The sequence below is a fragment of the Bos javanicus genome, chromosome X (assembly GCF_032452875.1).
Source record: "Bos javanicus breed banteng chromosome X, ARS-OSU_banteng_1.0, whole genome shotgun sequence".
NCBI classification, from domain to species: domain Eukaryota; kingdom Metazoa; phylum Chordata; class Mammalia; order Artiodactyla; family Bovidae; genus Bos; species Bos javanicus.
This window is the reverse complement of record NC_083897.1, coordinates 88,155,354-88,222,478: the sequence shown is the minus strand read 5'-3', so window position 1 is coordinate 88,222,478 and position 67,125 is coordinate 88,155,354. Positions and strand designations below refer to the sequence as shown.

Genomic DNA, 67,125 nt, shown 5'->3' with positions numbered 1-67,125 from the left:
GCATCAGTGATTTTCCCTTCCAGGTGAGTTGGTACGTTGCTTAGGGTAAAGCTGAGCTGCTGGAAGAACTAAATGGATACTATGTAGGTGCATGTTTAGTCACTCAGTTGTGTCTGACTCTTTGTGACCCCGTGGACTGTAGCCCACCTGGCTGCTCTGTCCATGGGGTTTCCCAGACAACAATACTGGAGTGGGTTGCCGTTCCCTTCTCCAGGGGATCTTCCCGACCCAGGGAGTGGACCCGTGTCTCTTGTGTCTCCTGCATTAGCAGGTGGATTCTTTACCGTCTGAGCCACCAGGGAAGCCCCCAAATGGGTACCAGAGAGTCTATGTAAATGGAGATATGCTGCCTTGTTTTAATCTCTCCTGCATATGACCCATGTCATCTTGATAAAATTTTTTACTTGTTCTGGGCTTTAGTTTTCTTTTTTAAATAATGTATAATAGTATCTGGCTCATATGGTTTCTGAGAGAATTAAATGAGTTTATATGTATGTACATACTTCAGGGTCACATAGAACAGTGCCTGGCATGTCCTAAAAACTATAAGTACATAGCATAAATAAAGAACCATAACAACTGGTTAATTTCTCTGTCTTGCTCCCATGCAATAAACTGAGGGTACCACTGTGGCACTATAAAATATCACAGATCTCTATACTCAGATCCAAACACCCCCCCTACTCCTACTCCAGGAATCTTTCTGGACCAGGAATCAAACCTATGTCCCCTGTGTCAGCAAGTGGATTCTTATCCACTGTGCCACCTGCGAAGTCCTTAATGAGTTTTAATCCTAGTATAAAACAGTATACCTGTTACTAAATACCTAGTATAAAATAACATTTTGTAGGAGAAAATATAATTGAAATTTCTGAAATTCAGTGTTCATGCAGTAATAGTTGTTCTTTACTAAAAATGAGGACTACATAGACAAATGAATGGATAGAGAATATGTGAGATACATATATATGTGAGAACCATTTTCTAGACGGCTGAGGCAGATATTACTATAATACACTTACAACAAGATTACTATCGATAACACTCTGTCTTTTTCATTAGGGCGACCCCTTGTCCAGTTTACACCTGTTGTTTGGTATAACCATTATTACTATTATTAATGGCTGCAATGCACAGCTTGTGAGGTCTTAGTTCCCTGACCAGGGATTGAACCCAGATCCTCAGCAGTGAGACCACAGAGTCCTAACTACTGGACCGCCAGGAAGGAAGTCCCCCACCAGAATTATTAATGATGCCCCTTTCCCATTCTAAAGTGTCCTGATTTAGATGATAAAGTATAAGGTTAACTCAGCTACACTCCATAAGGAGATCAAACATGTTTTTGAAATTCAGTTATCAGGAAACATTTACCCTGGAAGAATTGGCATATTTTCTACCTGTGACCAATGTAAATCTTGCAAATGACTGTATTTCTTTTCCAGCTGCATCTAATAGGAAGGTAAGAAAGAAGCTTATAGCTCAATTTTATTTACTCTCCAGGACTATCAGGCACAAATGTCTACAGTCAAAATAGATCCTGGTGCTGACTTTGTTCATTCTCTCTATATCTGCTCTGACCTAAATTTATAGTCATACCTGGACATTTTGCTTCAGGGATTCTTAAAGGCCCCCTAAAGACACTGGGAAAGCAATGGGTGCAAAAAAACAAATACATGAATTAATGATAACTCATTAAAAACTTGGTTATTTCCTGCTTTTATTGGGAAGGAGCTTGGTCTCTGAAGTCAGAAGCATTGTAGAGATCAGATTCACCAGCCTGAAAACACCCACACTTCAGCTGGGGGGTCACACCCTGTGGGAGACCCAAGGAGCACCACCTTTCTATGGCCACAAGCTGTGTATCTGTAACTGATATGATTGTGTGACACTTAGAAAAGGCAGGTTTCTCACTGGGACCAAGTGTACCAACTATCCCCTCCTAAGTCATTAAATATCTTTCCTTACACCCTGACCCACGACTTCAGTTTCTAGAAATCAGTCATGTATATGCACAAAGATTTAAATGCAGAAATGTAACTACAGTGTTATTAATTGTCAAAACCAAGACTATCCTTCATACATGTTTACTAACAGTATCAGTACAGTTCATTTGCTAGTCATGTCCGACTTTTGCGAGCCCATGGACTACAGCACACCAGGCTTCCCTGTCCATCACCCACTCCTGGGGCTTGCTCCAACTCATGTCCATCGAGTTGGTCATGCCATCCAACCATCTCATCCTCTGTTGTCCCCTTCTCCTACAGCCTTCAATCTTTCCCAGCAACAGGGTCTTTTCTAATGAGTCAGTTATTCACATCAGGCGGTCAAAGTATTGGAGTTTCAGCTGCAGCATCAGTCCTTCCAATGAATATTCAGGACTCATTTCCTTTAGGATTGACTGGTTGGATCTCCTGGCAGTCCAAGGGACTCTCAAGAGTCTTCTCCAACACCACAGTTCAAAAGCATCAATTCTTTGCCCCTCAGCTCTCTTTCTGGTCCAACTCATATCCATACATGACTGACTACTGGAAAAACCATAGCTTTGACTAGACCAGACCTTTGTAGGCAAAATAATGTCTCTGATTTTTAATATGCTCTCTTGGATTGTCATAGCTTTTCTTCCAAGGAGCAAACGTTTTTTAATTTTATGGCTTCAGTCACCATCTGCTGTGATTTTGGAGCCCAAGAAAAGAAAGTCTCTTGCTGTTTCCACTGTTTCCCCATCTATTTGCCATGAAGTGATGGGACAGGATGCCATGAACTTCATTTTTTGGATGTTGAGTTTTAAGCCAGCTTTTTCACTCTCCTTTTCCACTTTCATCAAGAGGCTCTTTAGTTTCTCTTTGGTTTCTGCCTTAAGGGTGGTGTGATTTGCGCATCTGAAGTTATTGATATTTCTCCTGGCAATCTTGATTCTAGTTTGTGCTTCATTCAGCCACGCATTTCCCATGATGTACTCTGCATAGAAGTTAAATAAGCAGTGTGACAATATACAGCCTTGACGTACTCCTTTTCCTATTTGGAACCAGTCTGTTGTTCCATGTCCAGTTCTAACTGTTGCTTCTCGACCTGCGTACAGATTTCTCAGAAAGCAGGTCAGGTGGTCTGCTATTCCCATCTCTTGAAGAATTTTCCAGTTAGCTGTGATCCGCACAGTCAAAGGCTTTAGCACAGTCAATAAAGCAGAAGTAGATGTTTTTCTGGAACTCTCTTGCCTTTTCTATGATCTGACGGATGTTGCAATTTGATCTCTGGTTTGTCTTGCCTTTTCTAAATCCAGCTGGAACATCTGGAAGTTCACGGTTCATGTACAGTTGAAGCCTGACTTGGAGAATTTTCGAGTGTAACTTTGCTAACGTGGGAGATGAGTGCAATTGTGCAGTGGTTTGAACATTCTTTGGCATTGCTTTTCTTTGGGATTTGAATGAAAACTGACCTTTTCCAGTCCTGTGGCCACTACTGAGTTTTCCAAATTTGCTGGGGTTTGAGTGCAGCACTTTCACAGCATCATCTTTTAGGATTTGAAATAGCTCAACTGGAACTCCATCACCTCCACTAGCTTTGTTCGTAGTGATGCTTCCTAAGGTCCACTTGACTTCACACTCCAGGATGTCTGGCTCTAGGTGAGTGATCATACCACCATGGTTATCTGGTTCATGAAGATCTTTTTTGTATAGTTCTTTGTATTCTTGCCACCTCTTTTTAATATCTTCTGCTTCTGTTAGGTCCATACCATTTCTGTCCTTTATTGTGCCCATCTTTGCATGAAATGTTCTCTTGGTATCTCTAATTTTCTTGACGAGATCTCAAGTCTTTCCCATTCTATTGTTTTCCTCTATTTCTTTGCATTGATCACTGAGGAAGGCTTTCTTATCTCTCCTTGCTATTCTTTGGAACTCTGCATTCAAGTGGGTATATCTTTCCTTTTCTCCTTTGCCTTTAGCTTTTCTTTTCTCAGCTATTTGTAAGGCCTCCTCAGACTACCATTTTGCCTTTTTGCATTTCTTTTACTTGGGGATGGTCTTGATCAGTGCCTCCTGTACAATGTCACGAACCTCTGTCCATAGTTCTTCAGGCACTCTGTCTATCAGGTCTAATCCCTTGACTCTATATGTCACTTCTACTCTATAATCCTAAGGGATTTGATTTAGGTCATACCTGAATGGTCTAGTGGTTTTCCCTACTTTCTTCCATATAAGTCTGAATTTGGCAATAAGGAGTTCATGATCTGAGCCACAGTCACCTCCCGGTCTTGTTTTTGCTGACTGTATAGAGCTTCTCCATCTTTGGCTGCAAAGAATATAATCAATCTGATTTTGGTATTGACCATCTGGTGATGTCCATGTGTAGAGTCTTCTCTTGTGTTGTTGGAAGAGGGTGTTTTCTGTGAGCAGTGTATTTTCTTGGCAAAACTCTGTCAGCCTTTGCCCTGCTTTGTTTTGCCCTTCAAGGCCAAATTAGCCTGTTATTCCAGGTATCTCTTGACTTCCTGCTTTTGCATTCCAGTCCCCTATAATGAAAAGGACATCTTTCTTGGGTGTTAGTTCTAGAAGGTCTTGTAGGTCTTCATAGAACTGTTCAACTTCAGCTTCTTCAGCATTGCTGGTTGGGGCATAGACTTAGATTACTGTGATACTGACTGTATGCCTTGAAACAAACAGATTATTCTGTCATTTTTGAGATTGCATCCACGTACTGCACATTAGACTCTTTTTATTGACTGTGAGGGCTACTCCATTTCTTCTAAGGGATTCTTGCCCACTATGTTAGATATAATGATCATCTGAGTTAAATTCACCCATTCCAGTCTATTTTAGTTCACTGATTCCTAAAATGATGCCTATATTAACAGTATATTGGTTATAAAAATGATGATACATGCGAAAACTCAATATTATACAACTGTTAAAATTGTATACAAAAATATTTGCCAACATGGAGAAATGTTTAAGTTAGTCTAAAGAGCAAAAATTGAAGGTAAACAAACAATTCTAGTTTTCGTATAAACCAAGTGTGCATATATTAATAATATATTAAATACTCATTAACAGACACACGTGCACATACCAGGAAAAATAGTTTGAAACCATAAACATCAAAATGTTAATAGAATTGATAGTTAGGTGATAATAGACTTAGAGGTCACTTTAATTTTCTTCTTTCTACTTAGAGCGTATGACTTCCTGTTACAAAAATAAAACTATTTTTATATAACCATATATATAAATATACATTTTTACATTTTTATATACATATATGAATTTATATGATAAAATACATTTAACTATTTCATATCCATATAATAAACAAAATTAAGTAGTGCAGTTTTATAATATATACTGTCTGACTGAGACTCTGTGACAACCAGCCTGTCTCCGGGTTGACAGCAGACTCAGGACTGTCAGAAGAAGGGAGCTGTGGGGCAGGGTCTGACTCCCTCATCCTCCTCTGTTTGCACAATTTCAAGGGGAACTTTTAGTGGGAAAGCTGGTCTTGGCTGGAGTGTGGGGAGGGTGGAGGACACAGTCAGGAGACCTGGCTCCAGTCCATTACTGTCACAACCCCAGGAACGTGGCCAACTCATGTACCTTCTCAGGCCACTTTATTCATTTTTGAGAAGAGGATGAAGAACTAGAAGGGCCCTAGAGACTGTGCTCACCCTACTACCTAGCCATCCTCTAAGTTCCAAAAAAAGGGGGGGGTGGATTTTCTGCCCTAGATCAGCGTAGAGGGGAAATTAGCAAATCCCCAAGGATCAGGAAAATGGAAGATCTGGTGGTGATCAGCTGAGCATTTGCAAAGAGCCAGTGGGGAGTGCTGGACATCAGGGAGGGCAATGTCTCCCAGGCTAGGGCTGGTGGTCACCCCTACCTGGACATTGCTGCCTGCAGACACCCTGGACCTCGCCCTCTCCCAGGCTATGGGGCTCACCCTTCATCTCACTGTTCCTCCATCAACTACATCACATTTTTCACTGAAATAGGCAGGGCTCTGGATGTGGGACACCAGCCAGGTGGTACTCACGCTCAACAGCGGAATGGTGATTTATTTCAGGGGCAACAAGGCTGGAATCTGCCCCTCCTGTGACACACTTTCTCTGCCCTGAGGCCCTACTGATCAATATCAGGTACCTCATTTAATTTTCACTGTAACCTTGCCAGCTATGTGACAATGATTATCATTAGCACCATTTGACAGCAGAAGCTGCTGAAGCACAGTGAGGCTAAGTCAGTTATCCTAAGGTCACACTACTAGCAAGTAGAAAGGCCAGGAAATACTAAAGCCAAGATCAGCTGACTTCAAAGTCAGTCTGTGATTCTGAACCCCTTACTGGGTCAGCTCCCAATAAACAATATTCTTATTATCCATTGTCCTCAAAATGCTCAGGCTGAAGGAGGACATCTTGTGGGCATAAACTGAGCTTCTGCATATTTCAGTGCACATCCACAGCAATCTGCCTAAATTTCCCTCTTCTGACAGAGGCGAAAACTCAAACTCATCCTCTCTCCTTTCTTAGACACTGGAATCCGGGTGTGCACCAAGTCCCCCAGTGACTGACCAACTCAAAAAAATTGGTCTCTGCACACCTCACATCCCTGGCAACTATGCTCCTGATTCCTCTCACTGCCAATCAATCACTGACCAGCAGAATCCATCCATGGATGGACTACAGGGACTGCCAGAGGACACTTCAAAGTCCCCTAATCACTTGAATGGCCAGGCTCCTCATATTATTAATCCACAGTGATGACTATTACAACATTGAATAATAATAACCAACACAAGTACAGCAGTGCCACATCCCATGCAGGTTTCCAATTGTCCATCTTCCCAGACTGCCAATTAATGACCCACATAGTTTATAAAACTGACTCCTGGATCAGCCAAACACTGAACTTTCCTGATGGATGCTATGGTTTTCATTTCAGAAACCAACCTAGTATCTTTCACAAAATCACTGACCCTCCAGTCCCTATCTGTCTGTCTCCAAATTCCCATAAACTTAGTTGTCTAAAACAACACGCACTGATTATCTCATAGTTTATGTGGGTCAAAATCCTAGGCACAGCATAGCTTGATCCTCTGTTTCAGGGTCTCTCATGTGACTGCAATCAAGGTCTCAGCTAGGCTTGGGGCCTCATCTGAGGGCTCACCTGGGGAAGGATGTTCTTCCAAGCTCATTTATGTGGTTGTTTGCAGGATCCAGTTCATTTGGGCTGTTAGACTGAGAGCCTCAGTTTCATACTATTTGTCAAAGGCAATCCTGAGTTCCCTGCTATATAGGCCTCCCCAACATGGCAAGTTGGTTCACTAAGTCCACAAGGAAGAGAGCCTGTTAGCAAGACAGAACCTACAATCTCTTGTCAGCTAATCATGAAGGTGGCATCTCCTCAATGTTAAAGGTATGCTACTACTTAGAAGTGAGTTACACAAATGGAAGGAATTACACAAAGCCTTGAATACCAGGAGTCTGGGATCATTGGGAGCCATCTTAGAAGCCACTTCTCATAGGCCATCAATAAAGGACTCTTGGATACATAAATATGTATGGCTGAGTCCATTTGTTTTCCACCTGAAACTATCACAACATTGTTAATCTGCTGCTGCTGCTGCTAAGTCGCTTCAGTCGTGTCCGACTCTGTGCGACACCATAGACGGCAGCCCACCAGGCTCCCCTGTCCCTGGGATTCTCCAGGCAAGAACACTGGAGTGGGTTGCCATTTCCTTCTCCAGTGCATGAAAGTGAAAAGTGAAAGTGAAGTCACTCAGTCGTGTCTGACTCTTAGTGACCCCATGGACTGCAGCCTACCAGGCTCCTCTGCTCATGGGATTTTCCAGGCAAGAGTACTGGAGTGGGTTGCCATTGCCTTCTCTGATTGTTAATCTGCTATACTCCAATACAAAATAAAAAGTGTAATTAAAAAGAAGGACTCTAATGCAGAGATCCTATACCTCCTTCCAAGACAACATTCCTTAGAGCAAAAGAACAAGTTCAGACATTAAATAATTTGAAGACTATTCCACCAATTTATTCTATTTGATGAAAACACTAAAAGAAGTATTCTAAATAAATGAATACTGAATCAGAAGATAAATCTCAAGAAAGTGAAACAATGGTTAGCAATAACTGTTGTGGTAAAACACACACCCTCAAGTGCACATTCATATAGCTAGAGTCAAATTATGATAAAGTGACTGGGAACTTTGAATACAAATACTAAGTAAGTTTTCTTAAAGCAGAATTGACTTAACCTAAGAAAAATACAATCTTGAAATAGCAGTTTAAATGTTTCTAGAGAAATCCCAAAATTAATACTGTTCATCTTCCTGATACAAATATGGAAGACAGAGTATCCTTCTCTACAAAGTAAGGTTAGTTATATTCTGATCAAATAATAGAGAAAACATAAATAACACCTATTAGAAATAACAAAATATGTAATTGCACAATTAGTAAACATAAAAAGTATTAGTGAGGTAAGGGGGAGGGACAAAAATGAACAGAAACATCATTAAGTTATTAGGAAGAAGAAAAGAAAAAATGTTGCGTTTAGGAAACAGTAAATTTGATAAGGAGAATAGAATACAAAAGATTATCATACTTATACAAATTTAAATGGACTGAATCTCAAGACACAGTGTGAGATTAAAGCAAAAAATATATACTTATACATAGTTAAAAGAAGTATATCTTAAACAAAGAAAAAAATACAAAATAAGGTTTAGGCAAGGATACACAAGGTTGTGCATCCTCAGTTTCTCAGTCGTGTCTGACTCTTTGAGAGTCCATGGATGGTAGTCCACCTGGCTCCTCTGTCCATGAAATTTTTCAGGCAAGAATACTGGAGTGGAGTGCCATTTCCTGCTCCAGGGGATCTTCCCTACCCAGGGATCGAACCCATCTCTCTTGTATTGCTGGTGGATTCTTTACCACTGAGTCACCTGGGAAGCCCACACATAAGGTTAGTGGCTGCAAAATAAAAGAAGCAGTGATGATGTACTTGGCAAAGTAAATTCAAAGTCAAAAGGACTCGACAAGCAAAACAAACAGAAACACATAGTGGCATTGTGCCAAATGGTTTAAGATACGTGCTTTAGGGTTTCCCACCTCTGCCAGGCAAAAAGAGAGCTACAAAGACAGATTTGTTGAAAGTATTATAACATTTATTCTGTCTTTTGATAACATAACAGCTGGAGCAGACAAAAAGACAAAAAGTCAGAGCAAAGAAGTAATCATCAAACTAGACTGAAAAGTCCTAATGAGTAATCTGTACCTAACAGAAAATATATTTTCTCACATCCATGAAAGTTTTACAAAACTCACTTGAGTAATCTGGGCCACAAAGAAAATCTTGAGTAATATTTTGAGTTCAGATTCAACAAGCTACATTCTCTGATCACAGTAAAACCATAATTATAAAAGTAGAAAGGAAAGCTAGCCAAAACTACTGTAACCAATTAGAAACTAAGAAACATTCCTTAATAGCTAGAATCAGAGTGAGAAATCAATTTGAACTTGCACTTTTCAGACTAGATTTATGAGATACAGCTACATTAGAAAAAAGTGTATAGTTTCAATTCCATTACTATTACAAAAGACTGGAAAACCAAAAAATAATCAAGTTAGGAATTCAGAAAAAGAACAAAATGAAGCAAACACAAAGAAAATGAAACAGAAAACAAAGAAATCACGGTGGTAATTAATAAAATGAAAGTTTACATAAATATAAACTTAGGGAGTATAAATAAAACTAAAAGCTAATCTTATAATTATTTATAGGGATTAGCTCCTGGAAATATGATCAAGTTAAAAAAAAAAAAAAACAATACTAGGAATAAAAAAGGAGATATGGCACCAGATAGGTAGTGCATTAGATAACTAATATACTAGTTATGGTGGAATACGAGGTGTAAGTCTAGAGCACATCCTGAAACATTTAGGTGAAATGTGTGAGTCCCCAGGGAAAAAATAGTGAAAAACACTAAAACAAAACAAAACTCTAAGGGACTAGTGAATATAAAAAGAACAGGAAGAGTAGTTCAATTCTCTCATTTGAGGCATACCATTCCCCACAGGCAGCCTTACTGGACACACCTCCACTAGCCTGGCCAGGGCTGGCAAAGGCAGATATGGCAGAGGTCTCAATCCTCTTCTGGCAACCCTACAGGTGTTCAGTGGGCAGAGCCAGGTGGAAAGGGTATACCCAGAGCAGGGTAGTGGGAGGAGGGAAACGAGACAGGATGGAGGTCTGGGGAGGGGGTTGTGGGGAGACATAGACCAGGAATGCACTGACAGGAGCCAAGGCTGACAGAAAGGGCTGGGACCTCATGGTATGGTAAGAGGTGGAATAAGATGGGCAAGGGCAAGGGCATAATCGCCATGACAGCTTGAACTCTCCTCAGTGTCCCAAAGTGGAAACATCATCTATTTCCCCCATTGCAACATTTTTGCAGCACCTCTGGCCTGGAGAATACCAATAATTATACAGAAGTTGTTCAAAGTGTACTAAGCAAGTGACAACAATATACCTGATGGCCTTGGATGGGGGACTCAGGGTCGCTGGCACCCCTTTCATAAGGTCATATCTCCCTTGAGAGAGGAGGACCCACGGAGCACAGTGTGCATTATTTCACAGCCAACTCCAAATGGCTACCGTAGCTGACCCCCAAGTAAAGCTGCATTGTCACCCACCACCATCGGACATTTGAAATTGGGTTTGTGGACACAGAGACTGCTTATGAACTACCAGGAGATATTAAAATCTCTTGTTATTCTAAAGTTTCTAAACAAAACTCTGGATAGTGGGAGATGAGGGTAGGGCAGATGCTCTGGCCCTGCCCAGGTTCAGGAAAGAGAGAGACAGGGGGATAAAAGGAAGGACAGAAATGGGGAAATTTTAAAGACCAGTCCACCTTAAGGAGGTGTAGAGACAGGATACTAAACGGGGAACAGAGAAGCACAGAAAAACTTTGATATGCCCTGAGAAAGAGGAACAGGTGTGTGAGAAGTTCATAGAATGGCCCCTTGTACCACGTGTCAGGCACAGGACCTCAGTTGAGCAGAACTCAGCTGTCTACTCTGGAGTGTAGGTCAGTGGTGAGTGATCATGCTGGATTGTCTGGTGAAGCATCAGGGCCATTATCCCTGTCTGATTCATCATGGCTGTGTGCACCTTGTGTTCCTGCTCAACCAGCTATTCCAACTTGTACAACTGTGAGGGCTAATTGTGAGAAGGGGCTTCTAGGATCCCATGCTGCCCCTCAGCCACACTCAGCCTTGTAACCTACTGCATGAACACACTCTAGGTCCACCTCAGCACGCCTCAGCTTTTCCCAGCAATAGTGGAGGTTGCAGAAGCGTTTGGGGAGATGACAGAAATCATTAGTGATCTCAAAGACATTGTGCACTAGTGGACAACTGCACAGCTTATCATCTGGAACCTGTGGGCAGAAATGATGATGATGAGGTACGGAGCGGGGTGGCTATGGAGGGGGATCAGGCAGGTAAAATGAGAGGAAGAGGGGGATTAGAGGGCAGTCAGGCAGAAGGAGAGGGATGGGAAGTGACCTAGCAGAAAGGAAGAGAGGAATTCAGTGATTACTAGGTAAAGAAGACAGAGAAGGCAATGGCACCCCACTCCAGTACTCTTGCCTGGAAAATCCCATGGATGGAGGAGCCTGGTGGGCTGCAGTCCATGGGGTCGCTAAGAGTCGGACACGACTGAGCGACTTCCCTTTCACTTTTCATTTCCATGCATTGGAGAAGGAAATGGCAACCCACTCCAGTGTTCTTGCCTGGACAATCCCAGGGACAGGGGAGCCTGGTGGGCTGCCGTCTATGGGGTTGCACAGAGTCGGACATGACTGAAGTGACTTAGCAGCAGCAGGTAAAGAAGAAGGGGTCAAAGGGGGTATGATCAAGCATGGAGGATGGAGGAAGAAGTTAAGCTGGGAGGTAGCAAAGGGGGTGATCAGGTAGGAAGGATGGAAGAGTAGAAGGAGATCAAACAGGAAGGAAAGGAAGGATGGAGGGGAGGTCTGACAGGGAGAAGTAGATGAATGGAGGTTGATAATACATGGAGGAGGTGAGGAATGGGGTCAAGAGTGTGGGGGCGGGGATAAGAGCTGATCAAACAAGGAAGAAGAGACTTTGGAAGCAGGGCAAAGGTGACTGGGGAAGTCAGGCAGGGAGAATAAGAATGAAGGGAAGTCAGAAATTCAAAAGAGGAATTGAGGGTGGCCTTTCAGGGATGGTTGGGGGCACAATGTCAGGCAGGGGCTGGGTAAAAGAGTAGATGGGCAATCAAGGAGACAGGAGGAACAGGGAATGGTTACACAGTGAGGAGCAGAGGAGTGGAGGTTAGACAGGCAATAAGAGAGAGAAATGTTGTGGGGTTGTGGTCAGGCAAGGAGCTTATCAATAAAGAAACAGCAGCCAGGCAGAGAAAAAAGTGAGACAAGTATATGACTGAGCAGTAAGAAGTGGGGGGGAGTGTAGGGAAGGTCAGGAAGAGAGGAGGGGACCCACAGAGGTTGGTCAGGAGGTATGAAGGCAGTCAGGAAGAAGGAATAACAGACATTTCAAGCACGGAGAACCAGAAGAAGAAGGTGGTCAGGTAGGGAGAAGGGGAGGAATGGAGGGTCACGAGAAAGAGAAGTCTCACCCCGAGCACTGCTCGGGGCCTAACACCTGGAGTTGCTTGCAGTACCTCTCACTCTGTGGGTTGTAAACATCACAGAAGAGCCTTGTGGCTCTGGGGAGAAATTGAAAGTGAGGTGCTAAGGATCAGGGTGGTCCCACCCTGATCGATGCCCACTCTTTGTCGATGCCCAGCTAACCCAAGTGGGCTTCCCTGGTGGCTCCCCACCGAAATTCTGCCCTTAATTCACCCAACTCTGCCTCCGAGCCCACCCATATCCTGATCTTCATCTTGCCCACCCTGCTCCTGATCCTGTCCACATGATGCCTTTGACCCTGAGTAGCACCCACACTCACCCCTCAATGCAAGTCGGGTACATGGACCTGATGGATGATTTGTGTTGATACTGGGGGAAAAAAAGAGTACAAATGGAAGGAACTATGGACATACACTGCATACACTCACATGACAAAGCCCCAAAAACACTTTTGTCCCTTGTTGACCCCATGTGCCTATAAGCATGGTCAATGTCCCTCTCGCCACCAGTGGTTGATGCCCAAATCTTGGCCCTTATACTGGTGATGGAAAATAAGCATAAATGGGTATAGCCATGGATAAGTGTTGTATTCTCTTCTACAACTAATACCCCAGCACCAAACCTGCTCCCCTTCCCCACGGACCCCACCCAACCAAACATACTCTTGCCCCATCTGCCCCAAGTCAAAGATCTAACCCTGGCGAAGCAGCACTCCATGTGGCACAGGGCAATACACACATTGATGGGTTTCCCACAGGAGACACAGAAGATCTGCAGGTCGACGCTGTTACCACCATGTTTGTTGTTCTGCATAGGACAGTAGAGGGTCCGCTGAAACAGTTCAGAGTGGGGATGGCAGGCCACAGTAGCAGGCACCTTTCTGTTCCACCCCACCCATTCCCATAGCTTGGACTCATGACAGCAGAGTAAAAGGACATGGGCTCATCTTCTCCTGAGAGAACACCAAAATCACAACTAGTTGCTGAACAACCATTGACAGGAGGATGTTGGAATCTACTATTAGCCCGGTCACAGAGCCTGTAGCCCTACGATAGAGCTGCTGCATGGGCAACCCCAAAACTGGAGAACAATTATACCAAAGAAGTTCTTGAGCTGTTCCAAAGGTTATAGGCCCTTCATCAGACTTCCCAACCTGGCAATCCAGCAAAGGGACTGGGAATCCCCAGGGAATCTGATTTTGAAGGTCATCAGGATTTGATTAATAGAACTTCCACAGGACTGGGGGAAACAGAGACTCTTGGAGAGCACAAACAAAATCTTGTGTGTACTAGAACCCAGGAGAAAGGAGCAGTGACCCCACAAAAGATTGAGCCAGATTTGCCTGTGAGTGTTTGGGGATCTACTGCAGAGGAGTGGGTCTACAGTGGCCTGCTGTGGGGTTAGGGGTGCTGGCAGCAGCAGTCCTGGGAGGCACAGTGTGTTGGCATAAGTTCTCTTGGAAGAGGTTGCCTTTACCCTTACCATAGAGCCTGTAGCCCTACCATAGAGACTGCAGACTCCAGGACTAGGCCACATCAGGCCAAGCAAATAATCAGGGAGGGAGCACAGCCCCAGCATCTGCAGAAAATTGGATTAAAGATTTACTGAGCAGGCCCTGCCCACCACAGCAAGACCACAGTCCCTTCCATCAGGAAGCTTCCACAAGCCTCTTTATCCTCATCCATCAGTGAGCAGACAGAAGAAGCAAGAACTACAATCCTAGGGCCTCTGCAATGAAAACCACAATCACAGGAAACTAATCAAACTGATCACATGGATCACAACTTTGTGTAACTCAGTGAAACTATGAGCCATGCCATGCAGGGTCACCTAAGACAAACAGGTCACGGTGGAGAGTTCTGACAAAGCATGGTCAACTGGAGAAAGGAATGGCAAACCACTTCAGTATTCTTGCCTTGAGAACCCCATGAACAGTATGAGAAGGCAAAAAGATATGACACTGGATGATGAGCCCTCCAGGTTGGTAGGTGTCCAATATGCTACTGAGGAAGAGAGGAGAAATGGCTCCAGGAAGAAAGAAGAGGCTGAGCCAAAGTGAAAATGACACCAAGTTGTGGCTGTGTCTGGTGGTAAAAGTAAATTCTGATGCTGTAAAGAACAATATTGCATAGGAATCTGGAATGTTAGGTCCATGAATCAAAGTAAATTGAATGTGGTCAAACACGAGATGACAAGAGTGAACATCAACAGTTTAGGAATCAGTGAACTAAAATGGACAGGAATGGGCAAACTGAATTCAGATGACCATTATATCTACTACCGTGGGCAAGAATCCCTTAGAAGAAATGCAGTAGCTCCCATAGTCAACAAAAGACTCTGAAATGCAGTACTTGGGTGCAGTCTCAAAAACGACAGAATGATCTCTGTTCATTTCCAAGGCAAACCATACAACTTTACAGTAATCCAAGTCTATGCTCCAATCACTAACACCAAAGAAGCTGAAGTCAAACAGTTCTATGAACACTTACAAGACCTTCTAGAACTAACACCACAAAGAGATATCCTTTTCATCATAGGGGATTGGAATGCAAAAGTAGGAAGTCAGGAGATACCTGGAGTAACGGGCAAGTTTGGCCTTGGAGTAAAAAATGAAGCAGGGCAAAGGCTAACTGAGTTTTGCCAAGAGAACACACAGTTCATAGCAAACACCCTCTTCCAACAACACAAGAGAAGACTCAATACACAGACATAACCAGATGGTCAATACCGAAATCAGGTTGATTATATTTTTTGCAGCCAAAGATGGAGAAGCTCTATACAGTCAGCAAAAACAAGACCAGGACCTGACTGTGGCTCAGATCGTGAACTCCTTATTGCCAAATTCAGGCTTAAATTGAAGAAAGTAGGGAAAACCACTAGGCAGTTCAGGTCAAATCCCTTATAATTACACAGTGGAAGTGACAAATAGATTCATGGGGTTAGATCTGATAGACAGAGTGCCTAGAGAACTATGGACAGAGGTTTGTAACACTGTACAGGAGGTGGTAACAAAAACCATTCCCAAGAAAAATAAATGCAAAAAGGCAAACTGCTTGTCTGAGGAGGCTTTACAAATAGCTGAGAAAAGAAGAGGAGGGAAGGGCAAAGGAGAAAGGGAAAGATATACCCACCTGAATGCAGAGTTCCAAAGAATAGCAAGGAGAAATTAAAAAAAAAAAAAAACCTTCTTAAGTGAACAATGCAAAGAAATAGAGGAAAACAATCGAATGGGAAAGACTAGAGATCTCTTCAAGAAAATTAGAGATACCAAGGGAACATTTCATGGAAAGATGGGCACAATAAAGGACAGAAACAGTATGGACCTAACAAGCAGAATAGATTAAGAAGAGGTGGCAAGAATACACAAAACTGTACAAAAAAGGTCTTAATGACCCGGATAACCATGATGGTGTGATCGCTCACCTACAGTCAGAAATCCAGAGTATGACGTCAAGTAGGCCTTGGGAAGCATTGCCACGAAGAAAGCTAGTGGAGCTGATGGAATTCCAGCTGAGCTATCTCAAACTTTAAAAGATGATGCTGTTAAAGTGCTGCACTCAATATGCCAGCAAATTTGGAAAACTCAGCAGTGGCCACAGGACTGGAAAAGGTCAGTTGTCATTCCAATCCCAAAGAAAGGAAAACACCAAATAATGTTCAAACTACTGCACAATTGCACTCATCTCACATGCTAGTAAGGTCACACTCAAAATCCTTCAAGCTAGGCTTCAAATAGTATGTGAACCGAGAACTTTCAGATATAAAAGCTGGATTTAGAAAAGGCAGAGGAACCAGAGAACAAATTGCCAACATCCGTTGGATCATAGAAAAAGCAAGGAATTCCAGAAAAACATCTACTTCTGCTTCATTGGCTATGCTAAAGCCTTTGACTGTGTGGATCACAACAAACTGGAAAATTCTTCAAGAGATGTGAATACCAGACCACCTTACTTGCTGCCTGAGAAACCTGTATGCAGGTCAGGAAGCAACAGTTAGAACTAGAGATGGAACAACAGACTGGTTCCAAATTGGGAAAGGAGTATGTCAAAGCTGCATTCTGTCACCCTGCTTATTCTTATATGACGAGTACATCATACGAAATGCCAGGCTGGATGAAGCACAAGCTGGAATCAAGATTTCCAGGAGAAATTTCAATAACCTCAGATATGCAGATGATACCAGCCTAATGGCAGAAAGTGAAGAGGAACTATAGAGCCTCTTGATGAAGGTGAAAGAGGACATTGGAAGACTGGAAAAGCTAGCTTAAAACTCAAGATTCAAAAAATGGAGATTATGGCATCCAGTCCCATCACTTCATGGCAAATAGATGGGGAAACAATGGAAACAGTGAGAGACTTTACTTTCTTGGGCTCCAAGATCACTGCAGGTGATGACTGCAGCTATGAAATTAAAAAACGCTTGCTCCTTGGAAGAAAAACTATGACAAATCTAGACAACGTTATTAAAAAGCAGAGAAATCACTTTCCTGAAAAAGGTCCATCTAGTCAAAGCTATGGTTTTTCCAGTAGTCATGTATGGATGTGAAAGTTGGACCATAAAGAGGACTGATCGCTGAAGAATTGATGCTTTCGAACTGTGGTACTGAAGACTCTTGAGAGTCCCTTGGACAGCAAGGAGATGAAATCAGTCAATCCTAAAGGAAATCAACCCTGAATATTCATTGGAAGGGCTGATGCTGAAGCTGAAGTTCCAATACTTTCTCCATCTGATGCAAAGGGCCACCTCATTGGAAAAGTCCCTGATGCTGGGAAAGATTGACGGCTCAACAAAAGATGAGATGGTTGGATGGTATAACCAACTCAATGGACATGAATTTGAGCAAACTCGGGGAGACAGTGAAGGACAGGGAAGCCTGGTGTGCTATAGTTCATGGGTTGCAAAGAGTTGGACCTGACTTAGAGACTGAACAATAACATCCATTCCCACTCACCTCTTTATCTTGGTACACAGCCACACAGAATGATGGCCTCAAGTTCATGGAAATAGCATTCCATGTCCTTCAGGCGGGCATGAGTGTCCTGCTGTTCATGGTGGATGCACTCAAGCATTTTCTTGCCATTCTCCTCAGCAATGCAGGGGCTCTTCTGCCACTGCTGAATGCTCTGGGGCAGGATCTCATGGATGTCGCTGGAAGGAGAGACAGCAAGAAATTGAATGGGTATTTTGGAACATCAAAAGAAGAAACAGATGAGTGGCTTAACAGTGAATGTTTAAGATAATGAATGGCAGAGGAGTGAATGTTGTTGAATGGGTGATTGGGTGGTAGATGGTTGGGTGGATGGGTAGCTAGTTGGGTGGGTGACTGTAAGGGTAACTGTGTGGGTTGGTGGGTGGAGTGTGGATGGGTGGGTGTATGTAAGGGTGGATGGATAGGCAAGTAAGTGGACAAATTGTGCTAGGATACATAGGTAGGAGGGTGGATGGACTTACAGATGGCATAGATCATGCCCTATTCCACACCCTGTTGCTTAACCTCCAGATGTACTCACTCAGCTGCCAGCTTCATGCCACATCTGTCTGAGCAGTACTTGGAGCCTGGCTGGGTGGGATGCACACTGCCAGGTCCCAGGCACTGCTGCAGCAAGGCTCAGTCCTTGACATCTGGCTGATCTGGATCTTTTGACTTTTCCATGAGCTTCTGCTTCTGGTTCTCCTCCTGTGGGACCAGAGTGGTCAAGGTAGGGGAAGGGAAAGCACTGTCAACCCCCTAACCCTGTACTCCTGTCCTGCATTCAGCCCCCAACCTCTGTCTCCATGGCCCCCTTTCCATAATTTCTGTCACCGTCCACTCCACTTTTTTCTTCAAATTCTTCATTTTCTTCATATCCACTGCCTGCTTCAGCAGTGCAGAATCTAGGAACAGAAACTCCTCAGTGTCACTCATTGCCAGGAAAATGCTGAAAGGTCTCCCCAGCTTGTTCCTTAAATGGTCTCTGGACACTCCCTTCCTCCTTTTCCTCCTTGCTGACTCTCCCTGCTTTCATTGTCTCCCTCCTTCCACTAAGGGGTCCTGTCATACACTCATCAGGCTTTGCTTGTGAAGTCTCCTATGTAAAAGTCCTGGTATAAGTTTTAGTACTGAGGCAGGTCGTTTCAGACAACGGTTGGTGTATGGCTGTTGTCTGCAGTACCTCCTTTACTGCCAGTGGCATCACCACCGCCTAGTACTTCTGAGACAGCTCAGACTTCTGCAATTGAGGCAGATGTGACCGAGTTGGCAGTTGCCAGGGGGACCATGGCAAATTCTCCAAGAGTATCACAGGTAAGAGCTGAGGGGCAGACCCTCACACCAACTCCACTCCCCCATCCATCCTGCATCCTGGATTCACCAGAGACCAGGAATTACAAATAGAGTTCCTGTGATAATAGGAGGAGGGTTATGGATCAGCATTAAGTGGGTGGGGATGGGTTCACCTTGCCCCAACACTCCTAACTCACCCTCTGGCCTCTATGGCTAGGACCCACTAGGTCTTGGCTGCCTGGGAATGACTGGCACCACCTGGCCCTTCTTGCCCACCTTATCCAGACACATTTGTCTGGTCCATCTGGCTCCACCTTGACCACTTGAATGCTTAAGGTCCTGCATATCTGCCCAGAAAAGCTAGATACCACCTGCTTACACTTGCAGAGCTCAGCCTGCCTTGCCCACCCTCGAGGACACAGCTGCTACCCTGCTTGCCCTACACCATGGACCCAGACAACCACTTCTGCCCAGCCCGCCCAAACACTCATGGCCTAGCCCCTCAGACAAGCTCTGCCGACCTTTCTGCCCCACCCAGTCTGCCTAGTCTGTCCAGGCTCCACATGCAGACTCCACCCTCTTGGATATACTCTGTCTCACATTAAGGCTCCCAGCCCTATGGGTCCCATTCTCTGCACCAGAGCATACCCAACCCTGCCCTGAGCTAGGCCTTTCCCCCTTCCCAGACTCTCAGCCTCACATGCCCATCCTGCTTTCTACACCATACTCTGTTCTGCCTTACCTCCTATGTGCAGAGCCATGCCAAGCCCTGCCCCCAACACTTGCACATGCCACGCTATGCCCTGTCTGCCCTGATTCACTCACCTAAAATAATTTGACAATCTTTATTCTGAAAATCTACCTGAACCCAGTAACACCTAATAAAATATATAAATATACAAATATTTTTAAATGTTCGTGTGCATATGCACACACACGCAAATCATTACTCTCAAAGATTAAAAGAGCAAGCACAGAGAAAGAATATACACGTTTTAAGACAATTATCAACAAGAGAACACATACTAGTTTCAATCTAGAGATGCAATATTAATTAAAAAATGACCCTGAATTTAGTTTTAAAGGAAGTCTAAACACTTTCCAATGAATAAGCATCACATGGGGCACAGACATGTTGTGTTAGAAGCAAAAGCCTTAACTTTTGAAATTTGAAAAGGCATTTCTCAACTCTTGATTAAAAGAAAAATAACTGAAATTAGAAAATACTTAGAACTTAACAAAAATGAAAACAATACATACCCAACTGTGGTCTTAGATGAAATCCAAAGTTGACAATATAAAAAAGACAGAAATTAATGAACTGAGCTCTCAACTCCAATTCGAACATGTCTTCATACTTACTCCAAAGATTGCCATTATTAACCCCCAAACCCCCTTCGATGATCCCACATCACCCCTTCCAATCACAAAGCCCTCGCATGTACCTTAGACCCGAACAGGCGTTATACCGAGGAGCGCCACGTTGCAGGTGATGGGGAAAGGCTAGTAGAGCTACTTCCGGCTCTGAAACCGACCTTAGCCCCGCCCCTTCTTGAACATACTGACTTTGCACTTGCTCCAGATGCCCTGCATAGATGCTGTACGGCCAAAAGTTAAAAGCACATGGTTACAGAGAAACTATATAGCTACAGGTACACCATTCTGCAGAGCACTGCCACAGACCTCAACAGATGTACCTGTGTCTTCTGATGCCAGCACCTCACTGTTTCACATATTTCAGTGATTGATAATTGCATTATTGTATGTGGTGGGAAAACAGACCCCTTATCATTTCCAATTATTTGGAATAATTTCATATTATTACTATTTTACTATCTGCTCTTATTTTAATCATGAGGTAGACAATGAGAAAAACAAAAAACACATAAGTCAACTTTTAGAAGTCGAGAAAATAGAAAAAGATTGATAGATTTTTCCATACAAAAAAAAAAAGAAAAAAAAAGATTGATAGAAAGGGCAAGAAAATAGAAAGCAAAATGTAAGAAGATAGTAAGTTATATTTAAATTTTATATTTCATTACATAAACAGTATACAAATTGTTACTAAGGTAAACTCTTTAGTTAATGATTGTCATTTGGATGAAGACTAACAAATTCAGTCATACACTGTATATGGCAAACCTAGCAAATCATAAGGATACAGAAACATTTGAAATAAAGGGATGGAAGAAAATTTGCCAGGCACATGTTAATCAAAATAAAACAAGGTCAATTGTATTAATATCAGACTAAAAATACTAAGACAAAAAGTATTAATTGGGGTTGAAAGGGTCATTCCATAATGATTTGATTTACCATGATTGTGTAAAACTTCCAATCTTATACATGATTAAAAAGACATAAAATTGATAGGCAAGAATTTAGCTGAGAGCAACTAGAGGCAGCCGGTTCAGCTAAAGGTCCAATAACTACCTAATTCCATCAAGCAATTTACCACCCAGGCCTTTGATACACCCCCACCGGTACTCCCAAAATAGTCAGGGGCCATAAAACCCTCAACCTGCCCACTGGTGGGACTTTCCCTACTCTAGCACTTGCGCACACCTCACACTACCCTGTACTACAGTAACCATTGGCAGCCATTGGACTTATTAACTGCTCATAAATATTCCATGAATTCCATCTAATTATAACAGGCTGAATTATATTGCAAGGACATGCACAGTGGAGCACCTTGTTATTAATATACAACCTGTGGATGTCAATCAAGGCTGTCAATCAAAGACCCCCCTGGATTATTCAAACGACCTTGCCTTAAAAACTCTGTACCCCAGCCCTCCAGGGCCATTTGCCTCCCTTGGCATGGCTCACCTCCCTGTTGAGGTGTTCTCTCTGTTCATTCTTGATGTGTGCTCTCACTCAGTCATGTCCCACTCTTTGCTACCTGCACTTTCTTTCCCTGTTCTTAAACTTTCTTGCAATGGGTAAGTTACAAGATACTTCTCTGCATCCTTACCAAGAACTGAGGCACACAGGAGGAAGGGTCTTCAGACTCTCTGCTAACAAAATGAATATTAAAAAAAATATTAGAACAAAAGTAAAATAGAAAAAAAATCTCATTGTGTAAGATTGCAATCACACTGCTCACCTTTCAGGACTCAGTTTTGGCATTAATGTCTGGGAAGCTCTCTCTGCTTCCTTTCCATTTGAATGACCAGCCTTTCTTCTGAATGAATTTATGGACATAATTATATAGCAAGTTTATTTCTTTTATTTTAACCTTGAAATTAAGAAGTAAATAGAGGCATTGTTTAAACCCCTCACAACTGTTTTGTCATGCCTGTCTTCCTCAACTAGAAATGAAGGCAAGGACAATGTTGGTTTTGTTCACTACTTGTAGCCCAGTGCCCAGTTTACATCTGACACACAAGAATGTCATTGATGTCATTGAGTAGCCATTGATGACCAGATGTCCTGCCTGGTGTTGTTGCCATTGACAAATTACTGCAATTTATCTGGCTTCCCGTTCTTTCTGCATCACTGATGCAGTGGACATGAACTTGGGCAAACTTTGGGAGATGGTGAGGGACAGAGAGGCCTGGCATGCTGCAGTCCATGGGGTTGCAAAGAGTCGGACACGACTGGGAGACTGAACAACAAATCTGACTCCATATTATCCCTTCAAGATAAAAGCAAATAAATGCTGTAATTTACACTAGAGTTGTTGTGTGCTTAGTCACTCAGTCGTGTCCGACTCTTTGCAACCCCACGGACTGTAGCCAGCCAGGCTCCTCTGTCCATGTGGATTCTCCAAGCAAGAATACTAGAGGAGGTTGCCATGCCCTTTTCCAGGGGATCTTCCCAACCAAGGAATCAAACGGGGGTCTCCTGCACTGCAGGTGGTTTCTTTACCAATTGAGCTACCAGGGAAGCCCAAGTGAGCTCAAGGAACCAGGCGTGCAGAGCGTGGGGCGTGGGGCGACACGCGGCACCTGCAATCTCACGAAGCGAGGAAGAAGGGAAGCGATCACCCGGGGCCTGACTGACCCATCCCGCCCGCGTTGAGGACGGCCAACTGCGCACGCTCGGTCCACGAGGGGCACAGCGCGCCACCACGGCGGCGTGGAGGAACGAGGGGTAGTCCCCCGTCGCAGGCACCCATCCAGACGGCCGGGGAGCGGGGCCGGGAATACTGGCCGGTCGCCTTGGGGCCGGCCAACGCGCTCTCGCGTCCGCCCGCACGGGGGCGTGCGGCGCGGGCAAGGCCTCGAGTCCACGACGGCTGGGCGGGGACCCGACCCGCGTTCGGGCGAGCGCGCCAGAGCAGGGCGCGGCGGGGCACAGCTCTCCCCCTCGCCCAGCACGCAACGACGTCGGCGGACAGACTGCGGCGATGGGCAAAGGAGCTGGGCCGCGGCAGGCCCGGGGAAGCGAGACGGGATGGAAGAGACGAACAGACGGACGAAGAGAAGGACCGATGGGGTGCGGCCAGGTAGGCAGGCGTCGCAACGACGCAGAGGCGGTGCAGAAGCCGTGGTGGAGGTGGGGCGGCCGAGCGCCACCGCAAGGGGCCCCAGGACCATTGGAAACCACCCGGATGCGAGTCGGCCGCCGGGGCAGCCGCCAGAGGCCTCCCGTACAGGGGCAGTCCCGCAGCACCCAGGACGCTGACTGGCCTCCTGGGCCCCCGGGGAAACCCCCGTGAGGCTCGCGACCACCGGCGCCAACACCCAGAGCCAAGACCGGCCCGGGAGAACGCTGTCCCGCCATGTACTGGTGCCCCCACGCCCGTCGCGCGCAACCCGCCATGCCCAGCTTACCCACCTCGGGGACCGAGGGCACTACTCTGGCCGGGGACGCCACTGGCCACGGAGGCCGGGGGATGACACCCACCTGAGGCGAGGCCAGTTTGGTCCCAGACAGGGGAAGGAGTCACGGGCGGCCCTCCTTCGAGGGAGGATGGCGGAGGGCCAGCAGCGACCTGGAGGGGCGGCATGCACGCACAACGAGGGCCTTGGGACAGGGGCGCGGGCGCCGTCCAGGAAACAGAAAAACTGAGACACGGCCTGGCCACCAGGACAACAAGCGCGTTGTCCCACCGCCACACACACGAGGGCGGTCCCGCTTTGCCTAAGATGCCGGTTGGCCCCAGCCACCCCAGAGCCTCCCGCGACCCGGCCCCGCCACCCATCTCATCCGCCCGTCCTCGAAAGATCCATTTTCATCTAGTCCAAACTCAAGGCTCACGTCCTGGGGACAAACTCTCGAGCGAGGCAGCCCACCCCATGCCAGCACACCGCCACCGGCTGCGGCTCTGGGCGAGGGCAGGCATGACAGCCTCCTCATGGCTGCGGGACTGGGGAGCTGGGACCCGGCATCCCCTTCCTGGGCTCACCACGGGGTTGGCCGCACACACGCTAGAGTTATATTTAACAAATCATCAACGAAAAAAAACAAAGTTCAGAAAATGTTAAGATTTTGCTGTTAAGAAGCTATTTTCCTGATTCAAGCCTAGCCGCTAATGACCATCCCTAATTAAATCTAGTTTACATCAAATCCAATTGAGGGATTGGGGCAAGAGGTGAATAATTCAAGCTGAACTCAGAAGCAGTCTGAGAGCTCTAAAGAAAGTGTTACCTCTTTATGGCCTTGAATGTTTATAAGCACTACTTGTGTTGTCCAAGCTAATGTTTTAACTTCTCTTTGAATTATTTTTCATTACTGTGACCCACTCAAAGAATCTTGGACAGCTTTTTGCTCTTCTTCACCTCTGACTACAGACCTACTTCTCCAATATCTCCTATCTCTACTGCTGCTTTCTTTCATTGCCAATTCTACAGCCCTAGTTCAAGTTTCCTTTATTTTACATTATAATGAACTCTTGCCTCTGAGATGTGGCCGGCCAGTCCATTTTGTCACCAGAATTGTCTTCCCAAAGGGCCACAGATGAAAAAATACGTCACCATTCTCCTTGCGAATCTTCCATGTATTCCCAGGGTGTTCAGAATCAGTTCTTCACTCTGTGATGGACCCATCAAAGTTCTCTATGACAGTATCCCACTTTCCTGTGACAGATGAATCCTCTTCAAGGCTCTCCAGGAGTCAAACACTCAGAACATCCTAGACTGATAATCCAGCATGGGCTTCCACAATCCAATCCTTTCCTCAGGCTTGTCCTTCTCTTTTACTAATTCCTGCTCACCCTTCAAGACTTAGCTTTGGCATCACCATCTGGGACATTCCCTCTGCTTCCTTTCCAACTGACTGACCTGCTTCTCTTTTGAATGCATTTTTGGGAATACTTAAAATAGTGAGTGGTATTCCTTTTATTTTAACCTTGGAATTATAAAGGATACAGGAGAGCTGCCTGTTCTTGTCTGTTTTGCATTTGCCTGTTTGTACTTGTCAACATTCTGCTTATCTTTCAAGGCTAATCATAGATGCCTGGTCCATGAGGAAGCCTTCCTCAAACCCCTTGTTCCTTCTTTTACAGTTTTCCCACAATACCTCTGTCATTCACTTTGTGTCACTGTGTGGGTTACAAGTTTCTCTCCTCTACTAGACAGTTCAGCCAGCACTGAAGTGCGAATGACTCCCAGCCCAGTGCTCCTACAACAGTTGTTGATGATTCTTGATTTCTTTGTTCACTTCTGACCTCCCAGATACACTAGATGTTAACTGCTTTCTGAGCATCCTTAGAGACAAACACTAGAATGGCCTTCCAGGTGGGATGGAGGAGGAACATGAGTGAGCCAAGGAGCAGATACTTCAACCTTTCTCTGAAAACTATTTCTGTACTTAAAACTTTGGTTTTATAAATCCTGTATAGGAATGTTTTCTTTTATGAATCATGCTAATTTTCTTTCATGAATCATATCTAAAACTCTTTGCTTAACCTAAGGCCACAAAGATTTTCTCATATTTTCTTCTAAAAGTTTTATAATTTTTTATTTTCCTGTCTGTCATCTGTTTGAATTAATTTTTGTATAAGATGTGAACTGTAGGTTGAGGTTCATCTTGGTTTTGGGGTTATTTTGGAGTTTTTAAAATATGTATATTCAGTTGCTCCAGAATCATTTATTTAAAAGATAATCCTTTCTCTGTTGAAATGACTTTGCATTTTATTAAAAAATCAGTTGACTAGAGGAGGATTTTAAGAAGACTGAGGAGTAGAAAACCTGCAGCTTTAAGAAGTTTTTTGAGAGCTGTTTTTTAATCCTAAAAGTTTTTCAAAGTTCAGGAGAAGAGGAGATTGCAGAAAGAGGAAGTGAGGAGAAAAGAGGAGATCAAGATGGCAGAGTAAGAGGATGCAGAGCTCACATACCCCCATAAGCACATCAAAAATATATCTAAAAAAAATCTAAAAAACAAAACAAAACAAAATATATATATATATATATCTACATATGGAGCAATTCTCACTGAAAACAAACTGGAGACTGTCAAGAAGATTCTTTCACAACCAAGGCTGTAAGAATGAGCCACACAGAATCAACTAGAAAGGGAACAGAAGTAATCAGGTTAGGACCTGCACCTCTGGGAGAGGGCACAGAAGAGGAAGTGGGATGCACAGACTCAGAGATCCTCCCAGGGGAGTGAGAAGTTCAACCCACATCACATATTAGGCACCTTAACCTTGGGGTCTACCACAGGGAAGACAGAACCCTGGAGTTGGTTTGAAAACCAGTGGGAGGAAACAGAAGGACTGTAAGAAACCTACACTCCATTTGTGAAGAGTGTGCACATGCTTGCTTACTCTCAGGAACAAGATGGAGGAAGCATATTGAAACCACCCAAGACTCTTGCCTGTCTCCTGTGACCAACCCCGCACATGACCCAGCCTAAACTGAGCATCTGCTCTGGCCCCACTTGCTCCATGGTGTTCAGTTCAGTTCAGTCACTCAGTCATGTCTGACTCTTTGTGACCCCATGGACTGCAGCACACCAGGCTTCCCTGTCCATCACCAACTCCCATAGCTTGCTCAAGTTCACTTCCATCGAGTTGGTGATGCCATCCAACCATCTTGTCCTCTGTCATCCCCCTCTCCTCCTGCCTTCAATCTTTTCCAGCATCAGGGTCTTTTCCAATGAGTCAGTTCTTCCCATCAGGTGGCCAAAGTATTGGAGTTTCAGCCTCAACATCAGTCCTTCCAGTGAATATTCAGGACTGATTCCTTTTAGGATGGACTGGTTGGATCTCCTTGAACTCCAAGGGACTCTCAAGAGTCTTCTCCAACACCACAGTTCAAAAGCATCAGTTCTTCGGCGCTCAGCTTTCTTTATAGTCCAACTCTCACATCCATACATGACTACTGGAAAAACCATAGCTCTGACTAGACAGACCTTTGTTGGCATGTCAGCTCCATGGTGTAGCTCTGCACTAAGGTGAGGGCTGCCAGTGCAGAGAGGAGTACATAGTTGTGAGGGATGGAGCCAGCTCATACCTGGAATGGCATCTAAATTCGATGAGGGCAGCCACTGCTGTCACTTGCAGAGGTAGCAGATCAGGAATGCTCTGGAACTCTGACTGTGCTGGGACTGCCACAGCCTGTGCCCTGGCCTACATCAAGTGTCTGCTCCAGCCCCTCTTGCTCCAGCATTGCTCCCCATTGGGGCAAGGCTGCCAGTGCTGAGAGGGGGAAGAGCACACACTTGAAGGAAATGGAGCCAGCTCAAATGCTCCAGACATGCTCCCACAACTTAGGACCCAGCCCCACTCCCAATTGGGTAGTGTTGGCCACTAAGCAGAGGCGAAGCCCTAGCCCACACCTGGCCCTTGCTCTAGCCCCTCCTTCTCCAGTCCCATCTCCTACCAGAAAGGGAAAAATCACAATAGGAAAGGCAAATGTATAAAAGGATTAATGATCACTTAAATAAGCCAGTACATGGATTTAAATGCAATCACCAATACAATATTGTAAAGTAAAAAGTAATAATAATAATAAAATAAAGCAAAAAATAAAAAAAAGCAATTAAAAATTTTTGTAAAAACAAATATAACTACAATTAACAGAAAAAGCATAAGCGTGAAGATGTAAAATAGAACATCAAAATCACAAAATGGGGAGGGGAGTAAAAAATGTAGATCTTTTAGAAAGTGTTTGAACTTAAATGATTATCAGTTTATAGCAAGTAAATATAATTATGGATCAACATATATGAACCTCATGGTAACCACAAATCAAAAACCTACAGTAGATACACAGAAAAACAAAAAGAAGGTAATTCAAGCAAACTACAAAAGAAAGTAATCAAACCACAAGAAGAAAAAGACATGAACAAAGAACTACAAAAAGATCATGGCATCCAATCCCGTCACTTCATGGCAAATAGATGGGGAAAAAATGGAAACAGGGACAGACTTTATTTTCTTGGGCTCCAACATCACTGCAGACAGTGACTGCAGCCATGAAATTAAAAGATGCTTACTCCTTGGAAGAAAAGCTATGACAAACCTAGACAGTGTATTAAAAAGTAGAGACATTGCTTTGCCGACAAAGGTCCATATAGTCAAAGCTATGGTTTTTTCAGTGGTTGTGTACAGATGTGAGAGATGGACCATAAAGAAGGCTGAGTGAAGAACTGATGCTTTCACACTGTGTGCTGGAGAAGATGCTGAGAGTCTCTTGAACAGCAAGGAGATGAAACCAGTCAATCCTAAAGGAAATCAACCCTGAATATTCATTGGAAGGACTGATGCTGAAGCTGAAACTCCAATACTTTGGCCACCTGATGTGAAAAGCTGACTCACTGGAAAAGATTGTGATGCTGGGAAAGATTGAAAGCAGGATGAGAAGGGGATGACAGAGGACAAGATGATAGGATGGCATGACCGACTCAATGGACATGAGTTTGAGCAAGCTCTGGGAGATGGTGAAGGACAGGGAAGACTGGTGTGCTGCAGTCCATGGGGTCACAAAGAGTCAGACACGACTGAGCGACTGAACAACAACAAAATTTGCCATGAAGTGATGGGATCAGATGCCATCAACTTAGTTTTTTTAACAATGAGGGTTTTTTTAATTAATTTGCTTATTTTCATTGGAGGTTAATTACTTTACAATATCATGGTGGTTTTTGCCATACACCGACATAAATCAGCCATGGGTGTACAGGTGTCCCACCATCCTGAACCCCCTCCTACCTCCCTCCCCACCCCATCCCTCTGGGTTGTCCCAGAGCACCAGCTTTGAGTGCCTTGCTTCATGCATCAAACTTGCACTGGTCATCTATTTTACATATGGTAATATACATGTTTCAGTGTGGGAGAAGGCGAGGGTGGGATGATATGAACGTTGAGTTTTAAGCCAGGTTTTTCACTCTCGTCTTTCACCTTCATCAAGAGGCTCTTTAGTTCCTCTTTCCTTTCTGCCATAAGGGTGGTGTCTTTTGCATATCTGAGTTTACTGTTATTTCTCCCAGCAATCTTGATTCCAGCTTGTGCTTCATCCAGCCTGGCATTTCGTATGATGTATTCTGCATATAAGTTAAATAAGCAGGGTTACAGTATACAGCCTTGACATACTCCTTTCCCAATTTGGAACCAGTCTGTTGTTCTATCTCTAGTTCTAACTGTTGCTTCCTGACCTGCATACAGGTTTCTCAGGCAGCAAGTAAGGTGGTCTGGTATTCACATCTCTTGAAGAATTTTCCAGTTTGTTGTGATCCACACAGTCAAAGGCTTTAGCATAGCCAATGAAGCAGAAGTAGATGTTTTTCTGGAATTCCTTGCTTTTTCTATGATCCAACGGATGTTGGCAATTTGTTCTCTGGTTCCTCTGCCTTTTCTAAATCCAGCTTTTATATCTGAATGTTCTCAGTTCACATACTATTTGAAGCCTAGCTTGAAGGATTTTGAGCATGACCTTGCTAGCATGTGAAATGAGTGCAATTGTGCAGTAGTTTGAACATTATTTGGTGTTTTCCTTTCTTTGGGATTGGAATGACAACTGACCTTTTCCAGTCCTGTGGCCACTGCTGAGTTTTCCAAATTTGCTGGCATATTGAGTGCAGCACTTTAACAGCATCATCTTTTGAAGTTTGAAATAGCTCAGCTGGAATTCAATCAGCTCCACTAGCTTTGTTCGTGGCAATGCTTCCCAAGGCCCACTTGACTTCATACTCCAGGATGTTATCTGGACCATTAAGATCTTTTTTGTACAATTCTTCTGTGTATTCTTGCCACCTCATCTTAATCCCTTCTGCTTCTGTTAGGTGCATACTGTTTCTGTCCTTTATTGTGCCCATCTTTCCATGAAATATTCCCTTGATATTTTCAGTTTTCTTGAAGAGATCTCTTGTCTTTCCCATTCTATACTGTTCCTCTATTTCTTTGCATTGTTCACTTAAGAAGGCTTTCTTATCTCTCCTTGCTATTCTCTGGAGCTCTGCATTCAGATGGGTATATCTTTCCTTTTCTCCTTTACCTCTCACTTCTCTTCTTTTCTCAACTATTTGTAATGCCTCCCCATACAACCATTTTGCCTTGTTGCATTTGTTTTTCTGGGGACAGTTTTGGTCACCACTTCCTGTACAATCATACATATACCCCAGTGTTCATAGCAGCACTATTTACAATATCCAAGACATGGAAGCAACTCAAATGCCAATTAAGAGATGACTGGATGAAGAAGATGTGGAACATATAACCATAAAAATGAAATGCTGCCATTTGAAGCAATGTTGATAGGCCTAGAGAATACTGTGCTTAGTGGAATAAGTCAGAGAAAGGCAAGTACTAAATGATATCAGTTACATGTGGAATCTATAAAATTAATACAAATGAATGCATGTACAAAACAGGAACACACTTATAGATAACAAATTTGGGTTACCAAAAGAGAAAGGGAAGTGGGGATGGACAAATTAGATGTATGAGATACAAACTACTATATAACCTATAATGTAATATAATCTGAAAAAATACTGAATCACTAAGCTGTATACCTGAGACTAACACAATATTTTAAATCAACTATACTTCAAATTAAAAAATCACTTTCACAAAAAAGTGGAGGAAAAAGGGACAGGGTTTTTCATAATTGGTTTTGGGGAAACTGGGTAGCCATTTGGCAAAAGGTAAAATTAGATTCATATCTCATACCATATAAGAATAAACTCCAAATGAATTAAGAACCTAAATGTAAAAAAAATGTACAAATACTAGAAGAACCAATGCATTTCAAGTCATCGTGGGAAATAATTTCTAACTATGGCCCAAAATCCAGAGACAGTAAGAGAAAAGATTGATACATTTGACTAGATTTAAAATGTATTCATGTGTATGGCAAAATACACTATAAAATCAAAAGACAAACTAGTAGAAAATATTTGCAACATATATCACAGACAAGGACTTTAAGATATAAAGCAGGAGCCAGCAAGTTTTTTCTGTAAAAAGCCCAGTAGTAAATATTTCTTATTTCGGTCTCTTTAACAATCAACTCTGCAGTTGCAGAGTGAAAGCTGCAGAGACAAAATGTAAATAAATGTCTGGCTGTGTTTCAATAAAACTTGATTTATAAAAACTGGTGATGGGGGGATGGGAGTAGGGGACTTCCCTTGGTGATCCAGTGGTTAAGAATCCGTCTTCCAGTGCAAGGGACACGGGTATGATCCCTGGTTGGGGAACTAAGATCTCACATGCTTCGAAGTTAACTAAGCCTGCATGCCACAACTACTAAGAGCCCACAACTTTAGAGCCCATGCTCCACAAGAAGAGAAGCCTACACACCATAACTAGAGAAGCACCCACATATCACAGCTAGAGAAAGCCCACATGCCACAATGAAGACCTAGAGCAGCGAAAATCTGAAAAAAGAAAGAAAAACATGAACAGACAATTCACAGAAAGAAAAGGAGGTGTAAGATGGTGACCAAACATATTTTCAAAGTTCAAACTTATAATTAGAAAAATGCACATTAAAATAACACTGAGATGCCATTTCACATTTGTCAGAATGGTAACAATTAAAAATATGACAGAAGTTGGTGAGGCTGTGAGGAAACAAGCATTCTAGTATATTTCTGGTGGGAATACAAACTGGTTCAGTCCTTCTGGTGAGAAATTGGGCATTATCTAACTAAACTACCTTTATTCTTACCTCATGAATCAGTAATCCCACATCTAGAAATTTACCCTGAAGATCTCCAACAAAAGGAAGATTATGAATGGATATGGAGAGATTTCATACTGTTAAATGAAAAAAGCAGAGCTTTAAAGACTATCTAGAGTGTGCTACCCTTCATAAAAAGAAGAGAATATAAGAAGACACACATGTTCTTGCAAAAGAAATACTGGAGGATAAACTAAAAACTAAAGAGCTCACTTATCAATAGGGGATGGGAAAGGGATAGTAGGAACAAGGAGGTGAATGATCTTTCTCTGAATATACCTTTTTGTGTAGCTCTGACTCATGGAACCATACTGTTTCACATATCCCAAACAAATAAAAATTAAAATTAACTACAATGTGGGGGTGAATCTTAAATGGCAAACTACCGAATCAGCCTACCTATATTTAAAATGAATAGTATAAAAATAAAATATCTTTATATTAAAAAGTAATCTAAAAATACACGCCCCCCCCCAAAAAAAATAGTACAACGCTAAAGAGGATGGGAAAGAAAAGAAATTAGTCTAAGTATTCCAGGTATCAGTAGAGGGCACTAGAAAGACACTGACTTCTCTTCCTGGTTCTGGTGTGCTGCTCTCACCAGGCTCTTGCAGCACCCATGGCTTCTGCAACGCATCCCTAGGTGGACAGCAACACCCAGTAGCCATGAGCATGTGGCACATTCCATAAACATCTTCCCCCATCATCTCAGAAGGCAGATTTCCATCAAGCCCTGTCAACCAGTTGAGCAAACTTCTCTGCCATCCAGTGGGCCATGGTCATGCCCTTTCTAATGAGATCAGATTTCTAAGCCGGGGTGGAGAGATGTGAAATGGCCTCTTTTGCAAGTGCTTAATCTCAGCACTAAGGACAAAAGCTATTACCCATAGTTGCTATTCTTTGAAGTTCTCTTTACCACTTACTAGCCAATCTCCCATTACTCCAATTCCCCGTTATAGTTCAGTTCAGTTCAGTTCAGTCGCTCAGTCGTGTCTGACTCTTTGCAACCCCATGAATCGCAGCACGCCAGGCCTCCCTGTCCATCACCAACTCCCGGAGTTCACTCAAACTCACGTCCATCGAGTTGGTGATGCCATCCAGCCATCTCATCCTCTGTCATCCCCTTCTCCTCCTGCCCCCAATCCCTCCCAGCATCAGAGGCTTTTCCAATGAGTCAACTCTTTGCATGAGGTGGCCAAAGTACTGGAGTTTCAGCTTTAGCATCATTCCTTCCAAAGAAATCCCAGGGCTGATCTCCCTCAGAATGGACTGGTTGGATCTCCTTGCAGTCCAAGGGACTCTCAAGAGTCTTCTCCAACACCACAGTTTAAAAGCATCAATTCTTCGGCACTCAGCCTTCTTCACAGTCCAACTCTCACATCCATCCATGACCACAGGAAAAACCATAGCCTTGACTAGACAGACCTTTGTTGGCAAAGTAGGAATTTTGAATATGATTTTGAATATGCTATCTAGGTTGGTCATAACTTTCCTTCCAAGGAGCAAGCGTCTTTTAATTTCATGGCTGCAGTCACCATCTGCAGTGATTTTGGAGCCCAAAAAGATAAAGTCTGACACTGTTCCACTGTTTACCCATCTATTTTCCATGAAGTGGTGGGACCAGATGCCATGATCTTCGTTTTCTGAATGTTGAGCTTTAAGCCAACTTTTTCACTCTCCTCTTTTACTTTCATCAAGAGGCTTTTTAGTTCCTCTTCCCTTTCAGCCACAAGGGTGGTGTCATCTGCATATCTGAGGTTATTGATATTTCTCCCAGCAATCTTGATTCCAGCTTGTGCTTCTTCCAGCCCAGCGTTTCTCATGATGTACTCTGCATATAAGTTAAATAAGTGGGGTGACAATATACAGCCTTAACATACTCTTTTTCCTATTTGGAACCAGTCTGTTGTTCCATGTCCAGTTCTAACTGTTGCTTCTTGACCTGCATATAGGTTTCTCAAGAGGCAAGTCAGGTGGTCTGGTATTCCCATCTCTTTCAGAATTTTCCACAGTTTATTGTGATACACACAGTCAAAGGCTTTGGCATAGTCAATAAAGCAGAAATAGATGCTTTTCTGGAACTCTCTTGCTTTTTCGATGATCCAGCAGATGTTGGAAATTTGATCTCTGGTTCCTCTGCCTTTTCTAAAACCAGCTTGAACTTCTGGAAGTTCAAGGTTCACTTACTGCTGAAGCCTGGCTTGGAGAATTTTGAGCATTACTTTACTAGCATGTGAGATGAGTGCAATTGTGCGGTAGTTTGAGCAATCTTTGGCATTGCCTTTCTTTGGGATTGGAATGAAAACTGACCTTTGCCAGTCCTGTGGCCACTGCTGAGTTTCCAAATTTGCTGGCATATTGAGTGCAGCACTTTAACAGCATCATCTTTAAGGATTTGAAATAGCTCAGCTGGAATCCCATCACCTCCCCTCGCTTTGTTTGTAGTAGTGCTTTCTACGGCCCACTTGACTTCACATTCCAGGATGTGTGGCTCTAGGTCAGTGATCACACCATCGTGATTATCTGGGTCGTGAAGATCTTTTTTGTACAGTTCTTCTGTGTATTCTTGCCATCTCTTCTTAATATCTTCTGCTTTTGTTAGGTCCATACCATTTCTGTCCTTTATCAAGCCCATCTTTGCATGAAATGTTCCCTTGGTATCTCTAATTTTCTTGAAGAGATCTCTAGTCTTTTCCATTCTGTTTTCCTCTATTTCTTTGCATCGATCGCTGAGGAAGGCTTTCTTATCTCTTCTTGCTATTCTTTGGAACTCTGCATTCAGATGCTTATATCTTTCCTTTTCTCCTTTGCTTTTCGCTTCTCTTCTTTTCACAGCTATTTGTAAGGCCTCCTCAGACAGCCATTTTGCTTTTTTGCATTTCTTTTCCATGGGGATGGTCTTGATCCCTGTCTCCTGTACAATGTCACGAACCTCTGTCCATAGTTCATCAGGCACTCTATCAGATCTAGTCCCTTAAATCTATTTCTCACTTCCACTGTATAATCATAAGGGATTTGACTTAGGTCATACCTGGATGGTCTAGTGGTTTTCCCTACTTCAATTTAAGTCTGAATTTGGCAATAAGGAGTTCATGATCTGAGCCACAGTCAGCTCCCAGTCTTATTTTTGCTGACTGTATAGAGCTTCTCCATCTTTGGCTGCAAAGAATATAATCAATCTGATTTCAGTATTGACCATCTGGTGATGTCCATGTATAGAGTCTTTTCTTGTGTTGTTGGAAGAGGGTGTTTGCTATGACCAGTGCATTCTCTTGGCAAAACTCTATTAGCCTTTGCCCTGCTTCATTCCATATTCCAAGGCCAAATTTGCCTGTTACTCCAGGTGTTTCTTGACTTCCTACTTTTGCATTCCAGTCCCCTGTAATGAAAAGGACATCTTTTTTGGGTGTTAGTTCTAAAAGGTCTTGTAGGTCTTCATAGAACCGTTCAACTTCAGCTTCTTCAGCATTACTGGTTGGGGCATAGACTTGGATTACTATGATATTGAATGGTTTGCCTTGGAAACGAACAGAGATCATTCTTTTGTTTTTGAGATTGCATTCAAGTACTGCATTTCGGACTCTTTTGTTGACTGTGATGGCTACTCCATTTCTTCCAAGGGATTCCTGCCCACAGTAGTAGATATAATGATCATCTGAGTTAAATTCACCCATTTCAGTCTAGGTTCGCTGATTCCTAGAATGTCGATGTTCACTCTTGCCATCTCCTGTTTGACCACTTCCAATTTGCCTTGATTCATGGACCTAACATTCCAGGTTCCTATGCAATATTGCTCTTTATAGCATCAGACCTTGCTTCTATCACCAGTCACATCCACAGCTGGGTATTGTTTTTGCTTTGGCTCCATCCCTTCATTCTTTCTGGAGTTATTTCTCCACTGATCTCCAGTAGCATATTGGGCACCTACCGACCTGGGGAGTTCCTCTTTCAGTATCCTATCATTTCGCCTTTTCATACTGTTCATGGGGTTCTTGAGGCAAGAATACTGAAGTGGTTTGCCATTCCTTTCTCCAGTGGACCACATTCTGTCAGACCTCCCCACCATCACCTGCCCATCTTGGGTGGCCTCACACGGCATGGCTTAGTTTCATTGAGTTAGACAAGGCTGTGGTCCTAGTGTGATTAGATTGACTAGTTTTCTGTGATTATGTTTTCAGTGTGTCTGCCCTCTCATGCCCTCTTGCAACACCTACCGTCTTACTTGGGTTTCTCTTACCTTGGACATGGGGTATCTCTTCACGGCTGCTCCAGCAAAGCGCAGCTGCTGCTCCTTACCTTGGACGAGGGGTATCTCCTTACTGCCGCCCCTCCTGACCTTGAACGTGGAATAGCCCCTCTCAGCCCTCCTGCACCCTCGCAGCCACTGCTCCTTGGACGTGGGGTTGCTCTGTTATAGTTAGTTACTTATATTAAATATGCTCTCTACAAACTACTGCATGCTTTCTCTTAATTGGGCTCTAAGAATACATTAGGTAACATTGGAAACAGGAAAACAAGATTCTCAGTAAACTGACTTAGTGCCCAGAACTGGTTTCTCAATACCATTCTCCAATAACAGGAATTAGGGCCTTTTGGGGAAGTGGTTGAGTCCAGGATTGGAGGAGGGAAACTGCAAGATGAACCTGAAACATTTTGTGGTGCCAAGAAGTAAGAACATACTCAATGCAGAGGACAAGGGTTTGATCCCTGATCTGGGAAGATCCCATATGCCTTGGAGCAACTAAGCCCATGCACCACAGCTACTGAGCCTGCACTCCAGAGCCCACGAGCTGCAGCTACTGAGCTCGCATGCCCTAGACCCTGTGCTCTGCAGCAAGATAAGCCACTGAAAGGAGGAGCCCACGCACCGCAACTACAGAGTAGCCACCACTTGCCACAGCTAGGGAAAGCCAGCATGCACCAAAGAAGACCAGTGCAGCAAAAAATAATAAATAAGTAGTTTTAAAAAACTACTCAAAAGACACAGGGCGACTTGAGGGCACAGCAGGGGGAAGGAGAGGGTGGGATGAATTGAGAGAGTAGCATCAAAACATTCATTACCATATGTAAAATAGATAACTAGTAGAAATTTACTGTATAACACAGGGAGCTCAACCCAGTGCTCTGTGACAGCCTAGAGTGGTGGGATGGAGTAGGAGGTGGGAGGGAGTTTCAAGAGGGAAGGAATATGTGTATACTTATGGTTGATTCATGCTGTTGTATGGCAGAAACTAATACAACATTGTAAAGCAATTATCCTCCAATTAAAAATAAAATTAAAAAAATACCTCAGGGCATGTCAAAAAGATACAGGAGCCAACTTAGAGAAGCTCCTAATGACAAAAACTGGAAATTTGAGCAACAAAATATACAATTATTGTATTGGATTATAACCCATAAAATAAATATAAATATCCAAAAGTCCATACTGATATGAATACATGATTAAATAAATTAGTAAATGGGAAAGATGAGACAAATTACTTGGAGAATTTCAAATAATATGTGTATATACTCTCCCTTCCAAGAGGTGGTAGTTAAAATCTTCTCTTCATCCCTGGGGTTTGGAGGGTGCATGTGTTTAGCAACTTGCTTTCTCCTAAGAATAGAGTATAGAATGGGGATGGGGAGAAATTTTACAGTGGAGAAATCTGGCAAATATATACTAGGGAATTGATCAAGATTAACATTATTGTTGATAAGTCACATTGATAGCATGTACCACTGATAGGAAGTGATGAGAATGGTACTTCACTTCTGTGGTATTTCTCCTAAAGTCTCAAACCCTAGTCTGGTCATGAAGAAAATGTCAAATAAAACCAATTGAAGAATGCTCAGTCCACCTGACCATTACTCCTCAAAACTGTCAAGGTCATCACAAACAAGGAAAGTTTGAGGAACTGTCACAGTCTAGGAGAAGTCAAAAGGACATGATGAATAAATGTAATGTGGTGTCCTGGATGAGATACTGGAGCAGAAAAAGGACATTAAAGCCGGGAAATGCAAATACAGTGTGTAGTTTAGTTAATATTATTGGTAATGTACCAGTGTTGGTTCCTTAGTTGTGACAAACATACCACAGCAATGCAGGATGTTAACAATAGGGAAAACTGGATGAAGAGTATATGGGAACTCTCTGTAGTATCTTTAAAACTGTTTTGAAAAATAAATCTAAAGCTATCATAGATTTTTAAAGTTTATTTAAACAATAAAAAACGACACAGGAGCCAACCTGAAGGAGCTCCCAATGGACACAGCTGAAACAATTTGAGCAACACAATAAGTGATGCTACTTCAGTAGTCCCTGCCTTGTCAATAGGGATTGTGTCCCAAGATCGCCAGCGGATGCCTGAAACCACAGATAGTATGGGACGTTAAACATACTATTTTTCCCTATACATACATACATGCATATGATATAGTTTAATTTATAAATTAGGCACAGTAAGAGAATAGCCCAACTGTTAGCATTACTATGGCAGAAAGTGAAGAAGAACTAAAAAGCCTCTTGATGAAAGTGAAAGTGGAGAGTGAAAAAGTTGGCTTAAAGCTCAACATTCAGAAAACGAAGATCATGGCATCTGGTCCCACCACTTCATGGGAAATAGATGGGGAAACAGTGGAAACAGTGTCAGACTTTATTTTTCTGGGCTCCAAAATCACTGCAGATGGTGATTGCAGCCGTGAAATTAAAAGACGCTTACTCCTTGGAAGGAAAGTTATGACCAACCTAGATAGCATATTCAAAAGCAGAGACATTACTTTGCCAACAAAGGTCCAGCTAGTCAAGGCTGTGGTTTTTCCTGTGGTCATGGATGGATGTGAGAGTTGGACTGTGAAGAAGGCTGAGCACCGAAGAGTTGATGCTTTTGAACTGTGGTGTTGGAGAAGACTCTTGAGAGTCCCTTGGACTGCAAGGAGATCCAACCAGTCCATTCTGAAGGAGATCAGCCCTGGGATTTCTTTGGAAGGAATGATGCTAAAGCTGAAACTCCAGTACTTTGGCCACCTCATGCGAAGAGTTGACTCATTGGAAAAGCCTCTGATGCTGGGAGGGATTGGGGGCAGGAGGAGAAGGGGACGACAGAGGATGAGATGGCTGGATGGCAGCACTGACTCGATGGACGTGAGTCTGAGTGACCTCCGGGAGTTGGTGATGGACAGGGAGGCCTGGCGTGCTGTGATTCATGGGGTTGCAAAGACTCAGACACGACTGAGTGACTGAACTGAACTGACTGAATATGCCATTGTATGGATGTATCACAGTTTGTTTATCCATACAGCAGTTGATGGATATTTGGACTGTTTCCTAATTTTCCCTATTGTAAATGAATCTAAGATTTACTGGATGTATTATAACTCCACCATTAACTTCTCTCTTGTGTTACAGATGGTCAAGGAGGGAAAACAGGAAGCCCAAAGTCACTGAAAGGGAAAGAAAAGTGCAACTTGGAAAGGAGTGTGATTGTGAAGCTTGTCATGGTCCTTGTAGCTAATAGAGGGGAGCTAGAAAGATAAACAAAAAATAAGCAACAGGTATAAATTTTTTTTTTTTTACCAACTTCAGGATAACAGAGTGAGAGCTTTCCAGAGCAAGTCCCCCCAGCAAGGTACCAAAGTGAAGGTATTTCTGGACCCCACAAAGCAGGGCTTTTCTCTGATATATTTTGGGTAGGTTGGACAGAGAGAGATCCTAGGTCCAGTTTCTTGTTCAGCTGATGAGACTAGAAAAAGTTAGGAAATGGCAAAGGGGCAGACGACCTAGCCATGAGCATTCCAGGTCTCAATTAGGGCATAATCATGTTCAGTCTTTCCCAGGGCTTATGGGGCATAGCTGTTGGAATTACAACTAGGAAGAGAGAAAACACTTAGAGCAATTCACTCTAACTGGCCACAAGTGAATGTAGTGTCCACATTCTGCTATGATAAATATGTCATCCCTGTTGCACATATTATGGAAACTTCTTGTGACAACCCTGTTTTCCATGGTCCAGGACACTCATAAGTCTCCTATAGAAGGAAATCTGCTGGATACCTGCTGAGCACCTAAAAGAGACTTTGGAAGGGAGATTCTGCTGAATCTTGGCATTTCGTCTAGGCAAAACCAGCTAGGAAAGTAATAGGCAGAAAACACTTTCCAACCTATGCACCATATAGTTTATTCCCCACTATATCCCCAAGGGATAGATATTTTTATTATTGTTTTACTGATGATAAAACTATAGCTTAGAGAGCTTAGATTAACGTGCCTGAATTCACATAAATTCTACGGTAGAACCAAATGTCTCTACATGCTGGGGTGCTACTTGAAGGTGCTCAGTAGAGACAGCTAGTCTGAGCTGTCCCCCATCATCCTAGCCAAGTACAAGTGATAGCTGAGAGCAGCAATGTGTGATGTACAGTAGATTTCTTTTCTTTTTCCCTAGTAGTACTGTCAACTTTTGCCTTGTATGTTTTAAGACTATTTTTTTCATTTTAAAAAATTTTTATTGTAGTTGATTTACACTGTGTTACTTTCTGCTGTCCAACAAAGTGACTCAGTTCTATGTATATATTCATAATCTTAAATATTCTTTTTCATATTCTTTTCCATTATGGTTTATCACAGGATATTGAATATAGTTCCCTGTGCTATACAGTAGGACCTTGTTGTTTACCCATCCCATATATAATTGTTTGTATCTGCTAATCCAAAACTCTCAATACTATCCTATCCCACCCCCCTTCCCCTTGGCAAACACGAGATATTACATATTAATTCATATGATTTTAGAATTAAAAGTTCTTAGTGAACTGAACTCTTTATCACTATGCAGTTATTCTCTTTATTTTTAGTATTTTTGGCCTTAAACTCTGTATTGTCTGATATTAATATAACCTCACCCCTTTGACTTTCCACCTTTTCTGTCCTTATGTTTTAGATGTCTTTATAAACAGATGGTAACTTGCATTTTTTTATTCCAGTGACAATATTTAATATTTTAGCTGGTGAATTTATTCTATTACATTTATTATGATTGTTAACATTATGGGATTTATTTCTACTATCCTATTACATGCTTTCTATTTGTCCTAGTTTTTCTATTTTTGTTTCTTTTTCTTGCTTTCTAGCCCTTTTTTTAAGAACAAAGTTTTTTGTTCTCAATTTTCTATCATTCTATTTTCTATATTCTGACTTGTAAGTTATATATGTCTCTTCTTCTAAGGGCTGTTTGAGCTTTTAAGCATCCATAACCATGTAAATATCTGTGAATATTTTACCTATATCAAAATGGTACAAAAGACTAGAACATTTTAAATCCAAGCATGATTTTTCACCTGTTTACAAAGGGCACAATAAAAACATAAATTCCCAGAAACATTGAAAGTTAAAAGAATGGGAAAAGTAAGCATGGTTAAAATGGCAGGTTTTATATTATGTATATTTTACCACAATAGAAAAGAAGGGAGATATGCCAAATAAATAATAACAAAAAAGTTGATATGATTATATGGATACTAGACAAAATAGACATTAAGGGCAAAAAGAAATGCTGTCTTTCCTGACTGTCTCCAATTTCTGTCCTTCCACTTTCTAACCCACTCCAATCAAGATTTTGTCCCTATCACTACTGAATCTGCCTTTGACAAAGTCGCCAATGACCTTCACAATGTTCAATCCAATGCTAATTCCTCATCTTACCTGACCTAGCATCATTTGTTAAAGTTGATCGTTGTCTTATTGAAACATATTATCACTGCTTTCCTAGATACGATTTTCTTATTTCTCCACTCTCAGTCTTCCTTTGCATGTTACTCCTCAAGCTGTAAAAGTTGCAGTACCTCAGGGCTCAGTCCCCAGACCTCTTTTCTTTCCTATCTATACTCATTCTCTAGGTGATTAACAGCTAGTCTCATGGCTTTAAGTACCATTTATAGGTTCAAGACCCTCAAATTTATATCTATAGCTTTATCTCTACATCCAGACTCGTGGAAAACTGTACACAGACATTCTCCACTTTAGATGCTATATAGGCATGTTTGATTTAACATGTTAACAACCAAACTCCTTTCTCCTTACTGCTGCCATCCATGCCTGGTACTCCCACAGCCTTTCCCGCTAAGGAACTAGAAACTTTGATATTCTAATTTGCTCATGTCAGAAGTACTTAGCCTCTAATTGTGTCATTTTTTACTTACTTTTTCTCTCACATACTACATCCAACCCATCAGAAAATATTGTCAAGAGTTCTATCTTGAAAATATATCCAGCATCTAACAACTGCTGCCACCCTAGTGCAAATCACTATTATTTCTCACCTGGATTTCATAACAGCCTCCCAACGGGTCTTCCTGCTTCTGCCCTCATCTCTCTACAGTCAATTCTAATCATAATAGCCATAATGGTCCTTTTAAAACATAAGTGATATTATCGATGTCTCTGCTCAGAACCCTCTAATGGATCCCCACCTCATTGAAAGTAAAAGGCAAAGTTCTTATAGTGGCTTATGAGGACTTATATAATCAGGACGTGCTACATCTCTGATTTTACCTCTTTCCACCCTTGGCTTTATTTGCTCAACTTCAGGCTCACTGTCCTCTTTGCAATTGCTGTAACACCCCACATGCAGCTTCAGAAACTTTTCTCTCTCAATTCACTTTGATCTCTTCAGACCCCTTACCTGGGAGGTTTTTCTTGCCCATCCTCTACAGAATATAAACCTCAGCCTCCCCACTCTTTATCTCCTTCTGCATGCTCTTTCCCTGCACTTAATGATTTATCATCCACCTTCTCCCACCCCACCCTAACCCTGCCAACTATAATGTAAGCACCATGAGGGGGAGATGAATGAAAGAAAATTCATTGTTAGTTCAAAAAGATTTGCTACATAAGCATAAGAGGAACAATTAACCAGAAAGAAATTAAATGTCTAAATTTTTTTGTACTTAGTAAAACTGCCTCAGGGAACAAGAAAAACATGCCAAGATTACAAGGGGAATTTAACAATCCATAATCAAAAGAGAAGATTTCAACATATGTCTAGCAGTAAGTGACAGATTGAAATAAAAATTCAGTGGTACACATTATACTTGAAAACACATTTAACAAGCACAAACAGACATATTTATGAAAATTTGTACTAAAATTATAGAATATACATTTTCAATCAAGTATGCATAATTTTTATTTAAAAAATCCTGCGCTGGGGTTTCATTCAGCTGTGATAAACACAATCCTACACATGAAATGATGATCTAAACCAAAAGCAAGTTTATTTATATCATGTCAGAAGAAGTCCAGAAATAGGCAGTCTGGGATTGATGTAGCCACTCAAAGATAGCATTGTGGAACCAAGATAATGTATTTTTTGTAATTCCATCTTTGGCTTATAGTTTTAACCCTTGTTATGGACCTAATGTTTATGTCCTCCCAAAAGTCATATATTGAAACTCTACCTCCCAATGTGATGGTATTTGGAAGTGGGGCCTTTGGGAAGTAATTGGGGTTAGATGAAGTCATAGGGTGGAGCACTCATGAATAGGATTAGTGGTCTTATAAATATCACAAGAGAGTTTGCTTCTTCTGCTCTACTCTCAGCCATGTGGGGATACAGCTAGAGGTTAACAGTATGCACCCCAGAAGAGGGCCCTCACTAAAACCCAATGTACTGGCATCCTGATCTCAGACTTCTAGCTTCCAAAACTGTGAGAAATAAATATCTGGTTTTTGTAAGCCACTCAGTTAATGGTATTTTGTTACACTGCCTGAGCAAATGGAGATAATCCTTATGGCTATAAATGGCTCCTCCAGCCCTAGGCATTGTACCTACTCTTCTGACAAGAACAATGGGAAGAGACAAAGAGAAAAATGTGAAGAGAATAAGCCTAACGACAGGCTCCCCTTTTTAAGAGTTTCTTTGAAGCACAACCAGTGATATGTGCCAAGATTCATGTCCATTGAGTCAGTGATGCTATTTAACCATCTCATCCTCTGCCACCCCCTTCTGCTTTTGCCTTCAATCTTTCCTAGCATCAGAGACTTTTCCAATGAGTTGGCTCTTCCCATCAGGTGGCCAAAGTATTGGAGCTTCAGCTTCAGCAACAGTCCTTCCAATGAATATTCAGGGTTGATTTACTTTAGGATTGACTGGTTTGATCTCCTTGCTGTCCAAGGGACTCTCAAGAGTCTTCTCCAGTACCACAGTTCGAAAGCATCAGTTCTTCAGTGCTCAGCCTTCTTTATGGTCCAACTCTCACATCTGTACATGACTACTGGAAAAACCATAGCTTTGACTATATGGACCTTTGTTGGCAAAGTAATGTCTCTGCTTTTTAATACACTGTCTAGGTTTGTCATAGCTTTTCTTCCAAGGAGCAAGCGTCTTTTAATTTCATGGCTGCAGTCACCATCCACAGTGATTTCAGAGCCCAAGAAAACAAAGTCTGTCACTATTTCCACTTTTTCCCCTTCTATTTGCCTTGAAGTGATGAGACTAGATGCCATGATCTTAGTTTTTAGAATGTTGAGTTTTAAGCCAGCTTTTTCACTCTCCTCTTTCACCCTCATCAGGAGGCTCTTTACTTCCTCTTCACTTTTTGCAACTAAACTGGTATTGTCTGCATATCTAAAAGTGAAAGTGAAAGTGCTAGTCACCCAGCCATGTCCAAGTCTTTGCGACCCCATGGACTGTAGTTCACCAGGCTCCTCTGTCCATTGACTTCTCCAGGCAAGAATACTCGAGTGGGTTGCCTTTCTCTTCTCCAGGGGATCTTCCTGACTCAGGGATTGAACCTGGGTCCCCTGCATTGCTGGCAGATTCTTTACCATCTAAGCCACAAGTTGTTGATATTTCTCCTGGAAATCTTGATTCCAGCTTGTGAGTCATCCAGCCTGCATTTCACATGATGTGCTCTGCATACAAGTTAAATAAGCAGGGTGACAATATATAGCCTTGTCGTACTCCTTTCCCAATTTTGAACCAGTCAGTTTTTCTATGTAAGGTCCTAACTTGCTTTTTGACCCACATACAGGTTTCTTATGAGACAGGTAAGGTGGTCTGGTATTCCCATCTCTTTAAGAATTTTCCACAGTGTGTTGTGATCCACACAGTCAAAGGCTTTAGCATAGTCAATGAAGCAGAAGTAGATATTTTACTGGAATTCCCTTGCTTTCTCTGTGATCCAGTGAATGTTGGCAATTTGATCTCTGGTTCCTCTGCCTTTTCTAAATCCAGCTTGCATATCTGGAAGTTCTTGGTTCATGTTGAAGCCTAGCTGGAAGGATTTTGAGCATAGCCTTACTAGCATGTGAAATGAGTGCAATTGTCCTGCAGTCTGAACATTCCTTGGCACTGACTTTCTTTGGGATTGGAATAAAAATTGACCTTTTCCAGTCCTGTGGCCACTGCTGAGTTTTCTAAATTGCTGAAATATTGGGAGTAGCACTTTAAACAGCATCATCTTTTAGGATTTTAAATAGCTCAGCTAGGATTCCATCATCTCCACTAGCTTTGTTTGTAGTAATGCTTTCTAAGGCCTGCTTGACTTCACGCTCCAGATGTCTGGCTCTAGGTTAGTAATCACACCATCATGGTTATCTGGGTCATTAAGACCTTTTTGTATAGTTCTTCTGTGTGTTCTTGCCACCTCATCTTAATCTCTTCCGCTTCTGTTAGGTCCTTACCGTTTCTGTCCTTTACATGAAATGTTCCCTTGATATCTCCAGTTTTCTTGAAGAGATCTCTAGTCTTTCCTGTTCTGTTCTTTTCCTCTATTTCTTTGAATTGTTCATGGAAGAAGGCCTTCTTATCTCTCCTTTCTCTTCTCTGGAACTCTGCATTCAGTTGGGTATGTCTTTCCCTTTCTCCCTTTCCTTTCACTTCTCTTCTTTCCTTAGCTATTTGTAAAGTCTCTCAGACAACCAGTTTGCCTTGCATTTCTTTTTCTTGGCGATGGTTTTGGTCACCATCTCCTGTACAATGTTACGGACCTCCATCCATAGTTCTTCAGGCACTCTGTCTACCAGATCTAATCCATTGAATCTATTTGTCACCTCCACTGTATAATCATGTGGGATTTGATTTAAGTCATATCTGAATGGTCTAGTATATGACTAAATTATGCCTATTTTCCATTAGAACACATTTATAATTTTGATTAGCAGGAATTCAGCAGACTAGATAATAATAAGAGATCAGGAAGCATATAATTCCACTATATTAAACCTATGGTCATTGAAATGAAATAAAATTTATATTTTAAGGCAGAACAAGAAAAAAAATTAAACATAAATTCTCTGTTTGGACCTCTCCCCTCCCTCCCTAATGTGCAGTCTGCACATTAACCAGAGCTCCTCAAAGATGGGAGTGCCTGCTCAACCATAAAGATCATTTTTTTTTTTCTTCTGACTCCAACAGTGTAACTTCTTAGAAGAATACCATTCTTTCCCAGCTCTGTAGGGGGTCATGTTGACTTGCTGCTCACTTTATATGTGCTCACCTGGACTATATATCCTTGATGAACTTTATATAAAATATCAGTATGTCATTTTGATGTACAATCTTTTGTCTCAAAAATGTGTATGACTGTGCCTTTGACTTCTAACAGCTTTCTGAGAATCTGTTTCCCTGGTTATAATCCTCAGTTTAGCTCAAATAAAATTCCATTTTTTTTCTTCTTAACTGGATAGTTAATTGAATTTTTGTTGACAAACTGCATGTCCAGGATTCTAAATAACTCTTTTTATATTATCCACAAACAAACATTGTTCAGCAATAATCTGAAATATTTCACTTTATGAAGTCAAATGATTGCTATTTTATGTTTGTACAAAAACTATTTTTAAAAAAATCATTTGACAAAGTCAAATTTTCAAATGAGTTTACTGGTGGGTTTTTTAAAGAAATTTTTGATGGATTGCTAATTTTCTCATAGTGCTTAGTTTCAAACTCAACTAACAAAAACAGAAATAAAAATAACACAAAGAAGTTATTTGTGTATAACCATTGCAGACGACAAAGTAACAAAAAAAGAAACAAATTACAATTCATTTGTAAGGTCATAAATTGAGATGTTGATATTATCTACAATTCATGTCTACCAAGGCATTTTCAGAACTTAAACTTGTTGAATAAATATTATAGAATATTTAAAGGGAAAAAGACAAGATTCTAAAATTAGTCTTCTCTGAATTAAAAATGTTCTTAAGATGGATATGAAAAGTCTCAACCAGATACCTGTAATAACAAGAATAACATTCATTCATTGGGAATTCCCTGGTGGTTCAGTGGTTAGGACTCCATGCTCTCACTACCAAGAGCAGGTTCAGTCCCTGGTCAGAGAACTAAAATCTCACAAGCTGCATGGTGCAGGGAAATAAAAAAAAAGAATAACATTCACCTTCTTTAGAACTTGCTTTTACTTTATGATACTAGGAGAATCATTTTAGAAGAAATCATCTTGGAAACCACTATTTTAAATTAAAGCCTTTAAATTCTCAGAACATATTAGAATATGACATTAATTCTTCTTCCAGTTGGTTACAGAAAAATAAAACCACAGAACTCTTCCTATTACCTAATCTAAGGTGACTGCTTAAGAAATAAGTAGTACAATATATAATATAAAATAGATAACTAATAAGGACTTACTTATAGCACAGGGAACTCTACTCAGTACTCTGTAGTAACCTATATGAGAAAAGAATTTTAAAAAGAGTGGATATATGTATATGTATAACTGACTCACTTTGTTGTACACCTGAAACTAACACAACCTTGTAAATCAACTATACTCCAATAGAATTTAAAAAGAGAAATTAGTATAGGAAGCTTAAAGTAGTATCTACTTTCCTTATGTAAGTATGAATATATTTTAACACCATCTGACTGAGCATTTCAATGTTTGAACTGCAGATATCCATTGAAAGGAGGCAATATTTTATCAGCTATGAGGGATATTAAAGGAGAAACACATTTTACCCCTAGAAGTGAGAAAAGTGTCAAACAGAAGTAACACGTGAATAAAAGACTAGTTCCTGAAATAAAGGCATGATATAAGGAGAAAAATAATGTTACTCATTTATTGATACTTCAAACTATTATCACCCATTGTCAGGAATAATGCAATATCTCTTCATTCTTATGTGTCATAATCATCACATATAAAAATACAGACACTGCGTGGTATTAAGCGTTTTTTGGAACTGATCAAGAGTCTATGTCACAGCATGCATAAGTTATTTCTATCAAAACTGTTAATTTATACTGGCACAAATTTTCATTAAGCATACTAATACTTTTTAAATGATGCAATAAAAAAAAATCCAGTTTCAGGAAGGGAGAGACTTCTAGAATGGCTAAATGACAAGCTTGGCAAATCCTCTCCCCAAAAAGCAATTACAAAAGTGGAAAAAAATTGTCAAAAGACAACAAGTTAAAGACTCTGGACATTGACCAAAATTATACAACAAATTGAAAAGTGCTTATTCAAGAAAATCTACTTGAATCTCAGTAAGAATGATGAGAGTCTGTAGTGTTTTAACCTGGAACTGTTCCTGCCCCTTCTAGCTCCCAGACACAGAAGTATCGCTAGGAACAAAGAGTCCCTAAGAACAAGCAGCTAAGCTGCAGGAGGAGAGTGAGGAAAATTCTAGGCCCAGGGGCAATATCAAAAAACATCAGTGATCTCAGTGATTTACAATCAGGAAGGGTCAACATTATAGCTAGCTCAATACTGATTGGGGCAAGCAATAAACCAGCATGTCTGTCATAAATTTAACAGAGAGATCCAGGGAATGACACAGACACATTACCCCCTGATAAAAACCTTAATTATCAAGTGATCTAGAAGTACTGTACACACGAGCAAATAGGCATGCATCTTCAGGAGAAACTGGAGTTTGCTCTAGCAAGTTGAACATAAAACACTGTAACTGTAGAGAGTAAAAGCCAGGAGATACTTGGAAAATAGATGCACTTTTAATGTGTTCTCCCAAGCTACATAACAGATCCATCAGCAAAAGGTAGCTGCTGCCTTAGTGCCTCAAGGTGTCTAAGTATAATCTTTGACCAATCATTGACTGACAAATAATCTGTGCTGACCCAGGGACTATCCTAACAAGGTCAGACTTAAGTACATGAAAACAATGTTTATAAACACTGAGCAGAAATAAAAGCATCTAGACACTGAGGAAAACACTCTTCAGAATTACTCTGAGCAAGTCACAAATAAAACCATTCTGTAGAGGATGGGAGGATCAGAATACAGAGTTGTTAGAATATGTTATCTAAAATATCCTGTTTTCACACCTCCTGCAAAAAACAATAAAAATTATGAGACATGCAAGAAAACAGAGAAGTATGACTTATATACAGGAAAAAATTATTCAATAGAAGCTGTTTATGAAGGGGTCCAAAGCATCACTACGAACAAAGCTAGTGGAGGTGATGGAATTCCAGTTGAGCTATTTCAAATCCTAAAAGATGATGCTGTGAAAGTGCTGCACTCAATATGCCAGCAAATTTGGAAAACTCAGCAGTGGCCACAGGACTGGAAAAGGTTAGTTTTCATTCCAATCCCAAAGAAAGGGAATGCCAAAGAATGCTCAAACTACCGCACAATTGCACTCATCTCACACACTAGTAAAGTAATGCTCAAAATTCTCCAAGCCAGGCTTCAGCAATACGTGAACCGTGAACTTCCAGATGTTCAAGCTGGTTTTAGAAAAGGTAGAGGAACCAGAGATCAAATTGCCAACTTCTGCTGGATCATCAAAAAAGCAAGAGAGTTCCAGAAAAACATCTATTTCTGCTTTATTGACTATGCCAAAGCCTTTGACTGTGTGTATCACAATAAACTGTGGAAAATTCTGAAAGAGATGGGAATACCAGGCCACCTGACCTGACTCTTGAGAAACCTATATACAGATCAGGAAGCAACGGTTAGAACTGGACATGGAACAACAGACTGGTTCCAAATAGGAAAAGGAGTACGTCAAGGCTGAATATTGTCACCCTGCTTATTTAACTTATATGCAGAGTACATCATGAAAAACGCTGGACTGGAAGAAGCACAAGCTGGAATCAAGATTGCCAGGAGAAATATCAATAACCTCAGATATGCAGATGACACCACCCTTATGGCAGAAAGTGAAGAGGAACTAAAAAGCCTCTTGATGAAAGTGAAAGTGGAGAGTGAAAAAGTTGGCTTAAAGCTCAACATTCAGAAAACGGAGATCATGGCATCCGGTCCCACCACTTCATGGGAAATAGATGGGGAAACAGTGGAAACAGTGTCAGACTTTATTTTTCTGGGCTCCAAAATCACTACAGATGGTGACTGCAGCCATGAAATTAAAAGACACTTACTCCTTGGAAGGAAAGTTATGACCAACCTAGATAGCATATTCAAAAGCAGAGACATTACTTTGCCAGCAAAGTTTCGTCTAGTCAAGGCTATGGTTTTTCCTGTGGTCATGTATGGATGTGAGAGTTGGACTGTGAAGAAGGCTGAGTGCCAAAGAATTGATGCTTTTGAACTGTGGTGTTGGAGAAGATTCTTGAGAGTCCCTTGGACTGCAAGGAGGTTCAACCAGTCCATTCTGAAGGAGATCAGCCCTGGGATTTCTTTGGAAGGAATGATGCTAAAGCTGAAACTCCAGTACTTTGGCCACCTCATGGGAAGAGTTGACTCATTGGAAAAGACTCTGATGCTGGGAGGGATTGGGGGCAGGAGGAGAAGGGGACGACAGAGGATGAAATGGCTGGATGGCATCACTGACTCGATGGACGTGAGTCTGAGTGACCTCTGGGAGTTGGTGATGGACAGGGAGGCTTGGCATGCTGCGATTCATGGGGTCGCAAAGAGTCAGACACGACTGAGCGACTGATCTGATCTAATCTGATGATGGCAACAATTTATCAAATAAATAATATCCATGAGGAAAGATAATTATTTTTTAAAGTACCAAATGAAAATTTTGGAGCTAAAAAGTACAACAACTGAAATGAAAATTTCACTGTAGGATCTCAACAGCAGACTTGACCTGGTAGAAAAACGAGTCAGTGAATTTGAAGATAGACCAAAGAAGAATGAAGAAAAATGAAGACAGCACCAGAGACCTATAGGACAACATCAAATGTACCAATATACGTACATCAGGAGTCTCAGAAAGAGAAGAGAATGAATAAGGAAGAAAAAATATTTGGAAAATTATGTCCACTAACTTTCTAAATTTGATGAAAAACATTAACCTACTCATCCAACAAGCTCAACAAACTCTAAGAAGGGAAAATCCAAACAGACCCACACCTTTTAAATACACCGTAGTTAAATTGCTGCAAGAGAAAAACCAGGAAACTGTCAAGAAAAAAACAATATCACAGAAAAAATGAACCACAATGAAATTAAAGCTAATGTCATCAGAAACAATGCAGGGCAGAAGGCAATCAAATAATATTAAAAATGCTGAAAGAAAAACACTGTCAATCAATAACTATATCAAGTTTTGTGCTTCAAAACAAAGGCAAAATATTATCTCTGCCTATTCATGCCACTGTAGTTTCAGGGAAAGTTGTATGGGAAGCCAGGAGTTTCATGCCTGCCCTGAAGTAATGAGACTGCATCTCCTTATAATGCCAGAAGACACCTAGACACTCTACAAGGAACCTGGACTTCCACACCCAGCAGTAACAAAGATCCTACCCACGGGTGTCAGTGGAGGCCACATGGGAAGCAGCAATGAGACCCTCACCCCTTCCTAGCCAGGACAGTCTCTGCAGAGGCTTAGTGGTTAGTATTAACTCCCATCTCTACCCAGCAGTAATGAGGTACCCCCATCCAGAGTATCACCAGAGGCTATGGGGTAACTGGGACTTTGACCACAACCTGGTTGTAATGAAGTAATACTGCCTTTTTGATATCTGCATGGTGTCTCATACCATAATACAAAAAAGTGAAGGATGCAATAGAAAATCACTAGGAATACTAGGAATGAGGAAAATCTTAAGTTGAATGAAGAAAAATAATCAACAGATGCCACCATCAAGATGATACAGATGTTAAAACTGTCTGACAAGAATTTTAAAGCATCCACCATAAAAATGCTTCAATTATGAACACACTTGAAACAAGTGAAAGAAATACAGAATCTAAGCATAAGCAAAGAAACAAAAGATATAGATAAAAACAAATTTTATAATTGAAAAATATAGATTGTGGAGAAATTGAACCTCTTCTGGGTATTTATCCACATTAAATGTGTAAATTGTATCTCAATAAAACTATGACCAAAAAAGAAAAATACAATAACTGAATTAAAAACAAAACAAAACAAAACTCAAGGGGCTCTCACCATCGCTGCTGAGGAGCAGAGCCGAGCCCATCAGATCAAGGAGCATGGTAACCGGGTGGGCTGGGTCTATGGTCACTCTGTGGGCTGCTCAGCTGGCTGGTGCTTTTTTATCAGGGCAAGCTGTGTCCCATGGCAGGGAAATTTTGGCAGAGCTCACACTATTTGCAATGGATTTTTGATAAACAAGATCTGTTGAAGGAACATCAAAAGGATTTAAAGTTTCTCTCAGTAAAAGAGTATTAAAAATTACAAATATTTTTTACAAATGTTATCCAAGCATTAGGTGAACATCCTAAATTAAGACAAATCATTGCCACTTCTACGGTCTATTTCAAGAGATTCTATGTAAGGTATTCTCTGAAAAGTATAGATCCTGTATTAATGGCTCCTATCTATGTGCTTTTGGCATCCAAATAGAGGAATTTGGAGTAGTCTCAAATACAAGATTGATTTCTGCTGCTACTTCTGTTTTGAAAACTAGATTTTCATATGCCTTTCCAAAGGAATTTCCTTATAGGATGAACCATATATTAGAATGCGAATTCTGTCTTTTAGAATTAATGGATTGTTGTTTGATAGTGTATCATCCTTATAGACCTTTGCTCCAGTATGTGCAGAACATGGGCCAAGAAGACATTTTGCTTCGCCTTGCATGGAGGATAGTGAACAATACCTACAGAAGGGATCTTTGCCTACTGTATCCTCCTTTCATGATAGTTTTAGCTTGCCTGCATGTAGCCTGTGTTCTACAGCAGAAAGATGCCAGACAGTGGTTTGCTAAGCTTTCTGTGGATATGGAGAAGATCTTGGAAATAATCAGGGTTATTTTAAAACTGTATGAGCAGTGGAAAAATTTTGATGAGAGAAAAGAGATGGCAACTATTCTTAGTAAGATACTGAAACCAAAACCTCCCCCAAACAGTGAAGGAGAACAGGGTCCAAATGGAAGTTAGAACTCTAGCTACAGCCAATCTTAAAACATTCTGAAGAATTTCATAGTGGACCAGTTGGAAATAAACCACTGGACAGATTTCAGTAATGTCTTCAATGGAACACAAATGAATAGCTTGTTTCTGTCAAGCATGTTGGGAAGTTATTTTATTTTTGCAAAATGTTTTTCTTACCTAATTTGATTCTAGTACATAATTGATTAAAATCTATTGTTTATGAAAGTTTGGAAAGGTTCTAAGGGGACCTACAGAGAGACATACATAGACTTTTGAAAATTAATAGCTTCTGATTAGTAAAATTTTTCTTAATTTGGATAATAGAGATCATAGCTTTTTGTTAAGCCAGAAAATATGAAACATAATTTGTTTAAAATTTTCTTTGGTCAATGAATGACCAAAAAAGGAAATAAGTCAAATATATGAGGATTTTTTTCCCTCTCCTTAAGTTAAACTTTAAAACTGTATTTAAGGAATCAAATCTCACAAAGTCCTGGAAAGTTTTGGTGGTGATGATGATAATTTCAGGAAAATTAATCAACTACATATGATTTTAAAATGTATTTTATTCACTAGTTTTGGTGTCTTTCCATGGAGGATACTAGCCCAGCCTAGCAGAAAAGTGCAATATGTACAGTGTACTTTGACATTTTAAAAGTTATACTCCATAACCATTTTGAAATGCTGGGCAAACAGTTTTAAAAATTGCATTTAATTCAGTTAATCAGGCATTTTGAAAGCTAACTGGAGAAAAACCGTAATATGGTTGAAATTTGATAGCATTTTAATGTTATTTTTACTGTGGAGTTTTTTATGTGATATACAAACCCTAGTTTATTTTTGTGTCTTAGTGTGGACTTATAGGGCTTCCTTGATAGTTCAGTTGGTAAAGAATCTGCCTGCAGTGCAGGAGACACCTGTTCGATTCCTGAGTCAGGAACAGATTTACTACAGGAATCCTGAGCTAGGAACACAATCAGGTTTCAGGCCAGTTAGATACTGGCTGTTTTTAATTCTCATCTGAGTGTAGGACGTCAGACTAAATGTTACATCAGTGGGACTTTGCTGTCTGTCAGTCAGTCAGTCAGTTCAGTTGCTCAGTCGTGTCCGACTCTTTGCGACCCCATGAATTGCAGCACGCCAGGCCTCCCTGTCCATCACCAACTCCCGGAGTTCACCCAGACTCAACGTCCATCGAGTCAGTGATGCCATCCAGCCATCTCATCCTCTGTCGTCCCCTTCTCCTCCTGCCCCCAATCCCTCCCAGCATCAGAGTCTTTTCCAATGAGTCAACTCTTCGCATGAGGTGGCCAAAGTACTGGAGTTTCAGCTTTAGCATCATTCCTTCCAAAGAAATCCCAGGGCTGATCTCCTTCAGAATGGACTGGTTGGATTTCCTTGCAGTCCAAGGGACTCTCAAGAGTCTTCTCCAACACCACAGTTCAAAAGCATCAATTCTTCGGCACTCAGCCTTCTTCACAGTCCAACTCTCACATCCATCCATGACCGCAGGAAAAACCATAGCCTTGACTAGACAGACCTTTGTTGGCAAAGTAATGTCTCTGCTTTTGAATATGCTATCTAGGTTGGTCATAACTTTCCTTCCAAGCAGTAAGCATCTTTTAATTTCATGGCTGCAGTCACCATCTGCAGTAGAAGTTATTAAATTACATGATTGTTTTCTTCAGACTTGAAGGAGAGTGATAAATAAAATTTGGAGTCATAGGATATTGATATACAATTTAGGGATTAAAATTTTTCATAAATCAACTGTGAAAATGGATTATTAAATTAAATGTTAACTTCCTAGTATAAAACTGCAAGAATAAAAGTAAATTATCCAGCTTAAAAAAGAAAAAACAATGGATGGGGTAAAAAACAGAATAGAGAGGACAGAAGAAAGGATCAGTGAACCCAAAAATAGAACAATAGAAAATACCCAATCTGAAAATAGGGGAAAATAGATTAAAAACAATGAGTGGAGCCTCAGGAACTAATAGAACTCCAACATTTGTGTCATCAAAGTCCTGGAAGGAGAGGTGAAAGAGGGAAGGTCTGAAAAACTAAACACAAAAATTATTGAAAGCAAAGAGAGAGAAACAATACTTTATATACATGGGGAAACAATTTGGATGACAGTGAATCTCATCAGAAAACATGGGGACCAGAAGGAATTGGCATAGCATTTTTAAAGTGATGAAGTAAAAGAAATGTCAACCAACAAGTCTTTAACCAGCAAAAGTATCCTTTAGGCATAAAAGGGAAATTGAGACATTCTCAGATGAAAAAAATCTAAGAAAATCTGTCACCAGCAGACCTATTTTGAAAATATGGCTAAAGGAAATCCTTGTAACACAAAAGTAATGATTAAAAAAAAGAAATCTTGGAGCACAGGAATGGAAGTCAAAACAACTGAAGGAGTAAAAACAGAATAAATAAAATAGATTTGACATCTCTTGAGTTTTCTAAATCATGTTTGAAGCAAAAATTATAACATTGTTTGATGTGGTTTTCAATAAACACTTAATATTGTAAAAGGAGGAGTATAAAGAAACAAATGGAGATAAGGACTTTACATTTTACTCTGCTGGCAAAGTAGGGGAAAAGCATGGTGCATACACACAATGGAATAGCCATAAAAAGGAATAAAATACAAATAAATGTTAAAACATGGATGAATGAACCTTGGAAACATGATAAGTAAAAGAAACTAGATACAAAAGGTCACATATCACATGTTTCCATTTATATGAACTGTCTAGAATATGCATCTCTATAGAAACAGGAAATAAATTTGTGCTTGCTTAGGGCTGGAGTGGAATGAAGACTGGGCACAAGAGTTCAATTTGGGGTATTGAAAATGTTTTAAAATCAGATTGTAGTGATGTTGCACAACTCTGTGAATATACTAAAAACCATTGAATTGTACACTTCAAATGTATGGATTTTATGGCATGTGAATTATATCTCAAAAAGGCTGTTTCTAAAAACATTGCAAACTTAAGTGTAAAACATAACACTACACAACTTTTAGAATAAAACACAAGAAAAATTCTTTGGGAGCTAGGCTTGTGAAGACATAACACCAAAAGCACAATCCAAAAAGAAAAATAATCAATAACTTGGACTTCAAAAATTAAAAAACTTTTGCTCTGTAGAAGACTCCGTTAAGAGGACAAAAAGAGAGATGGAGAAAATATTTGCCAACCATATAAATTACAAAGGATTTGTATCAAAAATGTCTAAAGAACTCTGAAAACTGAAAAGTTTAAAAAAATATCTAAGTAGGAAATGAGCAAAGGATGTGAAAAGACATTTCACCAGAGAGGATATACGAATGAGAAACAAGCATAGGACAAAATGTTCCACATCTTCAGCTATCAGGGAAATGCAAACTAAAGCCACAATGAGATATTAACACACACCGATTAGAAGGGCTAAATTTTTTTTTTAAATAGTGACGACACCAAATGCTGGCTTCCCTGGTAGCTCAGATTGTAAAGAGTCTGCCTGCAATACGGGAGGCCCAGGTTCGATGCCTGGGTCGGGAAGATCCCCTGGAGAAGGAAATGGCAACCCACTCCAGTATTCTTGCTTGGAAAATCCCATGGACGGAGGAGCCTGACGGGCTTGGCGGGCTACAGTCCATAGGGTTGCAAAGAGTTGGACACGACTGAGCAGCTAACATTTTCACTTTCAACACCAAATGCTAAAGAGGGTGAGATAAACTAGGTCATTCATATATTGCTGGTGGGACTATAAAATGATACAGCCACTCTGGAAACACAGTTTGGCAGTTTCTTAAATAAGTTGAACATATACTACCATGCAGTCCAACAATTGTATCCCTAGACATTTATCCTAGAGTCATGAAAACTTAAATCTACACAAAAACCTGTATGCAGTTGCTCACAGCAGCCTTATTGGTTATAGCCAAAAATAGGAAACAACCTAAATGTCCCTCAATAGGTGAATGAGTGTTGTTGTTGTCCAGTTGCTACGTCGTGTCTGACTCTTTGCTACCCCATGGACTGCAGCACACCAGGCTCTTCTGTCCTCACTATCTCGCTGAGTTTGCTCAGATTCATGTCCATTGAATCAGTGATGCTATCTAACCATCTCATCCTCTGCCACCCACTTCTGCTTTTGCCTTCAATCTTTCCTAGCATCAGAGTCTTTTCCAGTGAGTTGACTCTTCCCATCAGGTGGCCAAAGTACTAGATCTTCAGTTTCAGCAACAGTCCTTCCAATGAATATTCAGGGTTAATTTCCTTTAGGATTGACTGGTTTGATCTCCTTGTTGTCCAAGGGACTCTATGAGTCTTCTCCAACACCACAGTTCAAAAGTATCAGTTCTTCAGTGCTCAGCCTTCTTTATGGTCCAACTCACACATCCATACATGACTACTGGGAAAACCATAGCCTTGACTAGACAGACCTTTGTCGACAAAGTGGTGTCTCTGCTTTTTAATATACTGTCTAGGTTTGTCATAGCTTTTCTTCCAAGGAGCAAGTGTCTTAATTTCATGGCTGCAGTCACCATCTGCAGTGATTTTGGAGCCCAAGAAAATAAAATCTGTCACTGCTTCCACTTTTTCCCCTTCTATTTGCCATGAAATGATGGGACCGGATGCCATGATCTTAGTTTTCTGAAAACTTTTTTTCTGAAAAACTTAAGGGTTAACACACTGCAATACATCCAGACTAGAGAATGTTACTCAACAACAAAAGAAAGAAAGTGTTGATAACCAGCAACAACTTGGGTGGATCTCAAGGACATTACATTGAGTATATAATTCCCTTTATAAGACATTCTCAAAATGAAAAAAAATTATAGAAATGGAAAACAATTTAGTGGTTGTCAGGAGTTAAGAGATACTAGGGAGACAGGTGGGTGCAACTGGGAAAGGGTGACATGAGGCAGATAATTTCAACAAGAGGATATTTCTGTATCCTGATTGTAGTAGAGGTTATTGAATCTGCACATGTAATAAAATAGCATAGAACTATATACACACATCATACTGATGTCAGTTTCCTCTGTTTGATATCATACTATAGTTACATAAGATTTAACCATTGCAGGAAACTGGGTGAAGGTGCACAAGACCTCTCTGTGCTATTTTTGCAAATTCTAGTAAATCCACAATTGTTTTAAAATTAAAAAAAATTAACAAAGACAAAATACATTTCTAGAGAAACAGAGACTAAGAGAATTCTTTGCTGGGTGATATGGCTTACAAGAAATCATAAAAGAAGTTTTAGAATTTTATTTTTATACTTTATTATTTTGAGGCCATGTTGTTGAGTACATACAGGCCCTGGATTATAATTTTATGGTTAATTGTTCATTTTCTGTTATACAGATGTACCTTAATTAGACCCATCCTCCATTGATGGACATTTAGGTTGTTTCTAATATTTCTCTAATACACACAATGCTGCTGTGCATGTTTTGACTATATTTCAATACATAATAGTGCTAATATATCTGTGGGATAATTCCTAGAATTGGAATTGCTGGGTCAAAGAGTTACCTGTGCTTTAAAGTTGTTAAAGATGTTCTAAATGAAAAAGTTCTGGAGATGGATAGTGGTGATGGTTGTAGAACAATGTGAATGTACTTAATGCCACTTAAGTACATTTAAAAATAGTTAAAATGGTAAGTTTTACGTATATTTTACCTCAATAAACAAAATAAAATGTTAACATTAAAATATATATATATATATGTATCCTAGACTTCCCTGTTGGCTCAGTGGTAAAAGAATCCTCCTGCCAATGCAGGAGACATGGGTCCTATCCCTGGTCAGGGAAGATCCCACATGCCGCAGAGCAACTAAGCCTTTCACAACAACTACTGAGGCCATGTGCTTCAACTACTGAAGCCCGCATGCCCTAAAGCCCATGCTCCACAAGAAGAGAAGCCACTGCAATGAGAAGCCTGCACACCGCAGCTAGAGAGTAGCCATCACTCAACACAACTAGAGAAAAACCCACTCAGCAGCAAAGACCCAACACAGCCAAAAATAAAGTGTGTGTGTGTGTGTGTGTGTGTTTGTATATTTGTGACCCTGTGGACTGTAGCCTACCAGGCTTCTCCATCCATGGGATTCTCCAGGCAAGAATACTGGAATGGGTTACCATTTCCTTCTCCAGGGGATCTTCCCGACCCAGGGATTGAACCTGGGTCTCCCGCATTGGAGGCAGACGCTTTAACCTGAGCCATCAGGGAAGCCCTGTATATGTGTGTGTGTGTGTGTGTGTGTGTGTGTGTGCATGCTAAGTGGCTTCAGTTGTGTCTGACTCTTTGCAATCCTGTGGACTGTAGCCCGCCAAGCTCCTCTGTCCACGGTATTTCACAGGCAATAATACTGGAGTGGGTTGCCATCTCCTTCTCGAGGTCATCTTTCTGACCCAGTCACATTTGTCAAAAGACTTCTAAGAAGGACTCATCTTTCTTTATCTACTTGCATCTGAAACATTGTGGCAAACATGATTTCTCACAGATTCTATGATAAAGCTGGTGAAATCTTTACCCAAGCATAGAAATAAATGCTTCTTTAGTAGACTGACTTCAGGTGTAGCAAGCATTTAGTGAGCACCTATTATAAAATGGAAACAGTGACAGATTTTATTTTCTTGGGCTTCAAAGGCTTCAAAGGCTTCAAAGTGGATGGTGACTGCAGCATAAAATTAAAAGACACTTGTTCCCTGGAAGGAAATCTGTGACAAACCTGGACAGCATGTTAAAAAGCAGAGATATCACTTTGCTGACAAATGTCCACATAGTCAAAGCTATTGTTTTTCCAGTAGTCATGTAGGGATGTAAGAGTTGGACCATAAAGAAAGCTGAGCACATAAGAGTTGATGCTTTCAAACTGTGGTGCTGGGGAAGACTCTTGAAAGTCCCTTGAACAGCAAGATCAAACCAGTCAATCCTAAAGGAAATTAACCCTGAATATTTATTGGAAGGACTGTTGCTGAAGCTGAAGCTCCAATACGTTGGCCACCTGATGCAAAGAGCTGACTCATTGGAAAAGACCCTGATATTGGGAAAGGTTGAGGGCATGAGTAGGAGGGGGTGACAGAGGATGAGATGGTTGAATGGCATCATTGACTCAATGGACATGAGTTTGGGTAAACTCTAGGAGACAGTGAAAAACAGGGAAGCCTGGTGTACTGTAGACCATGGGGTCGCAAACAATCAGATATGACTTAGCCACTGAACAACAACAGCAAGAAGAAAACTAACACTATTAATTTTATATTAATTATCACCTTATGCTTATGTAAGGACAGACTAGTATCTACATGTATTTTACACATTCATGATATATGTTTTTCTTAATTTTTTTCAATATTTCTAGTCTACATGTTCCATCTGCAAGTTTTTTCAAGTTGTTGCCAACCTCCAAAAATTCTTCCAATATATTTATAGGACCTACGCAGATCAAACAATAACCCTGTTGTTCAAGGGCCAACTGCATTACAAATGTTTCTGGTCTTTTCCAGCCTGATAGATGAAAGAGAATTTCATATCTTTATCTTGCATTTCTCTATTATGATTTAGAATGAACAATTTTCATGTATTTGAAAGTGATTTGTATATCTATGAATTGTCTCTGTCTAGTTTCTTTTAAATTACTGGCCTTTTATATTGATCTATAAGAGCTCTTTATGTATTGAGTAAACTAGCTATTGATTATATCTCTTGAAATTTTTTCTTTGCATTTCTCATTTGACTTTACGGCTTTTTAAGTTAAACGTGACCTGCCTCTTGAGAAACCTGTATGCAGGTCAGGAAGCAACAGATAGAACTGGACATGGAACAACAGACTGGTTCCAAATAGGAAAAGGAGTACATCAAGGCTGTATATTGTCACCCTGCTTGTTTAACTTATATGCAGAATACATCATGAGAAACGGTGGGCTGGAAGAAGCACAAGCTGGAATCAAGATTGCCAGGAGAAATATCAGTAACCTCGGATATGCAGATGACACCACCCTTATTGCAGAAAGTGAAGAGGAACTAAAGAGTTCTTGATGAAAGTGAAAGAGGAGAGTGAAAAGTTGGCTTAAAGCTCAACATTCAGAAAACAAAGATCATGGCATCTGGTCCCATCACTTCATGGGAAATAGATGGGAAAACAGTGTCAGACTTTATTCTTTTGGGCTCCAAAATCACTGCAGATGGTGACTGCAGCCATGAAATTAAAAGACGCTTACTCCTTGGAAGGAAAGTTATGACCAACCTAGACAGCATATTCAAAAGCAGAGACATTACTTTGTCAACAAAGGTCCATCTAGTCAAGGCTATGGTTTTTCCAGTGGTCATGTATGGATGTGAGAGTTGGACTATATACATTTGAATCAGTTCTAATGAGGTGGATGAAACTGGAGCCTATTATACAGAGTGAAGGAAGCCAAAAGGAAAAACATAAATACAGTATACTAACGCATATATATGGAATTTAGAAAGATGGTAACAATAACCCGGTGTACGAGACAGCAAAAGAGACACTGATGTATAGAACAGTCTTATGGACTCTGTGGGAGAGGGAGAGGGTGGGAAGATTTGGGAGAATGGCATTGAAACATGTAAAATATCATGTAAGAAACGAGTTGCCAGTCCAGGTTTGATGCACGATACTGGATGCTTGGGGCTAGTGCACTGGGACGACCCAGAGGGATGGTATGGGGAGGGAGGAGGGAGGAGGGTTCAGGATGGGGAACACATGTATACCTGTGGCAGATTCATTTTGATATTTGGCAAAACTAATACAATTATGTAAAGTTTAAAAATAAAATAAAATTAGAAAAAAAAACAAACAAAAAAATAAATAAATAAAAATAAAATAAAATTAGAAAAAAAAAAAAAAGAAAGCTGAGCGCCGAAGAATTGATGCTTTTGAACTGTGGTGTTGGAGAAGACTCTTGAGAGTCCCTTGGACTGCAAGGAGATCCAACCAGTCCATCGTAAAGGAGATCAGTCCTGGGTTTTCATTGGAAGGATTGATGTTGAAGCTGAAACTCCAATACTTTGGCCACCTGATGCGAAGAACTGACTCATTTGAAAAGACCCTGATGCTTGGAAAGATTGAGGGCAGGAGGAGAAGGGGACGACAGAGGATGAGATGGTTGGATGGCATCACCGACTCAATGGACATGAGTTTGGGTAAACTCCAGGAGTTGGTGAAGGACAGGGAGGCCTGGTGTGCTGCGGTTCATGGGGTCACAAAGAGTTGGACACAACTGAGCGACTGAACTGAACTGCATATATTAATTTTATGTACACAATGTACCAATATATTCTCTCATGACCGGATAATTTTGTTATGATTAGAAAGGACTTCACTCTAAGAAAACAATGAAAGATTCTTTCATTTTTTTCTTCTAGTATGCTCATAGTTTTATTTTTACATTTAAATCTTTAACCCATCTGGAATTCATTTTAGTGTAGGAAGTGAAGGAGAGTTCTCATTTTATAGTTTCCTGCTGAGTGCCATGAAATATTTACTTCTGATAAATTGGTATGATTTTCCCTCATAAACAATACAAATCACACAACCAATGAAAGAAACTTTCACATACTGAGGTATAGAGAAGTCATTCTGGTTTATACATAAGTTAACTTGAATTTTATGCTAACTAATACAGCTTGTTTGTGGCCTGTCAAACTTACATTGTACATCTGCTTCAATTATTAAAGAAAAGGGCACATTGACCAGAAGTAAAGAATATCCAGATAAGATAAAGACTAAATGCCTCTCTTCCTGAGATGCCAGTGCTGGTACTCCTTCAATGATAAGACTCCCTTCCCAGGTGCCAAGAACATACAGACTTGCTGTATATATGCTGGTCTGTTTATTTTTTACACACTTTGAACAAAGTATCCCTGACTTGTTTGATGTTCCTTGTTCTGACAAGATATAAAACTGGGCTGAAAACCATGCTGCTCCAGAGCAGTTCCTCAGAGCTATCTGAGAGAGATTGCCTTCCAGGCTATCGTCCTCAATTTGGCTCAAATAAAACTCTTTTCTATTCCTGTTATAGATTGTTTATTGATTATTTTCATCAACATAACTGACCCTTTTTGCTACAGCTGTAAGAAAATCAGAGACAAATTCACAGCTAAACATATGTGAATTTCATGCCTACGTCCCAGTCTTCTCTGATGTTAATATTTTGCTTGCTTTGTGTTTTTTGTGACCCTACCTTTACTTTTCAATTTAATGGGATGTATTTTTGTCAGGTTCCAAATATCCAGTGGAAAATAAAGTAGATGGTGAATGAACAACTGCACTATAACTCTTCTGGGTTTCAGTCACTTCTTGCTCTTCTTGGGTAAAGGCAAAGGCAGAGATCTCTAAGTCAGACCTGTGCGAAGTTACAGGATAGAAGGTTGGATGGGAGGAAGAGAAAATAGAGATATGAGAGCCTCATATCTCCCAGAAGCCTGAAAACATCCACCCGTAGGCTAGGTAACAAGTTGCAATGCAAGTTAAAGCCAAGGACACCCACGTTGCTTATAGCTCCAACCTATGTATTGATATGATTGATATAACTGATATGATTGTGTAAAGCTAGGGATGGAAATTTTTTTCTGGAATGGGCCAGATAGTAAATACTTTAGAATTTTCAGGCCATATGGTTTCTTTGGCAACTACTCAACTCTGCCATTGTAGTGATGACAAATTGAAACTGTAATGAAATAATCACAGTTTGCATGGTAAGTCACTTCAGTTGTGTCCGACTCTTTGCGACCCTATGGGCTGTAGCCTGCGAGGCTCCTCTGTCCGTGGGATTCTCCAGGCAAGTATACTGGAGTGGGCTGCCATTTCCTCCTCCAGGGGATCTTCCCAACCTAGACATAGAACCTGAGTCTCTTATGTCTACTGCATTAGTAGGCAGGTTCTTTACCAGTAGAGCCACCTGGGAAGTCCATGAATAGGAATAGAAAAGAGTAAAACTGAGCCAAACTGAGCACTGCAGCCCAGAAGACAGCCTCTTAGATAACTGTGAGGAACTGCTCTGGAGAAGCTTGATTTTCAGGGCAGTTTTATATCTTGTCAGAATAAATAACATCAAACATGTCAGGGATACATTCCTTCAAAGTTAAAAAAAAGAAAAAACAGATCAGAATGTACAGAGCAAGTCAGTAATGGCCTTGGCACCTGGGAAGGGAATCTCATCATTGAAGGAGTACCAGCATTGGCATCCAGAAAAGGAGGTATTTAACATTTATCTTATTTGCATTTTCTCTATTTCTTGTCAGTGTGCCCTTTTCTTTAATAATTAAACTAGATGTACAATGTAAATTTGACAGGCCACAAACAGGCTGTTTTAGTTAGCATAAAATTCAAGTTAACTCATGTATTAGCCAGAATGACGTCCCCATACCTCAATATGTGAAAATTTCTTTCATCAGGGTAAATGAATGAGTGTGGCTATGTTTGAAATTTTATTATTGGACACTGAAATTTGAATTTCATATAATTTTCATATTGTAGGGTAAGGGAATTAGAGAAAGTGAGGTTCGGAGAAAGAACGAGACCGACACTTTACAGGAACATATCACCTTTAATGAGACAAGAAGGGGCAGTAGTCAGATTAGTGAGCTGATGCACTAACCCAAGAAAAGAGTAAGTATATATAGGCATATATGTGGAAATCTACTGTCTTAAGGGGGCCTGTTCTTCTCCAAGGTTGTTCGGATTAGTTATCTCTTAAACGGCTAGGGCAAGGAATTCTGGAGATCGACCAGAGGCTGGGACCAGCTGGGAGATGGACGTAATCAACCTTAATGTCCATTTTTTTCTTTGGGTGAGAGAATTCTTTGTTTTGCATAGAATGGTGGGGAGGACCCAGAGGGGAATTTTAACTCCAGGCTATTTTGAGCCACGTAACTTTGCTTCATTCCAGACCCTAAGGAATACATATAAAAAGAGAAAGATAAGTGGGAGTCATTAAAGTTCAGGGCTTCTTCGTGCTGATAAATGAGGGTCAGGGGTTTGTGGTCTGGGACAAAGGAAGTCTAAGGCCCATAGTGTTGATTTTCTCTTCTAGCCATCAGGATCTCGAGCAAAAGAACAGTCTTGACTTGATCTCGGGAAATGGCTCAGATTCGGTCTTGGAGGAATCCCTGGAAAAGATTAAACAAACAAGGCCCAAGGTGAGTAGGAGGGTGATAAAAATGAATGGTCTGAAAAGGGGTAAAAGTTATAAAAGGTTCCCTGTAGCCACAGGGTGAAGATGTAAATCTTCAACGTGTTCGAATGTGGATCCTGGAGCACTTGAGACCCAGATATCTGCCAGAAGTTGTTCCAGGAATAATTGCAGCCGTGAAACCAACATGCTCATCTATAGCCAGTTGGGGCCGGTGGAAGCCATGAGAACTTTAGAGTTGAAGGGCCTGTGTGAGAAACTTGATAAGTATTAGTCTGGCAAGCATTTTCATCATTGGACTGCATAACCTTTTTTAGCTGAGTGATGTGTACCCAAGGGGTGATTTCTTTTAATTTTGCAGCAGTAGGGGTCAACAGAATTACCGTGTAGGGACCTTGCCATTTTGGGGTTAGATCTGAGTGGAACTGAGTTGTCATATAGACTTTGTCTATTTGAAAGGATGGGTATGGAATGTGGTTGAGGGAGTAAGTCATTCATATGTTGCCAAAGGGCATCTCATATCTGGACAAGGAAAAGGAAGGTGGTATGGCAGTTTGGGACCATCCTGGGAGTGGGGAAAACCTAAAGGTACTATGGGCGTCCCATACATGGCCTCAAATGGACTGCTTTTAACGTGGTTTTTTTTTTTTTTTTTTGGTAAGGCCCGGTCCTTTAAGAGGGCTTAAAGGGAGGAGTTTTGTCCAGTCCTGATGAAGTTTGCTCGTTAATTTGGTGAGAGTTTCTTTTAGGACTCGGTTGGCTCTCTCAACCTTACCGGAAGACTGAGGATGATAAGGAATGTGAAACCTCCAAGGAACTTGAAGCAGTATTTTGGGTGATTTGGGATGTGAACTCAGGCCCGTTGTCAGACTGGAGGGAGGAAGGCATTCCAAACCTGGGGAGGATTTCAGTAAGAATAAGGTGAGCCACAGTAGGGGCTTGTTTCATTTATTAGTAGTCAAAAAAAGCTTCGATCCATCCAGAAAATATATCTATGAAGACTAGGAGAAATTTAACCCTTTTTACAGTGGCATGTGGGTGAAATCTGCCTGCCAGTCTTGTGCAGGAAGATGTCCGTGAATTTGATGGGTGGGGAAAGGAGGGGGGCAAATGTTAGAGTTAGGATTTGTCTGCTGACAAATGGCACAAGTTTGGGTCAGATTATTTAAATAAATTACATCATCCTTAGTCAGTTCAGTAGAGTTCTGAAGGAAAGCCTTAAATACCTTTGCAGAGGGGTAGAAAGTGAAGTGAAGTCACTCAATCGTGTCTGACTCTTTGCGACCCCGTGGACTGTAGCCCACCAGGCTCCTCTGTCCATGGGATTCTCCAGGCAAGAATACTGGAGTGAGTTGCCATTTCCTTCTCCAGGGGATCTTCCCGACCCAGGGATCGAACCCAGGTCTCCCACATTGCAGGCAGATGCTTTAACCTCTGAGCCACCAGGGAAGCCTGAGGGGTGGAAAAGGGAATATAAATATGAAAGTAATGTGTAGATGTTAGGCTTATCAATTTGGGCTATAGTAAAGACAGGACTAACAGAGGCGGCCTGCCGCTTTGCTTCATGATCTGCTATATTGTTATAAAAGGAAATAGGACCATGTCGCTGATGTCCCTGGCAATGTATTACAGCAGCTTGTCTGGGGAGCTGAGCTTCATGGA

At 41.3% G+C, this 67,125-nt stretch overlaps 1 pseudogene; it reads left to right on the top strand.

Moving 5' to 3' along the window:
* Nucleotides 1-33,480: 33,480 nt before the first annotated feature.
* LOC133243261 (cyclin-C-like) lies at nt 33,481-61,970 on the top strand (annotated as a pseudogene).
* Nucleotides 61,971-67,125: the final 5,155 nt, after the last annotated feature.